Source organism: Rutidosis leptorrhynchoides, chromosome 2, assembly GCF_046630445.1.
Source record: "Rutidosis leptorrhynchoides isolate AG116_Rl617_1_P2 chromosome 2, CSIRO_AGI_Rlap_v1, whole genome shotgun sequence".
Taxonomy (NCBI): Eukaryota; Viridiplantae; Streptophyta; class Magnoliopsida; order Asterales; family Asteraceae; genus Rutidosis; species Rutidosis leptorrhynchoides.
Window position 1 is genome coordinate 226,685,618 of NC_092334.1, and position 72,089 is coordinate 226,757,706.

Consider the following 72,089-nt stretch of genomic DNA (forward strand, 5'->3'; position numbering starts at 1 on the left):
ACGAATTAGCCTAATAATGACATCATCATTATAGGATTTTAATATTATATATATATATATATATATATATATATATATATATATATATATATATATATATATATATATATATATATATATATATAGATTGATACATATACAACACACAAAATATAGATATAGGTGATAAATCAGTATCTTTTTTTAACGGCAAATAAATTTTATTAAAACTCAACATCTAGCAAGAAACTAGAAGAATAGAACTACAACATACATATTACAGTGGTTTAATTTTTTTTTAATGGCAATATTGATATCGAAATCTCTCATTTGTTATGCACACACACGTTAGGAGGAAACTCTTCACACACCATCCCCTCATTGAGTACCCGGTATGCATTGAATTAAACTGAGAGGCTTAAGGCATGTACCATATCACCCTAACAGAATCCTTGAGAAAAACCGCCTCCCAGAATTTGAACCTCCACCTATTATTTCAAGGACGTGGCCCGGGATCAACATAGGAGTTGTACCACTCAGGAAATTTCAAGGAACTTTATCCTTAGTTCTACTAAACAACCATGAATGATAATAAGTACGAATGTAATGAAAGAGTTCATCCCTTCTCATCTTTTGATCCGAAAATACCACTTCATTTCTATATCGCCAAATGATCCAAAAATAGCATGCCATAATTGTAAGACCCAAATATTTATTGTACATAATGTATTTATGGTGTACGATGCGTGTATGAAGTTTACGTGTTGCTTGCTCGAACGCCGAAGGAAACTGGACGTTGTCTGAAGTGACAAGGTGTGTACGTATCCTTTCAACCCCAAATAAAGTTTATGTTGATGTTCCAAAGCCTTACCATTGGAAAGGAAATCTTATCACGTTTCCAATGATATTTGATTCATCGAAAACGGAGCTACGGTCAAAAAGCTATGGCCAAAACAAGAAATTGAAAACTGACCTGAAGGTTGGAGCGGCGCTCCACCTTTCGGCGCGGCGCGCCGTACCCGTCTGATGCAATTTTCAGCCTTTTTAAAAGGTCTAAATGAGGGGTACTTTGGTCTTTTCACTTGGGGTCGGTTTGGGGTCATCAAAACTGATCCATTGATCAGCTTGGATCACATCTCACTCATCAAACACTCCCATCCTCAAACCCTAGAGTGAGATTGAGTTCTAGTGAGAGAGAACTCCATTTGGAGAAGAAGGAGGTTGTTTCGGGTCAAACCTCAAGCATTAAAGTTGTTCTACTCGTCAACGGCATCATTTTGGCGGTATTGGTAAGTTCTAACTCCGAATTTCATTGTTGATTTTGCTATTCAAAGTTAGGGTTTGAACTTGATTTGTTGATAAAGCCATTTAGACTCATGAAGTGGGTTTAGTGATGCTAGTAATCGGGTTTATTGTTAGTGTTGGTGAATTTTGGGTTGGTGAAAAAATTGGCCTTGATTAGGGCTTGTAATTGGGTTTAATCACTAGGTTTAGTGATTATGGAAGTGTTGGAACACTTTTAGGTGTGTTGGTTGACTAATTTTGACTTTGGGTCAAAATTAGGGTTTGGTGATGATTATGACCCAATTGTCGAATTAATAAAGTTTATAAACTTAAAATGGATTAGGTTGAAGCATAGAACCGAGTTAAATATGTTTTGGTGTCAAAACTTGCTAATGGTGTGATATTGACTTCTTATGGGTCAAATTAGGGTTTAAGTGTCATTTTGGGCAAGATAGGTATTTAACACCTATGATGGGGTTTAACTGGCGTATTAAGACCATTCTCACTTGTGTTAGTGATTATTGGTTAATTTTGGGCGCGGTTTGTACTTGGAAGTGCATTTGGGTCAAATTTGCACTAAGTGTCAAATTGGGTTGGTTTGTAAATCCAATCTAAGTGTATTGTTAAATTTGTGATAATGGAATAGGTACTTTCCATTGACGAGTTGCAGATTATTCGGTAGCATTCTTCAAGGCGACAAGGTGAGTGGTAATATCCTATATGCATATGTATGTGTAGGATGGGTGCAGGTTGGGAGAAGGGGTTCTCGCTTGTAGAGCTCGCTTATCGTATAGGTGGAATAATTATATGTGTAGGTATATAATATTTCTATTTGTGGTAGCGTGAAATGTGTAGTGTCGAGGTGTTAAGACACCACGTTTCATCTGACGAGTGATGTGTCGAGGTGTTAAGACGCCACTCGGAGTGAAGCATCGAGGTGTTAAGATGCCACTCTAAGTAATTGACGGGTGAAGCATCGAGGTGTTAAGATGCCACTCGGGGTGAAGCATCGAGGTGTTAAGGTGCCACCTAGGGGTGTAGTGTCGAGGTGTTAAGACACCACTCCGTAAAATAATGAGTGAAGCATCGAGGTGTTAAGATGCCACTAGGGGTGAAGTACCGAGGTGTTAAGGTGCCACCCTAGGGTTTAGTGATACGAGGTGTTAAGTATACTAAAGAATGTTATGAATATCGATGACTTGTTTCGCGAAGTCATTTCCTTGCGAAGATTTGGTTAACCATGGTTATTGTGATGTAAGCGTAAGCAATTATGCTATTCGAGATATATATATATATATATATATATATATATATATATATATATATATATATATATATATATATATATATATATTGTATACGTATAATGTTATTTATATTAATGAATTGTTGTGATGTAGCTAACCCTCCGGGTGTGGCTTATTGGCGTTGTTCACATCGTCGTTGGTGAACTCACTTTATTTATTGTTAGCTTGTTGCTTAGTGATGTTACGGTATGCTTAGACTAGCTTGCCTTTATGCTTGGATGCTTCGGTATGCGGTATTTGATATTTGTGTGGCGTGTCCATTTTATACATATATATGTATGTAGTATGTTATCATTCACTAAGCGTTAGCTTACCCTCTCGTTGTTGACTTTTTTATAGATTGCATGGATGCGGAGGCTCGGGTAAGCGGGGACTAGTGGACTCGCGTAGTTGCTTTAGAAGGCTTGCTTTTGGATTGATTAGGATTGGGTAGCGTATCCCCAATCGCCATGCTCGACCTTTATTTTGTATTACAAATCATGTGGTTGAAAACTTGTATTTTCGTACGAAAGTCGTAAAACAGCCGATGTGGGCCCGGTCTTCGTAAAACTAATTTTATTAATGGAACGTGTTAGTTCTACATATATTAATGTATGGTTAAAAGCGTTTTGTCTAAATACATCGGGAAGTGGTCAAACATTTTCGCATTTCATGACTTTTTGGACAGGCCATTTTGGCGCGCCGCGCCATGTGCTGTACCAGCAAAATATTTTTTTTCTGCGTTATTGGTTGGTTAACGGGTTGAGTTGTTACAAGTGGTATCAGAGCATGGTCTAAGGGATTTAGGTGACTTGAGATAGGTGCCTAGACTTAGACTTGTGTGTGTGCTTCATTGTTGCGGGACTTGTAGGATTACGGGTCGAAATGGGTTTAGTTAGTGCCTTGTTTATAGATTGACTAACGTGTATATTAGTAATGCGGATATTATTAATATATTATTGTGATGTGATAATAATTCTCGCGTGTGTTTATATCGCGTAGGATTTTGTTTGTGTTTTGTTTATGTTGTGGTTGCATATATCATCGAGCGAGGCGGTCGTTGTACTAACGAGCCGATACGGCGTGTATGCATAATAAGGACTTGCAAACCTTATTACGGGTGCAAATCGTGTCTAGCGAGTGATGTACGATGAGTGTTTAGCAAGATGGGACGGTGTTGTGCGTGTGGTTTATACGTTCGTGATCTAATCGTTGGCATTCCTTAGAATGAAAAAGGAAGATGGATGCGGAACGAGTGAGCCTATTCACGAAGGGAAGGATGAGTTAACGTTAAAGATTGAGGCTGTGTTTGAACGATATGTCTCGATTTTCACCGACAGAGTTAGAGAAGTAACCAAGGAGTTGGTCGAAGGACAAATGACGAAAGTGGTCCGAGACCAAGTGACTAAAGTTGTAAAGGAAGAGTTTGAAAAGAGGTTTCCCAAACCTCGAGGTAGCGATGATGAAGATGTACTTGCAAGGTTAGGATTACACGGTGCTCATGGTAAGAGGGCACGAAGTACGCCTGAAGGCGTCGGGAATGTGAAGAAGAAGAGTAAGAAGGGTTACAAGCTTACATGCTTTAAGTGTGGGGAACGGGGTCATTTGGCACAAGATTGTATGGTAGTGCCTTTAGGCTCAATCAGGTGTTTCATTTGCCGGATGAAGGGACACCGGAAGTCAGAGTGTTCCGAATCGCATGACGATCGGGTTAGGAGGTTAGAGCGCGAATATATGTTGGGAAGTGGAGCACGGAAGCCCAACAGCGCTACATCAGGTACTTTTAGTACGAAATCATATGTCATTCGTTTGTAATAACATGCGGTATGTGCGTAAGTCTTAGCTAAACTTTATTCTCCGTTGGAGATAATTTGTAGCAAGCGGGCGGTTTACGTTTATGGTTCCGGTTTGCTCTCAGCAGAGCGTATAAGTGGTGTGTTGTGCCTTGACTCTATGGTGTGAATCCTTGGGTGCTTAGGCATTTTGGTTGGTATCGGGTTGTTTAGCTTGTTCGAGTGAGACCCTTAAGGTCTCAATTGTGTTGTGCATGTTATTGATATGGGTGACGTTCCTAATGGAAGTACCCTATGGTGACTTTGGATTGTCGGGCGAAGGGCGTAAGACTTGGCGTAACCAAGCATTCCTTAGTATTTGGGAAATGTCTCTACCAAGCCATGGAAATGAGTTTTGGTGTTCGGATGTTAGAGCGTGTTCGCTCTCGTGTTGAAGTTGATGAACCATGAGGTTCGACGGGTGGGATGAAACCCGAGAAATCGAGTGTTTTGGATCTCGATGTATGTTGGTAAAGGATTCTACGTGACGCGACATTAGGTGCCTCTTTTATACCTACTAGCGTGGTGTTCGACTCCGATTGTGTTGCGGTTACATTGTACTTAGGGTACCGAAGTGAAACCCTTAGGTTCATGAGTGATCGGGTGAAATTCGACAAACTAAAGCAATTGGATGATTGCGAGTGTATAGTTCGTGTAATTTGTGGTACACTTTTCGTTCGAAATGTTCAAGGATAGATTAGGATCCTTGGTATGCTCAAAGTTGGAGCAAGACATGGTGATGGGCCGTGCGAACCCAATCATTGGTAAAGTCTACCTTTGGTAGCATTGTACGGGTGTACGAGATGCGGTTATGGAACGTAATTCCAAGTGGAGGAGTTACACTCCCGCACGAGGAGGTTTTAGTGTGAGATTTCGGACAATGTTTTAGTAAACCGAAACTTGTGTCGGGACCTAGATTTGGTCGATTGTGGTAGAGTACAATTTCGGTTAAATTGTACTTATGATTTTGGATTTGAATTATCACCAAGGTGGTAATGTGGTAAATATCGTTGAGAGATAATGGACGTGTTTGGCAAGCAAGGTGAAATTCCTCGGTTAAGGGATGTGTGTGTCGGATTCTCTTTTAGAGAATTATTGTTTTGTACCTATGTTTGATATAGGTGGTTCTTGCTCGATTGTGTGGATGGTTAGTGGTATCCGTTAGGGTTCACTATAGTGTAACAGAGTGCGATGTTGCACTACTCGTTGTTCGAGGCCAAAAGTACGTATATGATTGGTGAAGCATGACCTTCGGGGTCCGCTGACTTCATCATAGTATTTTTGATTGGTGGAGCATGACCTTCGGGGTCCGCTGACTTCATCGGGTGTTGAGTGATCTATTGGTTGTTTTATACACCGATGGTGGGATCGTGAGGACCATGTTGTGTGATTAGTGATTGCGATAGCCGTGTTTCGCTCACGTGTTGTTACGGGTGTGACAATAGTCGATTTTGGACACCTTAGGATTAGCGTTGCCATAGTCGTTTTGGGCGCTTTTGGTTTTAGTCGTTGCTTATGATGTTAGGAGAGTGGCGTATTGGTTGTATTGCGCACTACAAAGGATGTTTAGTGGTAAGAGTAATCCGTGAGGATTCATGTGGTTCGATCTTCAACGTTCGGATTGTTGACTTTAGGTTGAGACTTGGTCACTTTTAGCGTTGTCCGTGGTAAAGGTACGCTAAGGAATTTATATCTCGGTACGAGGTTGGTTGAGTTTTTCCCGATATGGGAAATTGAGCAGGTTTTAGTACTCGGATTGTGGTTTTGATAAATCACGGTTGACGATTTTAGTTGTTAAAAGTGATCCATTGGGAAGAATTGTCTAGGAAAGTTCGTATTGGGACTTGAGTGAGGATCGTTGAGTAGGTCCGGATTGGTTAAGTGGAGAAGATCACGAGGACGTGATTGAGTTTAAGTGGGGGAGAGTTGTAAGACCCAAATATTTATTGTACATAATGTATTTATGGTGTACGATGCGTGTATGAAGTTTACGTGTTGCTTGCTCGAACGCCGAAGGAAACTGGACGTTGTCTGAAGTGACAAGGTGTGTACGTATCCTTTCAACCCCAAATAAAGTTTGTGTTGATGTTCCAAAGCCTTACCATTGGAAAGGAAATCTTATCACGTTTCCAACGATATTTGATTCATCGAAAAAGGAGCTACGGTCAAAAAGTTATGGCCAAAACAAGAAACTGAAAACTGACCTGAAGTTTGGAGCGGCGCTCCACCTTTCGGCGCGGCGCACCGAACCCGTCTGATGCAATTTTCAGCCTTTTTAAAAGGTCTAAATGAGGGGTACTTTGGTCTTTTCACTTGGGGTCGGTTTGGGGTCATCAAAACTGATCCATTGATCAGTTTGGATCACATCTCACTCATCAAACACTCTCATCCTCAAACCCTAGAGTGAGATTGAGTTCTAGTGAGAGAGAACTCCATTTGGAGAAGAAGGAGGTTGTTTCGGGTCAAACCTCAAGCATTAAAGTTGTTCTACTCGTCAACGGCATCATTTTGGCGGTATTGGTAAGTTCTAACTCCAAATTTCATTGTTGATTTTGCTATTCAAAGTTAGGGTTTGAACTTGATTTGTTGATAAACCCATTTAGACTCATGAAGTGGGTTTAGTGATGCTAGTAATCGGGTTTATTGTTAGTGTTGGTGGATTTTGGGTTGGTGAATAAATTGGCCTTGATTAGGACTTGTAATTGGGTTTAATCACTAGGTTTAGTGATTATGGAAGTGTTGGAACACTTTTAGGTGTGTTGGTTGACTAATTTTGACTTTGGGTCAAAATTAGGGTTTGGTGATGATTATGACCCAATTGTCGAATTAATAAGGTTTATAAACTTAAAATGGATTAGGTTGAAGCATAGAACCGAGTTAAATATGTTTTGGTGTCAAAACTTGCTAATGGCGTGATATTGACTTCTTATGGGTCAAATAAGGGTTTAAGTGTCATTTTGGGCAAGATAGGTATTTAACACCTATGATGGGGTTTAATTGGTGTATTAAGACCATTCTCACTTGTGTTAGTGATTATTGGTTAATTTTGGGCGCGGTTTGTACTTGGAAGTGCATTTGGGTCAATGTTGTTTATATTAATGAATTGTTGTGATGTAGCTAACCCTCCGGGTGTGGCTTATTGGCGTTGTTCACATCGTCGTTGGTGAACTCACTTTATTTATTGTTAGCTTGTTGCTTAGTGATGTTACGGTATGCTTAGACTAGCTTGCCTTTATGCTTGGATGCTTCGGTATGCGGTATTTGATATTTGTGTGGCGTGTCCATTTTATACATATATATGTATGTAGTATGTTATCATTCACTAAGCATTAGCTTACCCTCTCGTTGTTGACTTTTTTATAGATTGCATGGATACGGAGGCTCGGGTAAGCGGGGACTAGTGGACTCGCGTAGTTGCTTTAGAAGGCTTGCTTTTGGATTGATTAGGATTGGGTAGCGTATCCCCAATCGCCATGCTTGACCTTTATTTTGTATTACAAATCATATGGTTGAAAACTTGTATTTTCGTACGAAAGTCGTAAAACGGCCGATGTGGGCCCGGTCTTCGTAAAACTAATTTTATTAATGGAACGTGTTAGTTCTACATATATTAATGTATGGTTAAAAGCGTTTTGTCTAAATACGTCGGGAAGTGGTAAAACATTTTCGTATTTCATGACTTTTTGGACAGGCCACTTTGGCGCGCCGCGCAGCCATGGCGCGCCGCGCCATGTGCTGTACCAGCAAAATATATTTTTTTTTCTGCGTTATTGGTTGGTTAACGGGTTGGGTTGTTACAAGAATCCCATAAACACTTGTCTTTATAGACGAGTGTTCGACCCAAACTTGAAACCACTGTATCCACCCAAATGAAGAGTAAAAATCAGGAACATACATGTCAAGCCAAACTCTTATTTTATGCCAAAGATCTCTAGCAAGTACACATGTAAACACAGTGTGATCAATATTTTGGGGTGGAATGTGGGTTAATGTGGGATTATGCTTAATGACTATACTAATCTTAACCCATAGCAATAAGTGTTTTGATAATGACATATGCACATAACTAAAGGTGATGATAGACATTTTGACATAAATATACAATTTCACTAATCCACAATTACTCTAGCAAAGGACCAAAACCAAATAAAGCTTAAACGGAAAACGTAAACTACATGGTTAGGTCCACGGTTGATCGCATGTCAGATCGTGGAGCCTTGCACCCTGGTTTGTGAAATCAGGATGCACGGTTGACCTCACGGTCAACCGTGGGTTGGCCGAAAAAGGTTTTGCCCTAAATTCCACCGATTTTAGTTCAACTACTTGGGGAATCTATAATTTATAAAACATGTTCAAACATGCTTAGATCAGTTGCCTCCTTTATACCCAAAGGAGTTTTGATCACTAGAGCACTAATCTTGGTTAATCACACCTAATGATACATTAATGCCGATTAAACCTTGATTAAGGATAACACATAAGTGTTGTAGGAAAACATGTACATTTAAAATGTATTTAGACATGGTCATCAAGTCCCAACCAAGAGTTGCTCCTTCCTTGTACATGTGTTGGACATTAATGTACACTTATACATTAATCTTGCAAATGCCACTTTGTAAGTAAAACTTACATAGCCTTGGTTCAATGCTATGTTATCACTATGTGTTTAATTCTAGATTAATTAGTGATCTAAGTGCTAAATGCTAAAGTAGTTTACATGAATATTACTTGACTACTTGCTATTAATACATGTGTATTATTTGACTATGTGCTAAGTGCTAAATGCTAAATGCTAAAGTAGTTACTTAATATGTATATGTATTAACCTTGTCTTGCTATGCGTTACAAGTTGGGATTCCACCAACTAGTATTTGGACTACTTTAATATATGGTTATGCTACTTGAATAATGCTTAAAATGTCACAATCTATAAATCTTAAAAGACAAAGAATCATTAACACACATAGGTTTGCTTAAGTCTAAAATTAAGTTTATGAATAAGTTTAACCTTAACTTGATGTCTTACAACATGCCTAATTGATATCACTTGTCAAGACATCATTAACACACTTAATTAATTACAAACAAATTCAAAACTGAATACTAGCATGCTTTGTGATTAAAGTGGGTTGTTGTCATCAATGACATGTTGACCAACCAATAGGGATTTAGCAAATGTGTTAATTATAAAAAAAGAATATGACAAAACTGATATTGCCTCAAATGATTATCATGACTTGTATCCAAGAATGTTAGACTTTCCACTTTGAGCATGACAAGTCACTATCAAGGCAATACATCCCAGGTAAATGGACATTTAATGCATATCGTACATGTATAGGATGTTGGGTATCTTTTGCAGCTGTTAAATGAAGTAAAGTGTCCAAAGATTAATGTTCAAAAGTGATTCAAACGGCTATACAACGGATAGGAGTTTTGGACTGGACTGTGTGCGGTCAACCCACGGTCGACCGTGGTTCAAGTCGCAGCAACGACTACTTTTTTATCTCTCTATATAAATAGCAAGGCTTGGAGAACTTTGATTACTTGGACCTCTTGCATGCTACAACTCAAAATCATCAGAGAATCACAAGAACATAACACTTATACATACGTTTGTGATTAGCAAGAGAAGTTCTATAATCTCATAGATTATAGAAGGGGTGTTGTAAACCTACTTTCAAATTACTATCTTTGTTAGTTTACATAGTGTTGTAATAATCTTTAGAATTGTCTTAGGATTGTCTTCACTGGAAAAGAGTAAGTCTTTGTACTTTGTAATTAGAAGCATATGCTAGCTTAGCTATCATCTTCCTTAAAGAGAACTAGGGAGTTGATTAATCTCATTGGGGATTAATACTTGTCCAAGGTGAAGACGAGTTGATCTAAGTTTGAGGTAATCTTTCAAAGGGATTGAAGGATTAGGTTTGTTGTCTAAGGAGACGTACAAGGCTTGTAAATTGGATCTCCACCGGATTTGGAGAAAGGTGCTTAGTGAAGCAAAACTCCCGATTAGTGAATCGGGGAGTGTATTAAGATGGATTAGTTGATATCCACCCGAACCACTATAAATCCTTGTGTTTATGATCTTTACTTTACATTCCGCATTATAACAAACATAAACACATCTCACATTGGTCCGAGTTGATTAAAGTGATCAAAGATTGTTCAAATCTTGTTGATCATTGAAAATATTTTAAAAATCATATTAAGTAACTATTCACCCAGCCCCCTCTAGTTACTTGCAATTGGTATCAGAGCGGTTGCTCGAACATTTGCTCTGGAAACATTTTTGATTGAGTCAAAAACTATTTTGTGCAAAAAACTCTAGTAACATGTTCTTGGGATCAACTCAAACAATGTTATACCTTGAAAGATTGGCTAATGAATCACCAATCTTTAATAGAGAGGATGTATATGTATGGAAGATAAGATTCGATATCTATGTCAAATCAAAGGATTATGACATGTGGAGAATCATCAAGGGAGGAAACCTTGTTTCTCAAGAACCTTCAAACATGGTGAAATCAATATTCCAAAATGATGAAGTAGTAAACAAAGTGCTAAAGAAATTTGATGCTATATCACTACTTCATAGAGTTCTTCCTAGTGAAGAAAGGGTTAGAATGCTTTCATGTGAATGTGCAAAGGAATGTTGGGATACACTATGTCCTCGAGTTGAAAAAGCCTCTAGTTAATTGATGAAGAATGGGTTCAAAGAAAAGATAACAAGACTTGAATGTCTTGGTGAGAATTGGTTGGATGATCAAGATGGAGATGAAGATGAAGAGTTTTGTCTTATGGTTCAAGATACTCTCCAAATCAAGATGCTCATAGTGAAGATGAAGTTGAATCTTGCTACCAAGTAGAAGAAGGCAAAAGCTCAAGCGTTCAAAGCAATGAGGTACATGTACTATATCCTTCTAATTATGAAGATTTGCTAGATGATTACAAAGCGGTAAAACTTGTGTATACTAGAAGTTGTGATAAAGTAAAATTGTTGGAAAAAGAATTACAAAACGTTGATCAACTCCAAAAAAAATTTAAGTGATGAAAACAATTACTTGAAAAGATCTTAAATGAGAAAAATTGTTTTAAAGATAAATTGTTTTGTAATCTAGTCGCAATTCTAGTAAACACAAACAAAGTACTCTAAGTCCAAGGTCAATCATTAAGAAAGTTGAAAACCTAGGAAGGGTAAACAAATCTAGCAAATCAATGGGAGGGATAAGTCAAAGGTTGGGTAATCTTAGGATTAATGAGAATCAATGATCAAACAATAAGAAAAGAGGATTGTATATTTAAGATTTAATGTGTTTAAAGTCAATGTGTCACTATTTCAAAATTGCACATCCTCAAAATGATTAAAAAGATTTCTCAATAAGATTATGCTTAACTTAGGAATGAATCCTTACTTGAAAAGATTGCATGCTAGTTGTATGACAATATGACTTATGTGTATAATATATGTGTAACTATATATATATATATATATATATATATATATATATATATATATATATATATATATATATATATATATATATATATATATATATATACGTGTCATTGATGATGAAACATCGGTTGAATGTGATCATACAATGTTAAGTAAAGAAAACTTGTCCTCAAGTATTCTATAGAACGACAAAATCGCCAAAACGCACTCGACGTGAAGAATCGAACAAAGGTTCACTATTCCAAGTTGCACGGTCGAATTACGGCAGACCGCAGGATCAATCGCAGATCATCACTCTTCACGGCTTACCCCACAGTTGACCGCAGTTCGGCTGCACGGCTACTGACGGCCTTTTTAATCTACTTCTAACCCTCATTCCTTATTTTATTCAAAACCAGTTTTCATTCCCTCTCTTCCACGGCTCAAGATCTCCAACCGCACACCGAAGAATTTGCTCCTTCTCATCCTTAATCTTCACTCTCGGTAAGATTAGTCTATGAATTCCCGTCATTCAATTGTGTTGGTATGATGAAATCTTCAAACATTGATTGAAGAAACCCTAATTAGAAAATTCTACTCAAATTGATGCTAATAATCAAATTGTGTTCATGAAAACTTCTAAAACCTTTGAAAACATGATTAATAATGCATCAAATTAAGATTATGAATTCTAGGGTTCATCATAGAACTAGATTATGTTTCCATAAGTTCACTGTTCAAATGATTCAAGCACATTGTCACTAATGAAGAGTAATAATGTAGAAATTGGTAACATCAAAATATTTGCGTATTGATGAAAATCAAATTTGCAAAACACAAATACATGTGAACATTATGATAACCACTAATAATCTAATGTGCAAATGCATTGTCACCAAAAGGGGGTGAGAATGTGAAGAACATTAACAACAAAAAACTAGGTATTGATGATAACTAAGTTTGCAAATCATTGTCTTGTATGAATATTGTGAAAACATGCGTTCATACATTTGCAAACACATTCAAATCAAAAGAATATATGAATGTAAAGAAAGTTAACACTAGAACACACTTGTGCTTATGTTAGCTAAGTTTACAAAACAATGATTACACAATTCAGTCATTTGTACGTTCACTTTGATTTAAATTGAAGTGCTGTTGTACAGGAAATGGCAAGGACCAAAAATGAGGAATCAAGAGGAAATAAAGCATACAATCCTCCAAAAACCCTAAATGCCAAAATCAACTACAACAAACAATTCTTTAGCGATAGGAAGATTGCTGAAGGAAGAAGGGTTGCTTATGCCCAACTACCCGACCTTATGGCTGCTTTTTCCGCACTCATGGGGGAGTCATTTCTCACTCTTGATGGGCCAATCTATCCAACCCTTATCCAGGAATTCTACGCAAATTTCACCTTTGAAAATGGGGTAATCTCCTCGTTCTTCTTAACAAATGTCACACATTCTCCCTCAAGGATTTTGGTGAAATAATCGAGGTTCCATCAGTAGGTTCTGAATTCTACAGCCGTTACGATGACATAAGCAATCTTACAAATTTTCTCTCAAATGCAGAGGAAGTAATTGATATATTGTGTAAAGTTGAAGCCCCACGTGAGGAGATTCTTGAAAAGGGTGTGATGGGAAGACACCTAAAGTCTAAGTACAATCTATGGAGTAGTGTGATCAATTTCAACGTGTATTGTAAAGTTGGAAATCATGCCAACATTCATGCTACTCAGCTTGCATTATTATGGTGTATATAAAAAAAAAATCTGTCAACATTGCATATCTCATGGCCTCAAGAATGAGCAATCTCCTCACCGAAACCACTCGAGCACTTCCTTATGGAATGCACCTCAACAAAATGTTCGTGCACCTTAAGATTAATCACCCTCATTCTCATCAACCCACTGTTGATCCCATTAAGAGGCTAGGAATCTCGAAAACACCATCTTCAAAAAAAAGGAAAAATGATGATGAACCAGGTCCGAGTGTGTCAATCAAAAGGGTAATTGAAATCTCGGATAATGATGAAGCAGCAATGGCTGATCCCATAAGTAACTTGGATTTTGATGGAAAGCTTGATCACATTTACAGGAATCAGATCAAGAGCACGAAGAAATAGACCAAGATAAAGAAGCGGTTGAAGAGGGTATTGAGGTCACTTATATGCGGATCAAGTGGACACGTTGACGATGAGAGTGATTGAGAGATTTGATTTGTGTTAAAGACATGTTTTAATTATGTTGTTAATTTGTACTACTTCTGTTTGAACATTGTCTTGAATGCATGTTATTTTGTCTTACAAATTTGCACAACAGAGACAACACGGTCGAACCACTGTCGACCATGAAGTCAGCCGTAGGCAGTCTGACACTCCTTTTTGTTGTTTTCATCAAATATGGAACAACTTCCAATTAATGTCATCTCTCAGCATACGATGACCAAATACGGTCATAATTAATTGTGATTGGAAATTCTTGAATAAATCAATCACCCAAGATGATGAAAAGTCATTCAAATCTCTACTCCTTTTTAAGGAAGGTCACTAATGAAGATCACGCACCCCAATGCAATAAATTTCTTTAAACCATTCCTATTCTCCAATTCTAAGCATCACTCAAATCTGAAAGTGTCTTGAGTCTTCGATAAAACCTCTAATGACATGAAGAAAACATCTCGTAATAACTCAAGACTCATACAAGAAGAATGTGAAGTATTCTTCTATGACTATTCTACTACTCAAAAGGAGTTTGTTAAAGTAGGATGGGAGTCATTTCCCATACTTGAGACTCATGTCTTTCCCTCACTTGTCAAAGAGTTCTACTCAAACTTTGAATTCACCTCTAATCACATAGTGAAATTTAAAATGTTTGACCATGAATATCTCTTGACACTCAAACAATTCGGGAAGATTCTATAAGTGCCATCTAGTTGAAATTTATACTACCCAAAATCGTATACAACTCCTACCTCGCTTCATTCCACGAAGGGCACTCACTTCTCTTTTTCTCAATCCAGATCTCAAACTAAGTACACTTTGTCAAGAGGGCCTTCTTGACAGTGACGTTTGGATTGAATATGAGACATGGAAGTAAATCATTCGCCACAACATCTTCTTTTGCAAAGATGATGATGACCACTTATCCGTGACTGAACTAGGACTTATGTGGTGTCTAAAGAAGTCAATACAGGTCAACATTGCTTTCCTACTAGCTTCCTGAATGAATGATCTGAAGAAAGATCCATCACAACCACTTCCCTATGGGGCACGTCTCACATGCATCTTCAAGTATCTTGATCTACTTGTCAACTACTCTTCTTCGTGTGGTACTCCTAATGATCCACACAAGGCGATGTCCTCGACAACGTGAATTCATGCAAATGAAGCACATGATGTGTGCTACAGTCATGATTTCTTGCTATCTCATATGAGATACTTTGCATGTTGTTTTTTATGATGTCATGAATAAGAGTATCTACTCCCTATGTGCTTCTTTATTTGTTCCCACCTTGTGTGTGCACTTTTCTTTAGGAATGAACAAAGATTATGCTTTGTGTGTTTTTGTATGTTGTGGTTGTTATTTTTCCACCGTGTACGATTCAAGGGGGGAGAATTTGTCTTAGGGCGAGCTTAGTTCCAGGGGAAGGTAACCTTTTTATTTCGACAAAAGGGGGAGAAAATTGGATAATATAACACCCTAGCTTAAGATGACCACAATATTGTCCGCTTTGTCCACAGGCGCACGGCTTTTTCTTGGCGACCACACACGAGAAGCACTTTCCCAGGAAGTCACCCATCTTGGTAGTGCTCTCGTTCGAGCACGCTTAATCACAACGTACTCGCACACCTGCTCTGCCTATGGTCCCAAATCGCGTTGTTTCATTTAAGCGTGAGTATTACCTTATAATCCATGATCACTCATGTCTGTGGGCGATGTGGGATTTTCCTAGTGTGTTACATTCATCCCCCCCAGGGACTCATCGTCCTCGATGAGGTTTGCCCCACCACCTCCAACGACACATGAGTGGTTCTGATACCATTCTGTATTGCTAAGTCAACTCGGATTACAATAAATTACCCAAATTCCGTAATTTAATACCTGTTTCAAACCCGATATTCAAGAATTTTGTCAAAATTCGCTCAATCGTGTCAATGTTCACTCACTAATTTATTGACTAAATGGCATTCCTGGTCCACTTGTTAATCGTAAGACCGCTTACCAACACAATTCCAAGTCAAATCTAATCACTAAATCACGAATCCCGAGTATAGAATAACCGTCATCCTATACCGGATGTAATTGTCTACTGGTTATTCCCCTCGAGTAACATTAATTCGTGCACCTGACATCACTAAAGTTACATCATAAAGGTCACCACTCGGTTAAGATTCTGTCAGAATCCACAATTCAAACCTATATAACCTACATCTACACAAAGTCTAGGTATATTACATCTGTCAGTATTAAGTCAGCAAGGTCAACTTCATATCAAAACCCTCCAAAAATCAAAACAAACTATCAATCACGTTCAATCAATCAATCACTACATCTCCTCTGACTCCCGAAACTACTGTATGATTTACCATGATGTATTTCCATTGGTCATGCGTAATACATCATCCCAAATCATATTTTCATTTCGAGTATTTTGGAGTGAGACCCTACTTGAATCCGTTAATTCCAGCATAGTCTAATTTCACTGGTCACTGATAGTTATAATCTTCTAATAACAAATATATTCCAAATACAAGGTTTCTAGATTTGTTATCCTATTACAACTGTCCTGACACATTTACATGTCTGTCACATTTACCCTGTTCAAATGTACCTAACTAATCCTCTTTTGCAACACACTAGTAAATTTCTAACACTTCTATCTAAGTCCTTAAGTGACACTAAGTACAAATTTTCAATTATATTCGGACACTCAACCTAGTCTTAAGGTCAACTCACACCCAAAACTCAATCTTCGGCCCATTCAAAATCCGTCTCTATCTACTTAAGAGACCAATACAAGAGAACCGCCTACACTTATGTTCTAAGGACCACACTGATATCGGCTAAAAAGTCACGTTTTCACTCCGATATTGAGGCCTAAAAACAATAATGTTTCAAACTTTATCACCAAAATACTCGCTTCGTCGGTTAAAATTGAAGATCAAGTGATTACGAAGACGGTGCAAAAAGAATCAAGAGAACCGGAGCTAAAACGAAGATTCTAGAGTGAAAACAGTGAAAGACGAGAAACCAAGTTATGATCAAAGAAATCAAGTTACGATCCAGTGAAATCAGCAAACCAAAGCTTGCCATACGGCCTGCCAGTAGGGAAAACGGCTTGCCATACTGCCCATGCAAAATGGCTGACTAGTGCAAACGGCCTGCCATACGGCTTGCCAGCCGTATGCAGGCCAATTTCAAGTCTATTTAAAGGGTCTTTATCATCCATTTTTACACACACTTCAATTCACCTCTTTCTCTCTCTTTCTAAAATAGTATTAATACTTTCAACGTCTTCAACTCCATGCGGGAGAACCTAGTACCCGGAGAAGAACGTCGAAGATTGTATTAGAAGCGGTCTGGAGTTTGAAGTTGTCACTTTTGTTTTCCGAACTCGTTTAATCTACTGGTACTTCTATCCTTTGTCTTTATATAATGTCTTTCATTATTATGCTTTGTGATATATTGTTGCCATTATTAGCGAGTAGTTATCTTTAGTGTATGCTATGATGTAGTCAATTATAATGTCGAAATAATATTATGGTTTGTGTATGTTGTCAATATGCTTTGTGATTAATCTTTAAACTTGTAACGACCCAACTTCGTTTTACCAAAAATACGCCCTAAAAAAAATTTTGTGAGACAGTGCATTTGGACGGCGTCCAGCAGTAAAGCCCAGGGCGACGTTCAAGCAATTTGGACGGCGTCCAAATGAACTAAAAGTTCCTGATCAGTTTTACAAATTCACGCTGGCGGAAAACCCGCTTCCCGACACTTTTAGATGAAACGCTTTTCACGACATAAAATATTAGATGAAACTAACACGTTCCAATAATAAAACGAGTTTTACGACTCTGGGCCCACATCGACCATTTTCGACTTTGGTACAAAATACGATTTTCAATCCCTATTTACATTTAGTCGAGTTAGGTCTCTATAACCCAACCCGATACCAAGAGCATAATCCCGGGGACTACCAAATCCCCAATCCGCATCCGCATATCCAAAAGCTACCCCATCGAGCCCAAGCACTCCTACGCAACTAGTCTAACAACTAGTTAGCTTCATAACACAATACCTGTAAAAAGGTAAACAACGAGAGGGGTAAGCTAATGCTTAGTGAATGCAATAGTTATACATATACATATATAACCTACTTACTTGCAATCACTTACACAATACTGCATACTAGCTAGCAATTCGACAACCGTGCAAACATCATGCATAAAACTAACATCCGCAATTCACAATAAGCTAGCAACACCAATAGCATATAGTTCATAATTAAATATGCTAATACAAAATTCACACAACCATGGTTAACCAATCGTACAAGGGAACGATACTCGTAAAAGACCGTCGGAGTTCATAACATCCATTAGTGTTACTTAATCACCGCGTAATCACTAATCCACCGGGTGATGTCTTGAACACCGCGACTAACTCACCCCCATGACAATGTGGCATCTTGAACACTGTGATGGTTCCACATGTCAATCACAACAATGAGTGGTGCCTTGAACACCGCGGCAATTCCACTCCCATGACAATGTGGTGTCTTAAACACCGCGACAATATCACATGTCAATCAAACCAAATGAGTGTTGTCTTGAACACCGCGACAATTCCACTCCCATGACAATGTGGTGTCTTGAACACCGTGACAATTCCACATGTCAATCAAACCAAACGAGTGGTGTCTTGAACACCGTGACAATTCCACTCGTTACGTAGAATGTGGTGTCTTGAAACCGCGACAATGCCACATTCACATTCATACTACACAAATAAATACATTATATACGTACACGCGTAATTATTCCACTCACCTCGAACTCGAGCAATACAAACCATGCGTGAAATCTCCACCAAACGCAACCGAGTAAGCTTTTACCTATAATACGCATATAGGTATACAAACAATCAACATACATTCTCTACAAGAGAATTTGACGCCAACACCTTTAACCAAGGGTTTATACCTACTTCCACAATCTGCCCATTTAGACACCTAACGTAGACTTCACCAACTACCACAACGGGTGGTAATTCTGACCCATTCAAACAAGTACACAATAACACTTAAGGTACTTGATCATACAAAACAACCCATAAGTGCAACTCGACCCAAATTGCACTTAACCACTAAAACAAGTCAAGTTCGACCCATAAGCACCATTACTAGTGATTATGTCATAAAATCACCAATTTAACACTTAACACCAATGTTTGAATTTCATTGACCAAATTAGGTTTAACTCACTTTGACTTGTCAAATTACACCCAAAGTCCCTACAATTACTAACAACTAGTGATTGTATCTCAAAATCATCATTTGACACCAAAATTCAATAACACTTGACCCCTTTTAACACAAAACCCATTTTGTCCCATATTAGGTTTACACCCCAAAATCAAGTCAACACAAACCAAAATCACTAGTACACAAGTGTTCTAAGGTTTAACCAACACATGCAAGATCCAAACTTACAATTTCATCAATCGAAACCCTAAGTCACCCAATTAGGCTTACTTACATGAATCTTACCAAAAAAAAACCCCAAATTTCACAATAAATGGGTTTATAATTCTAACTAACACGAACCCTAACTCAAACATGAATCTTAACAATGAAATTCGGATTTAGAATTTACCATAACAATCAAAACGTAGCCGAGAACGAAGGGAACAACTTTAACTCTCGCGACTTGACCCGATTCACACATCTTCTTCCTCAAACCAAGCTCTCACTCTCTAAAATCTCCTTCTCTCTCTATGATAAGATGAGAGAGATATGTGGATGTCAAAATGATCCAAAATAGGATCTAAAACTGATATTAAGGCTACGAATCCGTCCACATGTGAAAAGACACAAATACCCCTTTTAATTTATTAAAATTCCAACAGCTGGCCCGTCAGACCATTTGGACTGCGTCCAAAATGGTTGGACGGCGTCCCATCTTTCATTGGTGGACGGCGTCCCAAAAACTGGAAGGCGTCCCACTGAACTGAGACTGAAACTGAACAGCAACTTCTTTCAGGGACTAAAATTATCTGAGTCTACTTCTGATGTAAATTCTGAAAATGCATAAGTGTTAGGTAGACTTTTAGTGGCGCTTTCTGATGCACACATTTACTGACACTTTTAGGAACACTTTCTAATGCATAAAATTTCAGGATCTTACAACTCTCTCCCACTTAAATTGGATCACGTTCTCGTGATCCGCACCTACACTAGAAGTTAAGCACTTCTCCCTCGAACATTTTCGCTCCCAACGCGGAGTCACACATATAGTAATCACTCATTTAAAATCTCACTTCGTACACTAACGAATCATATTACAACAGCCGTGCTTCATAATCGTCCTAAAAGTAGAACAATTCACCGACAATCATCGTTGTCACGCCTCACGATCCTTTTGGGAAGATTCACATATTCCCGAAGAGGAACCGAAAGAGGAGGAACCGGAAGAGGAGGAACTGGAAGAAGAGGAACCAGAAGAGGATGAATCGGAAGAGGAGGAACCAGAAGAAGAAGAGGTTCCGGAGGAAGAAATATTGATACCTATAGTAAATCGATTAAATAAAAGAAAATCCTCAACCAACGGACCAAAATTAATAATGGTCAATGGTGTTTCCGCTGAGGAAGCAAAATATTGGGAAGATTACCAATTTTCCGATGAATCGGATCCCGATGAGGATTCCTATGATGTTATAGAAATTACCTCGACCCAATTTAATAAAGCGAAAGAAAATAATAAGGGAAAATGTATAAAAATAGAGAAACCCGATTCCAACCCCGATGAACTTTATATGTATCGACAACATCCGTATTTCCTAAAATGTAACAATGACCCGGGAACCTCGAAACCACCAGGTTTCTCTAAACCATTGTGGAAAATGACGGCTCGTATTAGAGGAACACCATATATTCCTAGAAAATTAGGAAAACGAACCAAGTCCGACGAAGAAGAAACCAGTGATTCAGATTAGAGGGTTGTAATCATGTTGTGTATTATATGTATTATAGTGTGCTTGTACTTTTATGTTCTATGTAAAAATTACTTGTATTGTTTGTTAATTATCTTTTACGAATCTAATCCTTGTCTATTTTACAGTATAAAAACAAAATGGACGTTAAGGGTAGACAACCAAATATTTTAGAAGACCTACCAGAGGATATGATTGAGGAAATCTTGTCTAGAGTCGGTCAGAATTCATCAGCACATTTAGTTATGGCGAAATTAACTTGTCAAACATTTGAAAGACTTTCCAGAAATGCCTTAGTTTATAAAAGGCTTTCCTTTGATAGGTGGGGTATATCACACTGGGGAGACCGTAAGTTACGCCGTGTTTTCTTTAAAGCATTAAATGCAGGGAACCCAAATGCAATTTTACGCTATGGGTTAAGAACCTATTTTGACTCAACATATCCTAACATAGGATTTCGTGAATTAGAAAGAGCTTCTAACATGCAACATAAAGAAGCATGTTATGCTTACGGGTTAGTGATGTTCGCTTCTTACCAAAGTGAGAAAAAGAACATTGGATTGCAACTTTTAATTAAAACCTTCCCACATGTGACGGATTCAGTAGTTGGGGTGAGAAACAAGGTTTTTAGATTATTACGGGGCTGTTGGACATTATGAAACCCTCGTCCTTTTGACGACATTACAACATGCTGCCTAGCCAATGGTCATAACGGTTATTTTCCACAAGACCAAGGATGGGAAGTCGTCTTAGTAAAACCAGAATGCATGACTTGTTTCTGGACTTATGAATTACTTGTCTTTATTTCCTTTGCTGAACAACTTGCGTATTAACTAGATTTATCTTCAAAACTGTCATGTATCAAAGTGTACTATATTTCATGTTATATGTAATATAGCGATGTTGTAAGTTTGAAGAATATTTATATGTATATATTATTATAATCAGATTTTCATATGGAATTGTAGTAGTTGAATTGTATATTAGCTACTAAGTATGAACTTAACGGGTAGGTAGTACCCGAATTTAAACTTATAAAACGCTAATATGAAGAAAAAGCTTTTATAATTGAGTTCATATTATGCTATGAAATACTATTGACTACTCTTAATATTCTGTATGATTAACTCGATTCAGTTGGCTATTTTGAAGGAAATGGCACCGACTACTCGACACACCATGAATATGAGCAAAGATGAATTTCGTACCTTTCTTGCTGCAAACATAGCCGCAGTACAGGCTGCGCTACATACCAACAATAACTCTGAATCTAGCAATGCAGCTAACGGCGCAAGAAATCGTGTAGGATGCTCCTACAAAGAATTCACTGCCTGCAAACCTTTAGAATTTGATGGAACCGAAGGACCAATTGGATTGAAACGGTGGACCGAGAAAGTCGAATCGGTGTTTGCCATAAGTAAGTGTACTGAAGAGGACAAAGTTAAGTACGCTACGTATACCTTCACAGGTACCGCGTTAACGTGGTGGAACACCTATCTTGAACAGGTAGGACAAAATGCTGCTTACGCACTACCGTGGTCGGCATTCAAGCAATTGATGAATGAGCAGTACCGTCCTAGAAACGAAGTCAATAAACTCAACGCAGAACTTAGAGAGTTACGAACACAAGGGTTTGACGTTACCACATATGAACGACGATTCACAGAGTTGTGCCTACTATGTCCGGGAGCATTCGAAGATGAATAAGAGAAGATCTACGCGTTTGTAAAAGGGTTACCAGTAAGGATTCAAGAAGATGTGAGTTCACACGAGCCCGCTTCTATACAGAAGGCAAGTCGAATGGCTCATAAACTCATAAATCAGATTGAGGGAAGAATTAAAGAGCAGGCGGCCGAATAAGCCAACACGAAACAACTCAAGAGGAAGTGGGAGGAAAACGGTGACAAGAGTCACCAGTACAACAACAACAACAATTACAACCACAATCGCAACAACTATCCCAATAACCGCAACAACAATCGCAACAATAACCGCAATCCTAACAATAACTACAACAAACATCCCAACAACAACAACAACTACAACAATCGTTTCAACAACAATAACAATCCCAACAACAACCTCAATAACAACAACGGCAACAAAAACCAAAAACAGCCATGTCATAGGTGTGGAGAAAATCATCAGGGGTTTTGCATGACATTTTGCAACAGGTGTAAAAGAAATGGTCATAGCGCAACAAAGTGTGAGGTCTACGGACCAAAGTTTAACAGAACTAAAGGAACAAATAATGTCGGAACAAGTAATGCCGAAACGAATAGTGTCGGAGCAAGTAATACCAACGCTGTTTGTTATAAATGTGAAAAACTGGGCCACATTATTAAAAATTGCCCGAATCAGGGGAATACTAATGGGCAGGGCCGTGGAAGATTTTTCAATATTAATGCGGCAGAAGCACAGGAAGACCCGGAGCTTGTTACGGGTACGTTTCTTATTGACGATAAATCTGCTTATGTTTTATTTGATTTGGGTGCGGATAGAAGCTATATGAGTAGAGAATTTTGTGCTAAATTAAGTTGCCCATTGACGCCTTTGGATAGTAAATTTTTGCTCGAATTAGCAAATGGTAAATTAATTTCAGAAGATAATATATATCGGAATCGAGAAATTAAACTGGTTAGCGAAACATTTAAGATTGACTTGATACCAGTAGAGTTAGGGAGTTTTGATGTGATAATCGGTATGGACTGGTTGAAAGAAGTGAAAGCAGAGATCATTTGTTACAAAAATGTAATTCGCATTATACGAGAAAAAGGAAAACCTTCAATGGTGTACGGAGAAAAGAACAACGCGAAATTAAATCTTATTAGTAGTTTGAAGGCGCAAAAACTAATAAGAAAAGGTTGTTACGTCATTCTAGCACACATCGAGGAAGTTAAACCTGAAGAAAAGAACATCAGTGATATTCCCGTCGCAAAAGAATTTTCCGATGTATTTCCGAAAGAATTACCGGGACTACCTCCACACCGATCCGTTGAATTTCAAATAGTCCTTGTACCGGGAGCTGCACCAATAGCTCGTGCTCCATACATACTCGCACCTAGCGAAATGAAGGAACTTCAGAGCCAATTACAAGAACTTTTAGAGCGTAGTTTCATTCGACCAAGCACATCACCGTGGGGAGCTCCTGTTTTGTTTGTCAAGAAGAAGGATGGTACATTTAGGTTATGTATCGACTACCGAGAGTTGAACAAACTTACCATCAAGAACCGCTACCCACTACCGAGAATCGACGACTTATTTGATCAACTACAAGGCTCGTCTATTTATTCAAAGATCGATTTACGTTCTGGATATCATCAAATGCGGGTGAAGGAGGATGATATTCCAAAGACTGCTTTTAGGACGCGTTACGGTCATTACGAGTTTATGGTTATGCCGTTTGGGTTGACTAATGCACCAGATGTGTTCATGGACCTCATAAACCGAGTGTGTGGACCATACCTTGACAAGTTTGTCATTGTTTTCATCGATGACATACTTATTTACTCAAAGAATGACCAAGAGCATGAAGAACACTTGAAAAAAGTGGTAGAGTTATTAAGGAAAGAAAAACTGTACGCTAAGTTTTCAAAGTGTGCATTTTGGTTGGAAGAAGTTCAATTCCTTGGTCACAGAGTGAACAAAGAAGGTATTCAGGTGGATCCAGCAAAGATTGAAACCGTTGAAAAGTGGGAAACCCCGAAAACTCCAAAACACATACGTCAATTTTTAGGACTAGCTGGTTACTACAGAAGGTTCATCCAAGACTTTTTCAGAATAGCAAAACCCTTGACTGCATTAACGCATAAAGGGAAGAAATTTGAATGGAAAGATGAACAAGAGAAAGCGTTTCAATTATTAAAGAAAAAGTTAACTACGGCACCTATATTGTCATTACCTGAAGGGAATGATGATTTTGTGATATATTGTGACGCCTCAAAGCAAGGTCTCGGTTGTGTATTAATGCAACGAACGAAAGTAATTGCTTATGCGTCTAGACAATTGAAGATTCACGAACAGAATTATACGATGCATGATTTGGAATTAGGCGCGGTTGTTTTTGCATTAAAGACTTGGAGGCACTACTTATATGGGGTCAAAAGTATTATATATACCGACCACAAAAGTCTTCAACACATATTTAATCAGAAACAACTGAATATGAGGCAGCGTAGGTGGATTGAATTGTTGAATGATTACGACTTTGAGATTCGTTACCACCCGGGGAAGGCAAATGTGGTAGCCGACGCCTTGAGCAGAAAGGACAAAGAACCCATTCGTGTAAAATCTATGAATATAATGATTCACACTAACCTTACTACTCAAATAAAAGAGGCGCAACAAGGAGTTTTAAAAGAGGGAAACTTAAAGGATGAAATACCCAAAGGATCGGAGAAACATCTTAATATTCGGGAAGACGGAACCCGGTATAGGGCTGAAAGAATTTGGGTACCAAAATTTGGAGATATGAGAGAAATGGTACTTAGAGAAGCTCATAAAAGCAGATACTCAATACATCCTGGAACGGGGAAGATGTACAAGGATCTCAAGAAACATTTTTGGTGGCCAGATATGAAAGCCGATATTGCTAAATACGTAGGAGAATGTTTGAATTGTTCTAAGGTCAAAGCTGAGCATCAGAAACCATCAGATCTACTTCAACAACCCGAAATCCCGGAATGGAAATGGGAAAACATTACCATAGATTTCATCACTAAATTGCCAAGGACTGCAAGTGGTTTTGATACTATTTGGGTAATAGTTGATCGTCTCACCAAATTAGCACACTTCCTGCCAATAAGAGAAGATGACAAGATGGAAAAGTTAGCATGACTGTATTTGAAGGAAGTCGTCTCCAGACATGGAATACCAATCTCTATTATCTCTGATAGGGAAGGCAGATTTATTTCAAGATTCTGGCAGACATTACAGCAAGCATTAGGAACTCGTCTAGACATGAGTACTGCCTATCATCCACAAACTGATGGGCAGAGCGAAAGGACGATACAAACGCTTGAAGACATGCTACGAGCATGTGTTATTGATTTCGAAAACAGTTGGGATCGACATTTACCGTTAGCAGAATTTTTCTACAACAACAGCTACCATTCAAGCATTGAGATGGCGCCGTTTGAAGCACTTTATGGTAGAAAGTGCAGGTCTCCGAATTGTTGGAGTGAAGTGGGGGATAGACAGATTACGGGTCCGGAGATAATACAAGAAACTACCGAGAAGATCATCCAAATTCAACAACGGTTGAAAACCGCCCAAAGTCGACAAAAGAGCTGCGCTGACATTAAAAGAAAAGATATAGAATTTGAAATTGGAGAGATGGTCATGCTTAAGGTTGTACCTTGGAAAGGCATTGTTCGATTTGGTAAACGAGGGAAATTAAATCCAAGGTATATTGGACCATTCAAGATTATTGATCGTGTCGGACCAGTAGCTTACCGACTTGAGTTACCTCAACAACTCGTGGCTGTACATAACACTTTCCATGTCTCGAATTTGAAGAAATGTTTTGCTAAAGAAGATCTCACTATTTCGTTAGACGAAATCCAAATCAACGAAAAACTTCAATTTATCGAAGAACCCGTCGAAATATTGGATCGTGAGGTTAAAAGACTTAAACAAAACAAGATACCAATTGTTAAGGTTCGATGGAATGCTCGTAGAGGACCCGAGTTCACCTGGGAACGAGAAGATCAGATGAAGAAGAAATACCCACACTTATTTCCAGAAGATACGTCAACACCTCCAACTGCTTAAAATTTCGGGATGAAATTTATTTAACGGGTAGGTACTGTAGTGACCCGAACTTTTCCATGTTTATATATATTAAATGAAATTGATATTTACATTATTAAGTGTTTCCAATATGTTAAGCAATCAAACTTGTTAAGACTTGATTAATTGAAGTAGGTTTCATATAGACAATTGACCACCCAAATTGACCGGTGATTCACGAACGTTAAAACTTGTAAATGTAACATCCCGCATTTTTCCGTTAAATTATTTTAACGCCCGTCTTTTTCTTTTTAAATAATACCCTTCGTATCTAGATTCGTATCCTTTGTTATGTAACATTTTAAATATTCTCGTTGTTGGAAGATAACGTCTCCCGTACTCTCGTGTAATTTAAAATAATTCGTTTGGTTAATTCACGCACCCGCACCCGAACTAGAGGGACCATTTTTGCCAAGTGATCAAAGGTGTGACTAGGTCAACTAGTCAACACCCTTTCTCATCCATTCATTCATTTCCATTTTCATTTCCATTTTCCTTTAACACTTTCAACTTTTCTTTCAATCTTCATCATCAAGATTCATCATCCATTCATGATTTAGCAAGCTTCAATCAAAACAAAATACATATTTGGAATCCTCTCTTCATCCTCTTCAATTTGATACCAACTTCATCTCTTTTGGGTAACTTTCTAAAATCACTAATTTTATGTGTTCTTGAGATTTTTGAGTTATAAAGTTGTTAATTAGTGTCTATGGCTCATTGTGATGTCGTGTATGTAATTTGTATGCTCGATTCGTTGTTTTTGGTGTAACTAGTTCAATATGAAAATTACTTGCTAAATCCTTGATTTTGGATGATCAAATGTTGTTAGATTGTTAAAGTGCATGTTTTAAAAGTGTTACTAGTATCATTAGTTTTGTTTTGATGTATAGGTTGATTAAGGAAACTCCAAAAACATGATTATTGATTTTGTGATGCTTGATTAGGGTTTGCTAGTTCTTGAGATGAATTTTTGGATGCTTGAATGCCATGGAATGTTAATTGTTAGTGTTTTGTTGCAATGTGTGTTTGATTACCTTCGAAACGGCATAACACACATGTAAGTTGGTTGCCCGAATCATAAAATGCGTTTTTGGAACTTGAACTTTGATTATGAGTATTTAATTGCGGTTTTTGGTTGTTTAAAGTGAAAGTTTGATTGATGATATGTGTTTAGTTGCATTCCTCGTCAAAATACCTTTCCAACGATGTATGATAGGCGTTATAAGCGTTTGCGGGTCAAGTGTTGTGTTAGAATAGGTTTTGGCTCATGTACACTTTTGAAAAACAGAAAATGCCTGCACAGAGGGTGGCGCGGCGCGCCCCTTCCCCGCGCGGCGCGCAATCTGGCCTGGCCAGATTCTGCCCACTTTGTCCCTTTTCACGTAAAATGTTTGACTAGCTATCGACCTCCGGTTCACATGAAACTTGTTTTAATATACTTGTATATGAATATTTAGCATAGAAAAATTGTCCGGGACCCGACCCGAACATGTTGACTTTTTCGTTGACTTTGACCAAGTTTGACTTTTTGTCAAACTTAACCAATTAATTATGCAATCTTTCTAACATGATTCTATACTTGTATCTTGCATGAAACTTGACAATTTGACTCACATGCTTCATAATCGAGTCGTAACGAGCCATAGGACTAATTGAACATCTTTGACCGTTTGTGTTTACCGTTATTGATATAACCTATATGTTTAGGTCAAGACTAGCGTTGTCTTTGCACGCATTTACTTGTTGAAGTACTTTTATAACTCTCGCTCTCAAGGTGAGATCATAGTCCCACTTTTAATCACTTTTATTCTTTACATCGTGGGCTGAGAAACACATACTTTTCACACTTATTTACTTTTCATGCTTTTACATTGTGAACAAATACAAATACAAGGATGCATACGAGTTTGAACAAAAGTCCTCAATCCAATTATCATTAATTCCACTTGCAGGGTGTAAGTGTAAGCGTGTAATTATGTTGTGTGGCCATACGGGTTTAACAAACCCTCATTCAGACGGTTCGCTACCGTTAGTGAATGAAATATAATTTCAACAATGTATAGTGTAAGTTCTAACACTAAATTCAAAATTCAGAGGGAAGATTCGGTTAAGCCTTGATAATTGGGTGCTCGTGATACAAATACTATTTTGGAATGTGAACGATTTTGGTTGAGCAATTCTTAAAGAACCTTGTGGTTCAATACAATTTACTTACTAAACCTATGATTTCACCAACGTTTTCGTTGACAGATTCCTATGTTTTTCTCAGGTCTTGCACGATATGTGATACATGCCTCCGCTCATTATTTGATACTTGCATTGGATGTCGAGTATACATGCTTTTCATGGAGCGTCTTTTGACTTTACTTTAAACCGTGTCGCCTAGATTTCAATCGTACTTATAACGTTGTAACTTAACTTTTGGTTGAACAATTCTTGTAAACTTTGAAACAATCTTTATTTTGAAATGAAGGCGACATATTTTGGTCAAACGTTATCTTAAAGACTTATAATCAGGTAATGGGACCTACGTAGCCGACGCCGTCACTTGACGATTTGTCGGGGTCGCTACAAGTGGTATCAGAGCCTTGGTTGTAGGGATTTAGAGTTCATTTGTGTCCACCCCGAGTCATAGGGTACATAGGTGAATCTAGACTACAACCGGCATATAGACTGCAGTAGGAATTACTTGACTATTTGTGCATTTATACTCGAACTCTTCTATCATATCTAACTCGTATTCGATCTTAATCTTACGTTGATAAATTTTGTTGACGCGCCACCTTGACTTTATGAAGTAATGTTAAATGCACATGAGAATCAGGGTAATATAATTTCCGGGATTATATTACGGTGATTCACATGGACGTTCCGACATTATGACATAAAGAATTTAGGGCGAGTCAAGGAAAATTTTCTCTCTATCCTTATTCCATACTCCGGTTAGTATTGTTGAAAATACTAACCAACGATATTCTTGTGTCATGAAGGAACAATGGCTCGTCGACGCGCTCCTCCCGAAACTCCCGAACAAGCCCTCCAACGTATGATAGCCACTGCCGTGGATGCGGCCATGGCCGGTCACTCCTCCAACAACAACAATAACAACAATCATCACAACAACAGCAATGGAGCCGGAAATTCCAACGAAGGATGCTCCTATAAGAATTTCATGGGGTGCAAACCTCACACTTTTGATGGAACCGGGGGACCGGTTGTGCTCACCCGATGGTTTGAGCAAACGGAAGCCGTCTTTAGCATAAGCGGTTGTCGAGACCAAGACAAGGTTAGATATTCCACTCACACCTTCGCCGGTATCGCTCTCACATGGTGGAATTCGTATGTACAATCGGTGGGTATCCACGAAGCCCACGCTCTCTCTTGGGCCGACTTAAGAGGAAAGATGATCACCGAATATTTTCCTCGCGAAGAAACCCGAAGGCTCGAACAAGAGCTAAGAGCTCTGAAAGCGGTCGGGAACGACCTTAAGGCCTATAATCAACGATTCTCCGAACTTGCTTTGATGTGCCCAAATCTTGTGAACCCCGAATCTTTAAGGGTTGAACTTTACATGGATGGTCTCCCCAAGAGCATCAAACAAGGAGTAATGTCATCCAAACCCGCTAACCACCAAGAGGCTTTGAATATGGCCCGCCAATTGATTGAAACAGTGGACGAAATTGAAGTGCCGGCACCTAAAGCCGAGGATAAATCGGGTGACAACAAAAGAAAATGGGAAGCCCCCCAATCAAGCAATTACAACAACCCCGCCAAGAAGCCCTTCATCCCCAACGACAAGAAAGGTTATACCGGACACCTACCGTATTGTAACGAGTGCTACAAACATCATTTAGGTGAATGTGGCAAACCATTTTGCTTGAAGTGTCAAAGAAGTGGCCATGTAGCCCACGATTGTAGGAATACCGCTCCCGTCGCTCAAAAGGAGCACAATGCACCCAAGACGGGTGTTTGTTTTGAATGTGGCCAACCGGGTCATTTTAGGAGTGCGTGCCCAAATAAGAAAATCAACCCCGACGCACGCCGTTAAACTTTCAACATCAACGCCTAGGATGCCCGAGACGACGACGGACTAGTCACGGGTATGTTTCTTCTCGAAATTCTCACGTTTCATGTTTATTTGATTCGGTTACCGTTAGACGTTTTATAAACAAGACTTTGACTCGTACCCTTTGCACTCCACCTTTTTCCCCTAGACACTACTTAGGCAATTTAAGTGACCAACGGAAAATATTGTGTGCCTATAAATTTTATTGGAGGATATACATTAAGACTTTTGACTTGACACCTATAGAACTAGGGAGCTCGGAACCTATTCGTTAAAAAAAAAAAAAAAAAAAAAAAAAAAAAAATGTTTCCCCATCGTCTTGTATAGATTATTGTGAACTGAGTAATTTTCGGTTGGAAACCGATACCCTCTCCCTCGCATCCATGACCTCATGATTTCTTGCATGAATCCCGTGTGTATTCCAAAACGACCTCCGTTCCGGTTATCATCAATTGGGGGTTAAGGGAGACAATGTCTCCTGAGTCTTTTCCGAACTCGCAACGTTAGTTGTAAATCCCTCTTAGTACCATTCGATTTATCCAAGGCTCGTCCGTATCCATAAACCTCCTAAACCACGTATGCAAACTTATCTAGACAAATTTGTTATCGTATTTATAGATGACATCTTAACTTATTCAAGTAAAGAAGGAAAACGAACAACATCACCATCTTACGCTCGAACTTTTGAGAAAAGAGCAACTCTATACCAAATTCTCCAAGTGAGAATTTCTGTTGGACGAAGTCCAATTTTCTAGACCATAATGTTAATGGTCAAGGCATTTCAATCAATCTCGAAATCAAGCCACATGTAATCAGGAAACTCTCCCCACTCAGACTTGTATTCGTAAAATCTTAGATCTCGTCTGTTACTACCGAAGATTCATTTCTGACTTTTCTCGTGTTACACGACTTTTAAACTCGTTAACTCGCTAAGGAAAAACTATAAATCTCTCCGTGTTCGAGCCTTGAGCGTGATTCTTCACACCAACATTTCTAGTTAAATTCGTTATTTTGCACGAAGAAGTCGAATACTAAATTGTGGATCCGATCAATTTTCTCGTCATCACGTACCACACTACACACCTCTGATATTTCACCGTTACCGTCTGATATTACTGGAATTTAAGATAACACACAATCCAACGATACTTCACTCTTCTTTGACTTAACGCCCTTGTGTTTCTGATAATCGGCCAACTATTATTCAACCCCGAACCATACAACTACGTGTACTATCTCGTTTCTCTTTCAGACTTCAACTTTTGACAACTAGAGGCACGTTATGGCAACCTCGAGATGTAAGCTCATCCTATTCAAAGTTCTCATTTCGCTCCTATCTTTATCGCTCGCACTTCCGTATAAGGAAACTTTTGTAACATTTCTCAATGGATAGAGAAACTCTTCATATTACATTAGTATTCGCCACGAGGGTGAATAGTCCTAACGAACATTTTTGAGCCCTAACTAACTTGTTCAAACATATCTTAAGGAATTCTTTTTCTAATATGGTGTACCATTGCCAATGCCAATTACCTCGGATCAAAATACTCGTATCGCTTCTAGTTTTGCAAGAAACCTTGGGAACCCGCTTAGACATGAGTACCACGTATCTCTCACAAACCGACGAACCGAGCAAACGAACGATTTACATCCTGGAAGGACATGTTTCAAACTCGCATTATCGCTTTTAGTTGATCCCTCATACTACGATAGTTACCGTTCTTGTACTAACGCCGCACTTCCGAAACCCTATATGACCGCAAATGTCATACCCCTATTCGTTGGACCAACGCATGTGGCAAACAAACACCGAAATCTGAACTACATCAGGAAACAACAATTGAGATCATTCAAGTCCGAGAAGGGCTCGAGACAACCCATTGTCGCCAGAAGAGTTATACCAAACTTAGAGGAGAACCTCACCAAACCCAGTGTGTAACCGCGTAATATTGGGAAACCGCACCTTGGAAGGGTGTAATCCATTTTGGGAAATCGAGAAAGACTATATCCGCAATATTGAACCTTCTGAAACCTTGGGGCGTATTGGAACCGCTTCCTACCGTTTAGAACTCCCGACTCAATTAAGTTTCCGTTTACCCTACATTTTGTGTAACAAACTTAGAAACGTGTCCTGCGGAACAGGAGCGTGCAATCCTGCTAGATACATCAACTATCGATGACAACTTCTCTTCATAGGGAAAACCAGTTGAAACCGGGGATCGTAAAACCAAACCCAAATACAACGTAAAACCCTGACTATCCAACTCATGAGAACACTCAAGGACGTACTTTCACTTATTCATTGCATGGACAACGTAAAGTCTCGAGTAAGAGATATCGACTACTACTTCCAACTAAATTTCGGGACGAAATTTCTTTTGAGGTGTGGATAATGTAACATCCCGCATTTTTCCGTTAAATTATTTTAACGCCCGTCTTTTTCTTTTTAAATAATACCCTTCGTATCTAGATTCGTATCCTTTGTTATGTAACATTTTAAATATTCTCGTTGTTGGAAGATAACGTCTCCCGTACTCTCGTGTAATTTAAAATAATTCGTTTGGTTAATTCACGCACCCGCACCCGAACTAGAGGGACCATTTTTGCCAAGTGATCAAAGGTGTGACTAGGTCAACTAGTCAACACCCTTTCTCATCCATTCATTCATTTCCATTTTCATTTCCATTTTCCTTTAACACTTTCAACTTTTCTTTCAATCTTCATCATCAAGATTCATCATCCATTCATGATCTAGCAAGCTTCAATCAAAACAAAATACATATTTGGAATCCTCTCTTCATCCTCTTCAATTTGATACCAACTTCATCTCTTTTGGGTAACTTTCTAAAATCACTAATTTTATGTGTTCTTGAGATTTTTGAGTTATAAAGTTGTTAATTAGTGTCTATGGCTCATTGTGATGTCGTGTATGTAATTTGTATGCTCGATTCGTTGTTTTTGGTGTAACTAGTTCAATATGAAAATTACTTGCTAAATCCTTGATTTTGGATGATCAAATGTTGTTAGATTGTTAAAGTGCATGTTTTAAAAGTGTTACTAGTATCATTAGTTTCGTTTTGATGTATAGGTTGATTAAGGAAACTCCAAAAACATGATTATTGATTTTGTGATGCTTGATTAGGGTTTGCTAGTTCTTGAGATGAATTTTTGGATGCTTGAATGCCATGGAATGTTAATTGTTAGTGTTTTGTTGCAATGTGTGTTTGATTACCTTCGAAACGGCATAACACACATGTAAGTTGGTTGCCCGAATCATAAAATGCGTTTTTGGAACTTGAACTTTGATTATGAGTATTTAATTGCGGTTTTTGGTTGTTTAAAGTGAAAGTTTGATTGATGATATGTGTTTAGTTGCATTCCTCGTCAAAATACCTTTCCAACGATGTATGATAGGCGTTATAAGCGTTTGCGGGTCAAGTGTTGTGTTAGAATAGGTTTTGGCTCGTGTACACTTTTGAAAAACAGAAAATGCCTGCACAGAGGGTGGCGCGGCGTGCCCCTTCCCCGCGCGGCGCGCAATCTGGCCTGGCCAGATTCTGCCCACTTTGTCCCTTTTCACGTAAAATGTTTGACTAGCTATCGACCTCCGGTTCACATGAAACTTGTTTTAATATACTTGTATATGAATATTTAGCATAGAAAAATAGTCCGGGACCCGACCCGAACATGTTGACTTTTTCGTTGACTTTGACCAAGTTTGACTTTTTGTCAAACTTAACCAATTAATTATGCAATCTTTCTAACATGATTCTATACTTGTATCTTGCATGAAACTTGACAATTTGACTCACATGCTTCATAATCGAGTCGTAACGAGCCATAGGACTAATTGAACATCTTTGACCGTTTGTGTTTACCGTTATTGATATAACCTATATGTTTAGGTCAAGACTAGCGTTGTCTTTGCACGCATTTACTTGTTGAAGTACTTTTATAACTCTCGCTCTCAAGGTGAGATCATAGTCCCACTTTTAATCACTTTTATTCTTTACATCGTGGGCTGAGAAACACATACTTTTCACACTTATTTACTTTTCATGCTTTTACATTGTGAACAAATACGAATACAAGGATGCATACGAGTTTGAACAAAAGTCCTCAATCCAATTATCATTAATTCCACTTGCAGGGTGTAAGTGTAAGCGTGTAATTATGTTGTGTGGCCATACGGGTTTAACAAACCCTCATTCAGACGGTTCGCTACCGTTAGTGAATGAAATATAATTTCAACAATGTATAGTGTAAGTTCTAACACTAAATTCAAAATTCAGAGGGAAGATTCGGTTAAGCCTTGATAATTGGGTGCTCGTGATACAAATACTATTTTGGAATGTGAACGATTTTGGTTGAGCAATTCTTAAAGAACCTTGTGGTTCAATACAATTTACTTACTAAACCTATGATTTCACCAACGTTTTCGTTGACAGATTCCTATGTTTTTCTCAGGTCTTGCACGATATGTGATACATGCCTCCGCTCATTATTTGATACTTGCATTGGATGTCGAGTATACATGCTTTTCATGGAGCGTCTTTTGACTTTACTTTAAACCGTGTCGCCTAGATTTCAATCGTACTTATAACGTTGTAACTTAACTTTTGGTTGAACAATTCTTGTAAACTTTGAAACAATCTTTATTTTGAAATGAAGGCGACATATTTTGGTCAAACGTTATCTTAAAGACTTATAATCAGGTAATGGGACCTACGTAGCCGACGCCGTCACTTGACGATTTGTCGGGGTCGCTACAGTAAAAACTATATGATGACATATATATGATTATATATATAGTTAACATGATATTATGATAAGTAAGTATCTCATTAGGTATTTTAACAATGAGTTATATACATAAAGTTGTGTTTATTGAATTAAGAAACTCGAAACGATATATATAACGATTATCGTTATAACGTTTTTCTAAATACATATGAATCATATTAAGATATTGATACGCTATGTATAATCATGATAAATGATAAGCAAACATGTCATTATGTATATTAATAATGAACTACATATGTAAAAACAAGACTACTAACTTAAGGTTTTCGAAACGAGATATATATGTAACGATTATCGTTGTAACGACATTTAAATGTATATATATCATATTATGATATAGTAATATATCATAATATCATGATAATATAATAATTTAACATCTCATTAGATATAATAAACATTGGGTTAACAACATTTAACAAGATCGTTAACTTAAAGGTTTCAAATCAACATTTACATGTAACGACTAACGATGACTTAACGACTCAGTTAAAATGTATATACATGTAGTGTTTTAATATGTATTCATACACTTTTAAAAGACTTCAAGACACTTATCAAAATACTTCTACATAACAAAAATGCTTACAATTACATCCTCGTTCAGTTTCATCAACAATTCTACTCGTATGCACCCGTATTCGTACTCGTACAATACACAACTTTTAGATGTATGTATTATTGGTATATACACTCCAATGATCAGCTCTTAGCAGCCCATGTGAGTCACCTAACACATGTGGGAACCATCATTTGGCAACTAGCATGAAATATCTCATAAAATTACAAAAATATGAGTAATCATTCATGACTTATTTATATGAAAACAAAATTACACATCCTTTATATCTAATCCATATACCAACGACCAAAAACACCTACAAACACTTTCATTCTTCAATTTTCTTCATCTAAGTGATCTCTCTCAAGTTCTATCTTCAAGTTCTAAGTATTCTTCATAAATTCTATAAGTTCTAGTTTCATAAAATCAAGAATACTTCCAAGTTTGCTAGCTTAATTCCAATCTTGTAAAGTGATCATCCAACTTCAAGAAATATTTCTTATTTACAGTAAGATATCTTTCTAATACAAGATAATACTCATATTCAAACTTTGATTCAATTTCTATAACTATAACAATCTTATTTCGAGTGAAAATCTTACTTGAACTTGTTTTCGTGTCATGATTCTGCTTCAAGAACTTTCAAGCCATCCAAGGATCCTTTGAAGCTAGATCTATTTCTCTAATTTCCAGTAGATTTATCCACAAAACCTGAGATAGTAATGATGTTCATAACATCATTCGATTCATATATATAAAACTACCTTATTCGAAGGTTTAAACTTGAAATCACTATAACATAGTTTAGTTAAATTCTAAACTTGTTCGCAAAAAAAAGTTAATCCTTCTAACTTGAATTTTAAAATCAACTAAACACATGTTCTATATCTATATGATATGCTAACTTAATGATTTAAAACCGGAAAACACGAAAAACACCGTAAAACCGGATATACGCCGTTGTAGTAACACCGCGGGCTGTTTTGGGTTAGTTAATTAAAAACTATGATAAACTTTGATTTAAAAGTTGTTCTTCTGGTAAATGATTTTTTTTTATGAACATGAAACTATATCCAAAAATCATGGTTAAACTCAAAGTGGAAGTATGTTTTCCAAAATGGTCATCTAGACGTCGTTCTTTCGACTGAAATGACTACCTTTACAAAAATGACCTGTAACCTGTAATTCTGACTATAAACTTATACTTTTTCTGTATAGATTCATAAACTTAAGTTCAATATGAAACCATAGCAATTGGATTCACTCAAAACGGATTTAAAACGAAGAAGTTATAGGTAAAACAAGATTGGTTATTTTTGCTTGTTGCAGCTACGTGAAAATTGGTAACAAATCTATACTAATCATATCCTAGCTAACTTATATTGTATTATACATGTATTCTAATATATTATGTAATCTTGGGATACCATAGACACGTATGCAAATGTTTTGACATATCATATCGACCCATCTATATATATTATTTGGAACAACTATAGACACTCTATATGCAGTAATGTTGGAGTTAGCTATACAGGGTTGAGGTTGATTCCAAAAATATATATAGTTTGAGTTGTGATCTAGCCTGAGACGTGTATACACTGGGTCGTGGATTGATTCAATATAATATATATCGATTTATTTCTGTACATCTAATTATGGACAACTAGTTGTAGGTTACTAACAAGGACAGCTGACTTAATAAACTTAAAACAGTAAAACGTATTAAAAATGTTGTAAATATATTTTGAACATACTTTGATATATATGTACATATTTGTTATAGGTTCGTGAATCGACCAGTGGCCAAGTATTACTTCCCGACGAAGTAAAAATCTGTGAAAGTGATTTATAGTCCCACTTTTAAAATCTAATATTTTGGGATGAGAATACATGCAGTTTTATAAATGTTTTACGAAATAGACACAAGTAAATGAAACTACATTATATGGGTGAATGATCGAAGCCGAATATGCCCCTTTTTTCTTGGTAACCTAAGAATTAGTAAACCGATCTACTAATTGACGCGAATCCTAAAGATAGATCTATTGGGCCAAACGAACCCCATCCAAAGTACCGGATGCTTTAGTACTTCGAATTCGTTTTTATCATGTCCGAAGGATTTCCCGGAATGATAGGGGATATTCTTATATGCATCTTGTTAATGTCGGTTACCAGGTGTTCACCATATGAATGATTTTTATCTCTATGTATGGGATGTATATTGAAATATGAAATCTTGTGGTCTATTATTATGATTTGATAATATATAGGTTAAACCTATAACTCACCAACATTTTTGTTGACGTTTTAAGCATGTTTATTCTCAGGTGATTATTAAGAGCTTCCGCTGTTGCATACTAAAATAAGGACAAGATTTGGAGTCCATGCTTGTATGATATTATGTAAAAAATACATTCAAGAAACTTATTTTTGATGTAATATATTCTTATTGTAAACCATTATGTAATGGTCGTGTGTAAACGGTATATTTTAGATTATCATTATTTGATAATCTACGTAATACTTTTTAAACCTTTATAGATAAAATAAAGGTTATGGTTGTTTTAAAAATGAATGCAGTCTTTGAAAAAACGTCTCATATAGAGGTCAAAACCTCGCGACGAAATTAATTAATATGGAACGTTTATAATCAATATGAACGGGACATTTCACGATCTGCGCCAATTCCAAGTTGATGTTTTGGGAGTTGTGATTACGCCTTGGCGTGACTTAAATGAAAACCAACCACTGTCAATCGGACAGATGGTTTTAAAGCTGTGAAACACATCAAGTAAGGACTGTTTGTAGATTGCCCTGCAATACATCTCGAACAACACAATATTCGCAATCGCATAAGGATGCAATTGGGCAATGGCGATGTTGTAAAAATCGCATACGCCCAAGAAAAAATCAGGTAGCGAAAATCTAAGATTTCCTTGGTACATATAATCCTACATGCAATCATACCTGCAGGAGGATTGTCTGCTCTCGCATCCTCTACTGGTGCAACAGGAAAGAATTGATCCAATAATGGATAGGTAAACTTTAATTGCTCAATCTTTTCCTCCGTCATGTATGAGAAAATGTTATTAGCAGCCATGGAGGTCGCAGATGTGGGCGTAGATGGAGAAGCCATTGTAAAATAAGAATTAATTTTGATTGCTTTAAATTTAAGAAAAATGGTTGCAAGTATGAATTGCAAAGAGAGATTGAGTATTGAGCAGAGTTGAATTTATAGCGATAAAGTTTTTAATCGAAAAACAGATGAAGTAGAAAGCGTAAAGTGGAATTATGTGGATATTGGTCCCATTTTTAATCCTAGTTAAGATGTTAACGGGTTACTCGCAATGATGGCATATCGACGGCTATAATTTTGCAGAAACGAATCAACAGTTAAAAAATAGCCGTTAACAAATTGCTGATGGGATGTGAATAGTCTGTCAGCCGCTTGAGTTTTCATGGGTAACGGATCTATTCATGCGGACCGTTTGGAATGCGTTTTTTAACTACATTTTTTAGAGTTTGTTTTGTTATATTTTCCAGCGTAAATATAACACAATAAACTGGGGGACTTGATCATATACATAGGCATGTATATGCATATTTTAAGTACAAAAGGCAAAGTAAAAGTAAGTGCAAACAGAACCGCGCGAAAAACAAAGACTGCGCAGACTTTTTAAAGACATTGCGGAAACCGGCATAAATTTAGGATTGCGAAACTGTCCCGCATAACTACTGCGGATCTCTAAAGTGTTCGCAAACATTGGATCTGCAAATATTCCAAACCTATAAATAGGGAGCTTGGCCTCTCATTTTAGGTTGTTAATTCTGTGCAATTGCTTTGGCCTTTGTGATTCACTCGTCACTTTCCCCGAGGCTTAATCATAATTTGGCTAAAGTAATTCAATCAAGATTGGGACATGGTGATTGATCACTTGATGTTAAGTGAAAGATGATCATAAGGTCCCATAAACATTATCAATACCACAATCCACCCCTCATTGCACTCAATTCTTTTATTAGATTAAGTTCTAATTCAGGATTGATCAATTAGTTCTTCGTGTAAAAACATTTCGTGGGTAAATTGGGATCACACAGTTAATTCATATGGGGAGGGAGGTTTAAATATTGGAACACATAAAAGTAAAAATTTAGCTATTTTAGGAAAATGGTGGTAATGGTTTAATACCGAAACCACGTGCTTATGGACTAAATTAATTCGTAGAATTAATGGAATTGACGGTCACCTTCGGTCGGGAGGTGGGCTTCCTCACACCTCGTCAGTTGGTATTTGGAACAATATTGTGCGTGCATTATATCATTTTCATGATTTGGAAATTCCATTTTTGTACTCCTTCAAAAAACCAATAGTGTAAGGTGTCTATACCTTATTCAGGCTTGAACATTGGTGTGGAATGGATACATTGTGCAAATTATTTCCAAGGTTATACAAACTTGAAGAAAAGTAGGATGTCAAGATAAAGGATCGAGTTACATCAGATTCTTCGGGCAATGGGCTATGATATTCATGGGACTGGGTCTAATGACCCATGAGCCAGACGTTGGGTGAGCTGTAAAACCTCATCCAGTTATTGTCTTGGTACTCGTTTGGATCACAAGCAGCAGATTCGTGGTCATGGGATCTATCTTTAAATGGTATTTTCACTGTCAAAAAACTTACTTCGTTAATCGATGGGAAACTGCTATGTTCTACAGGTAATGTTTCGCATGCTACACTAAGAAATACTCTCGTGCCTTGGAAAATATCGAGGTCTTTGTATGGAGAGAAAAAAAGAGACTTCTCATTCGTGTCGAGCTAGACAAAAGAGGAATTGATTTGCATAATGTTAGGTGCCACATATGTGACTGTTATTGAATCTGTGGAGCACTCCCTAATGCTATGTAATCACTCCTTTAATGTTTGGTATCGTGTGTTCAAATGGTGAGGTGTTGGAACTTTCGCAAAACTAAATCTAAGTGATCTTCTCAGCGCCAAATTATCTCGTAACACGTCTTCTATTGGGACGAAAGTGTGGCAAACTGTGGTTTGGGTATGCCCGTATCTACTTTGGAAAAATCAGAACATGAAGGCATTCCAAAACAAATGTCGGAGTGTGCCGGATATGATATCTGAAATTCAAGTAAAATCGTTTGATTAGATCTCTCACAAGATTAAAAGACACAGGTGATTGGTTTGTGTGGCTTTCAAACCCGGATCTATATATCGATTTAGTTTAGTTCTGGGATGCTACCTCTGCATCCCCTGTATGTAATTGTCTATTTCGGGTGTTGGGGCTAGTATACTTTTCATCGTGCCCCATCGTTTGTATTTGTATCTCGCGGATGTACTTTTTCTACGTGTGTATACACACACACGCATGCATATATATATATGAAAAAATCCACATGTCTTAAATTATTAATCATGACAATTGTTATAGTTGTTATTAAAAAATCCCTACTAAAATGATGTTTGGTATCAATAATTTTTCACAGTAACTGGACGAACTCACCCTTACCTATATAGTTAATTTCAAATCGAGTAATATCGTCTCTTCTTAGGAGGATAAGTCACGATTTGTTATTGCGGTGTCGAAGACTTCATCCAATATGGGTAACGTTGGTTCCTTTTGTTTTCGTGAAATCTACTAATGCGAAACACATTCATGATTTAGTTGATGTTGATTTAGTAGATTCGGTGTACTCTAATTGCATTGTTTGGGTTTCGGAGTTATCAGATCCTACTAATGTTAATCGAATTATTTTCGATACTTTTGATTAACATTTGTCGGAAACAACTAATAGATTTGTGTTGACTAGTGGGTCTATGGTTGTCGATAATGTGGTTCAACTTGATAAACAATCTGTGTACTTTCCCTATTTTGATTCGTTATCCAGTTCAATAAATGAACCTAGTGTACATGTTAAACCAAGTCTTGACAGTGGGGTTGTGCAAGATCAAGGGGTGTGTTCGACTCCAGGTAATTCGAGTTTAGGCAGGAGGGTTGTGCAAGATCAAGGGGTTTGTTCGACTGTAGGTATATCGTGTTTGGATAGTAGGGTTATGACAGGTTAAGGGGTTAGTTCGGCTAAAGGTTCTTTGGCTATTAAATTTGGCTCGATGGAATCTGATGTAGCTCCCGAGAATGTATCAATTTTTTCTCCTGTCGTGGACACTTCTTCTTCTTCAAAGTTTAATGATGACGGTTATTCGGACATTAGGAAGAAGTTGAACAAGAAGAACAACGCGTCAAAAGCGGTTGACATGTCTATACGGAAAGGAGGGGTTTCCTCTTTGAATGATTGGGTCAAAGAAATTTGGTAGTCAAGGTAATGGTATATCTAAGGAGGATGATAAATCGAAGGCGAAGCCTGTTTCTTTTAACTTGCATGATACTTACGTGCTTAGTGATGAAGAGGAATCGGTCAAGTTGAATGATGATGGTAATGATTTCGCACGCCGGGATGAAAAGGATCCTGGAGAGAACGACAACAATGGTCCCGGGTTAATTGTAGTGGATCGGAACCTCGGTTTTTTCGAAAGTCTTAAGAAGGAAGGCTCGCTTCCAACTCCCGTTCGGGGTGTTAGGATTTCCAACGCTTCGTAAAATATCATCATATGAGATTGAAAATCGGGGAGGTAAGAAATTGAATCTTTTGAAGGTTGATGGTGTGATTGTAAATATCTTGTTTGTCTTTTTCATCGATTGATGAAAAGACTTGGTTATATGTTATTGTTTTTTGTAGCCCAAAACAAAAAAAATAAAAATAAAATAAAATAAAAAAATTCACGATTTGTTGTCTTTTGACTTAGTTTTGTTGAATTAATACCACTTTGTCATTATTAAATTGTCTTTAATTGAAATATGAAAATCTAGTTCATACGTTGAGTAAGACCATCCACATCCACATATATATCATCACTGTTATATGTCATTATTAAATTATCTTGGAAATACGAAAATTTAGTTTATACGTTGTTTAAGACCATCCACATATATGTCACATAGTGTTATAATGTCATATACGTAGCGGTTGCATTTTCAAGGAAGTTGTATAACTATATATTTTATTGAAATGGTAGTCTCGGCATACTGACGTTGAACATTGACTAAATGTACTTGTACTTCTATATAAAGAGTTATTATTGCCACTCATAACTTCATCTCTTCCATTCATTTTCATTTGTGAAATAAAAACAAACAAAAAATGTTATCCGAATTGGGATACAAGATTTATCACTCCGTGATTACATTCAATTCCTGGTGGTGGGAAGTAGACAACCAACAAGACGAGCTTGCTCGCTTGATTCTCACCATTTGTGTTCCATGTTTACTACTTGTATGGTACAAGTGGATGCTCTACTACACCAAAAATCCCAAAACTCTGTTACCACCCGGACCATATGGCTTACCAATTCTAGGCTACCTCCCATTTTTTGGCTCCCAAGTTCATGAAATATTCACCTCTATGGCTAATAAATATGGCCCAATCTTCAGTCTACGTCTTGGAAGTAAACTCGTTGTGGTAGTTAACACCATTGACCTAGTGAAGATTGTGGCTCGTGAGCAGGACCAGATTTTTGCCAACCGAAATGCTCCAACCACAGCCGTAACCATCACTTATGGAGCCACGGACGTAGTATGGTCCGATAGCAACCCAAATTGGAAGAATATGCGCAGGATTTTAGTAAGCCAAGTTCTATGCAACAAAAATCTCAACACGTTCCAGAGTTTTAGAAGAAATGAAGTGAGAAAGGTCGTAAATGAACTGTACACTAAGCTAGGAGCAAAGATCAATATTAACCAAATTGCTTTCAATACATCACTAAATATTGTAACTAGCATGTTATGGGGTTATACCAAACCGGTTTATAATATAGATGAGTTTCGAGATGTAGAGTTCAAGATTATCGAGCTACTGGGAGCGCCAAACATCTCCGATTTCATCCCAACATTATCAAAGTTTGATATACAGGGATTTAATCGGGACATGCAAAAGCAATATAAATATATTGATCATATTTTTAATTGCATGATCGAAGAAAAGGTAAAAGCTAAGCGCAAAATTGGAGAAGACGAATTGAAGGATACTTTGCAGACCTTACTAGATCTTAAAGACCAAATAAATGATCCAGCAACATTTAACATGACCCATATTAAGGCGTTACTACTCGTAAGCATTTCCTTAAATCTTTTTATTATCCTTTAATGAAAACAAGGCTTTTAGTTCTGATTTTAGTTTCTATCTTTATACTAAAAGGGAATATTGTTGTCACTTACTTACAGAACATTGTGGTCGGAGCAACAGACACAACATCAACAATGGTAGAATGGGCGATGGCTATGATTTTAGCTTATCCAGATGTCATGAAAAAGATTCAGGAAGAGTTAACAGAGGTTATTGGTATGAACAATGTCGTTGAAGAATCTGATATCCCTAAATTAACGTATTTGGATGCAGTCGTGAAAGAGACATTCAGACTACACCCTGCAGTTCCTCTACTAATCCAAAGATCCCCAGATGAATCCTGCAATGTCGGCGGATACACCATTCCGAAGGGTACTATTGTCTATATCAACGTTTGGGCGATCCACCGAGATCCGAGTAACTGGAAAGATCCGTTGGAGTTCAAGCCCGAAAGGTTCTTGAACGGTAAATGGGATTACAATGGAATTAATTTCAAGTTTATGCCGTTTGGAGTAGGGAGAAGAATATGCCCAGGAATCGTAGTCGGAGACAAGATGTTGATATATGTATTAGCATCGCTTTTGCATTCTTTTGATTGGAGCTTACCAAAAGATGAAGAGTTTCAGCTTACGGACGAGTTTGGAATAGTTGCCAAGAAAAGGAAACCACTGATAGCTATACCCTCTCAACGATTATCTAGTGCGAGCCTCTACGATTGATACAAAATAATGTCTTTGAACTAGTTCAAATAATAACTCTTATAATAAGTTATGTTTATATAAGGATATAGTAAGAAATATTATATGTTCGTTAGGTTGTGCATCCATATCTTGTTTCAGCGTGTGAATGTGTGATTAATGTATGTTTGAGTCCGTCTATTGCCAATATAATTCAATAAATGCATATTTATATCAACTGTGTAGTTGTATTGTGACTAAAACATTAAATAGTAGAAAAATATATAACTGATTTTCAATTAAGTAGTAAAGGAAGATATAATCGTGGGTTTGTGTGTGGTCTCGTGTGCGTTTGTACGATCTATGTTTTATCTAGCTATTTGCTATATATATATATATATATATATATATATATATATATATATATATATATATATATATATATATATAGGGGCAGGATCAATGGGGAAGTAACCAATCGGGGGGAAGCGGAGGGAAGCAAATTTTTATTTTTTTTCTTCGTTTTTTTGAAAATTTTTTTTTACGGCATCAAGATCACACGAAAATATGAACATTTAGAAGAGACACTTCGTGATGAATGTTATTATTTAGGCGGGAAAACGATCGACAAAAATAACATTCAAGATAATATTGTTCGTGAAGAATATGAACGTTTTTTTTTTCATGTTTTGTGAAGTAAAATTTAGCCCGATTTAGAGTTTAGGGATTAGGGTTTAGGGTTTGGTGTTTTGGGTTTATTCCATAAACCCAATAAACCCAAAACACCAAACCCTAAACCCTAAACCCTAAACTCTAAACCGTTCGTGTTAAAAACTCAATCTAAATCTAAATGTAAACCTTAAATCTAAACCCTAAACCCTAAATTTCTAAACCCTAATATCTAAACCCTATAAACCCTAATATCTAAACCCCAATAGCTAAAACCTCAAAATACGCTCGAAAAACACGATAATTGTTATATATTACTTCTTCGGCGTTTTCCCGCCAAAATAAAAAACATTTATCACAAAGTGTCTCTACTAAATGTTCATATTTTCATCTCATCTATAATGTTCGTGAACAAAGTTTTTTTAAAAAACGAAGAAAAAAAAAAGTTTTTGCTTCCCCTCATTTCCCCCCGAATGGTTACTTCCCTCTTGATCCTACCACTATATATATATATATATATATATATATATATATATATATATATATATATATATATATATATATATATATATATATATATATATATATATATATATATATATATATATATATAAACTTACTTGCCTTTTCAAAAAAAAAAAAAAAAAAGTAAAGGAAGATATAATCAACTTAGGAAGTTGATAAGTTTTGTTTGGGTTTTATTTTTGAACGAAAAGTAACTCAACTACCTAAATCACAAATTCTTAATATTAAGCATTTAACGAGGATTACCTTAATATACTCTATCATTCTCAAAAAAAACTAATAATAAATAAATAAAAATACTAAACTGACTTAATTTATATATTAATTAAAAATTAGTAATAAATGAAATAATAAAGATGAGGGGAACTTCTTGTGATAGGTGAAAAATTGACCCAACGCATACATCTTTTGATCCTAAAAATCCAACTCAACGTGTTTTTAACATTGAACTAATATAGCTTCTGGTATTTGTTAGAGTATGCACGTAGACAACTATCAATATAAATTACTTCATCCGTCCCATTGTAAGTGTTCACTATTGACCTTTCAAAGTCTTCCATGCGTTTTTCTTGGCTAATCACAAAACCATCGTGAATACAAGTGCTTTGACCTTTCTTCTAACAAAATCATAATTTCCCTTCATGTGACATTTGATGAAACCAAATTCCAGTTCGCATCTCTTAACAACTCTTCTCCTACCACTTACAAATTCCTAACACACCATTTTTAATCCCTTTAAATCTCCTACCACGCATCCCGACATCTCATACGTAGTTCAGCAAGTCTGTCTTCATATGCATGATCCACGTGATTGTCATGTTCTTGCACTAAAACAGATCATTCGTTATATTTAAGGTACTTCAGCACTCGGACTACATATTTCAAAGTCTAGATCACAAAATTTAGTTGCATATACGGATGCCGACTGGGGTGGTTGTCCCGACACACGCCGCTCAACTTCTGGTTACTGCGTTTACTTAGGGGATAATCTCTTATCATGGTCATCTAAATGTCAAGCAACTTTGTCACGTTTTAGTGCTGAGGCGGAATATAGAGGTGTAGCAAACGTTGTTGCTGAATGTTATTAGTTGCGAAATCTCTTGCTCTAACTAAAAACTCCAGTTTTCCAAGCTTCTTTAGTGTTCTGTGACAATGTCAGTGCCATTTACTTGTCTGGTAATCCAGTCCAACATCAACGTACAAAACATATTGAAATGGACATACACTTTGTTCGTGAAAAAGTTGCTCGAGGTCAAGTTCGGGTGCTTCATATCCCTACACGCTATCAAATTGCGGATATATTTACTAAGGGTTTGCCGCAGTTTGCCGCAGTTACTTTTCAATGACTTTCGTTCTAGTCTATGCATTCGACCACCGATAGCTACGACTGCTAACTCACCTGAAGTAATCCTAAGTGCCTTGACTATGTTCATTTCTTATGGCCAACAACAATGTTGAACAGTACCTGCACTAAAAAGTGATGACATGAGTTAATACCAGTGGCGAAATCGCGAGAAATTCAACGTTACACCAAAAATTGATCTATGTTGTAATATATTAGTCACCTGGTAGTTATAAAGTAGTTAAAGAAAATAGTAAGTGACTCTATTATGTTCATTGATTGCAGCCAACAACATTATTGAAATGTACATGTGGTAAAAAGTAATAACATCAGGGTTAATAGAAGGTCCATTTGGAGCAAAGAATTTTTTAACATAATCGTTAGGTGTTTTTTTTTTTTTTTTTTTTTTTTTTTTTTTTTTTTTTTTTTTTGAAAGGCAAGGTTAGTTGTTAGTTGTTAGACTCGAACTTGGGTCACTCTCGAATCCATGAAACATGGATACCAATGAAGCAAGGCCTCATTGGCATAATCGTTAGGTGTTCATTTGGACCGATTGATGCTTTAGTTATATTGACCGGATAAAATCGATTGCATTAACAATCTACAGATGCTAGTCGATGGGAGAGATAATACAACTTCGCATGCTTGGTAGAAAGATGGAAATGAAATTGGGATACCTTCCGATGTTCATAACAACAGTGTTTGTAAAAAGTACCAGAATTAGTAAATGTTAAGGGAAATATCAAATGAAATCTAGATGTTGTATACTGATGGTCATAATATCTAGATATATAATACCAAAACACGTAAGTTGATCCATACATATATAATATATTCATACCTTCTTCAACTTTAATGCAAAAACAAAATCATTCATGGTAAATTCAGTAAATTCAATAATGTCTTTGACACGATATAATGCATCCAAACATCACACATACACATTGTGGCACAAAATAGAACAGTTGGCATGCATAAAAATCACACATACACATTGTGGCACAAAATCGAACAACTTATGTAGGATTCATAGTTCGATGTGTGGATTTAAATTAAGCACTATGTTACAATCAATTACGCCATGTTGTATAATCAGTTAGAATACCTTGTAACCGTTTTGCATAATTCATTTTGCAACGGTTGAACAAATGAGATTGCAATTCCTGAATAATACCAACATAGGATATATGAAGAAGACCTGATCACCTTGTTATCAATAAATCATGAGATAAGCGTTCCTAACCACCACCAACAGAAAAGATGCAAAGAAAGGCATAAAAGCGTACAAATCCTATTTTTTGAACGTTTTGGTAGCAACAGAGAAAAAGATACCAGCATAAGGTGTGAATCTATCTGTTGAAGAAATTGGAAACCCTAATTGAGGTGTGGTAGCGTACGAATGAAAGAGAGAGTGATAGGTTTTTTTAATTGATAGATCAATATCAGAGTGACAAATGTTAAAATGTCAGAGTTTTGCAAAATTAATTTGGAATAATTTTCGAGGTGACATTTAGCATATTCACATACTTTATATAAGGTTATAGATAGATAGATAGATATAAACTAGTGAAATGACTCATGGAACCACGAATTAGTTTTAAATAAACAGTTTAATGATATGTTTTAGGTATTAAGTGAACGTAAATGCTAAAATCATTTAGTTTAATGACCTGTTGAACCACAGATTCCGACTAAGAAACTTGTCGTTATTTTTACAAACATATTAATAATTTAACTTGTGCAGAATAAATGAACTACATTTATTCTCCCAAGATCTTCTTCCAATTTTCACCACAATTACTATTTTCTTTGACATAAAAGCCTAAATTATAACATTTTAATGAGACATGTATTTCGTATACATATGTAACAGAATTAATCCCGTAAAAAGAACTCATATTTGAATGATAATAATAATATAATAATAATAAAGTTTGGTCTGAAATTGAGTATTTATGTTTTTAATAATATTTTATTAATAACAAACGCATCTTTATTTTTTTTTTAAAAATATAAAATATAATTATTATATAAAAGTTGTAAAATATGTTTCAAAGTTTATACATGTATTCACGGGGTGTTATGTAAAAAATTGTACAATTTATTTTAAAGTTTGTCCATATGATTATGGGGACTTTTGATCATAAGATTGTACATAATGCTTCAAATATTGTACATATGATCATTGAGATGTTTTACCATAAGGTTGTACATAATGCTTCAAATATTGTACATATGGTCATGAGAGTGTTTTATCATAATGTTGTACATAATGTTTCATATATTATACAATGAACATGTTAATAATCTTATTAAATGTAATTAGTTATTTTAATGACATCATCATGAGGGGCTTAGAATTTTTTCTTTATTTTTGAATTCTTTTTAAGTTTGAATAGTTTTTATTTATGACATCATCATTTGTAAGACCCTAATCAGTTTGTACAACAGTGTAATTATGTTACATAGAGTGTGGGTGATGTTGTGCAGTTAAACAGAAGTCACTGAGTGAGCTGAGCCTAGTGCGCGCCGCGCACACTAAAGGGAGCGCGCCGCGCACCCCTTACTGTAGCCGGGTTCCAGCTTTTTAAATCAGATATTTTGATGGGCATTTTGGTAAATTCACTTATGGACGGGTTAAAGACAGATAGGTCAGTTTGGGGAGCACCATTACTCCATTATCAACAACCTTATCACTTTAACTTTAATTCTAGAGAGAGATTGTGATTTTTGAGAGAGAATGCTTAAATCCAAGAGGAAGGAGCTTGTTTTGGGTTAAAGTTCAAGCATTAAAGTCGTTCATCTTATCTCTAGCTTCGTTGTGGTATGTTCTAATTTTATTTTCCTTACTTTGATTTAGTGTAAGGGTTAGGGTTTGAGTAAATGATGAACACAAAATCCATTATTGGTGATTTTGGGTGTTCTTGGGTAAAATTGAGTCTTGAAAACTAATTGGTGACTAGTCTAGGGTTTCAAAGTATTAAATGATGTTTATGAACCCTAATTGGTGAGTTAATTGCTAACACACCTAGTTATTTAGTAAATGGGTGTTGGTTAGTTAGTGGATGACCCGAAATGGGTGTGTTGTCTTAAAATGGTTATTTGGGTAATAAATTGACCTAGTTTGGAAAGATGGGTATGAATTACCCTAATTATGTATTAGTTGGTGTTGTTGGACCTTAATCACTAGCTTTAAAGTGATTAGTGGTGGTCTTGACTTTAATTGGGCGGTTTTGGTATAAATGGGCGATTTAATACATTAAGTCATTAAATGCTCATGTGTAAGTGTTAGTATTGAGTCCACTTAGCTTGTGTGTTGATCAAGTACTTATTATATTAGGTACTTTGCTTTGAAGCTTGTGGAGGTTGAAATCGTCATCTAATTGTTAAGGTGAGTGGAATAATTATATGCGTATGTATATAATGTATCTATTTGTTGTAGCGTGAAAGGTGTAGTGTCGAGGTGTTAAGACACCACGTTTCACGTGAAGGGTGTAGCATCGAGGTGTTAAGATGCCACTCGGGTGTAGCATCGAGGTGTTAAGATGCCACCTAGGAGTGTAGTGTCGAGGTGTTAAGACACCACTCCGTAAAATAATGAGTGTTGCATCGAGGTGTTAAGATGCCACTCGGGGTGATGTGCCGAGGTGTTAAGGTGCCACCCTAGGGGTTAGTGGTGCGAGGTATTAAGTGCCCTAATGGGTGTTATGAACACCGATGGCGTTTTCGCGAGCGCCGTTCCCTTGTACTATTGGTCGACCATGGTTACTTGTGTTGTAAGTATATTATATCATTTCGAGTTATATTATTATGCGGTTGTTGCTAGCTTGTGGTATTGGAGATTATAGCTTGTTAATGTGACGATAAGCTAATTGTGTTGCTAGCATGTTTGCGGTTTGTGTAAGTGTATGCAAGTAGGTATAATTATATATGTATTCGTATAATTATTGCATTCACTAAGCTTTGCTTACCCTCTCGTTGTTTACCATTTTATAGGTTCGGTTTTGGACAAGGGTAAGGGCATCGTATTGGACTAGAGATCCCGCTTGATACTAGGGGACGCTTTTGGCTTTAGTAGCTCTTGGAGTTTGACCGGTAGTTGGGTAGTTTAATCCTAAACGCCATGCTCATTGTATAGTTTGGAACTTAAACTTTTTGGTGGTCGAAACTCTAAACTTGTATTAAACTTGTATTTTGGGTCGTGTGGGCCCCGCTTGTAAAACATCATTTTTATGTTTGATTCGTGTTAGTTTTACATATATAAGTTTGTTGTGAAAAGCGTTCGGTCTAAAAGTGTCGGGAAGTCGAAGATCTTTTCGCGAAAAATGGACATTTTGATCAGAACTGTCTCAGGCCTTGTGCGCGCCGCGCACAGGCAGTGGTGCGCGCCGCGCACCCTCCAGATCAGTTTTAAAATTTTTTTTTATTCCGCGTTTTTGGTTGGTTAACGGGTTGGGTTGTTACAAGTGGTATCAGAGCCTGGTCTAAGGGATTTAGGTGACTTGAGATAGGTGCCTAGACTTAGACTTTTGTGTGCGCGTGTATGCGGGACTTGTAGGACTTTGGGTAGGATCGAGATGGTTAGTACATAGGTTTATGTGAACTAATCATGCGCTATTTGTTTGTGTTGTGTTTAGCAATCATCAAGCGAGATAGGCGTTGTACTAGCGAGTTAATGTGACGTGCTCGCGTAGTAATGACTAGCTACCATTGTTACGGGCGCAAATCGTGTTAAACAAGCAATGTACAACGATTGTTGAGCGAGATGGAGTAGTGTGGCATATATGTATATACACATGTAATTGTCCTTTCGTTTTTGTGGTTTAACCTATTTCGTTTTATAGAATGAAGACGAGAAACGGTCCCGATCATGATAACGGAAGTACAAGCGAGGACGCCGAGTTTTCGACAAAGGTTGAGGCCGTCTTTAAAAAGTTAAAAGCGGATTTTCTTACGGACGTCCGAAAGGTCTTTCAAGATACCGATTTGATAAATGAACGAATGAAGGCCACTATCGAAGAGGCCCTTGAAGCTAGGAATATCTATCCTCGCGGTGAAGGAGGCGAAGGAAGGCGGGACTTCCACTACAAGAACTTCAAGGATGCTCAACCCCCGATGTTTAATGGGGTGCGGGATCCTTTAAAAAGTACATGTTGGATCTCCGATATTGAGGGAGCTTTCCGTACCGCGGAATGTCCTCCCGAAAAGAAGACGAGGTATGGTTCTAGCATGTTACGCGAAGAAGCTAAGTTGTGGTGGGACGATAAAATCAACTTGTATGGTGAAGAACAATGTATGGGTTTGACTTGGGAAGACTTCAAGAAAGAGTTTTTCAAAGAATACCGAACTTCTTCCGACCTCGATAGAATCCGGGATGAGTTGCACCATTTGCAACAAGGTTCCATGGATTTGGTTACCCTCAAGTCCACATTCTTGGCAAAGACTCGTTTTTGCCCGGAATATGTTGGTGATGATCATAAGCTCATGAAGGATTTCTACCGTACTTTGAATGATGAGTACAAGGGGAAGATTAGTCGGGGTATGGCTAAGTCTTTTGATGAATTGTTCGAGTTGGCTCGGGGTTTTGAGCCGGAGGTTCCAAGAAAGAGTGATTTCATGTTTACCAAAAGAAAGTTTGAAGGTTTTAGTTACTCTAACGCCTCAAGCAAGAAGAGCAAGAGCAAGAGGGGGACCGAAAGTGTCAATAGTGCAAAGAAGGGCACTACCGGTGGGTTTTCTTATACGTGCTACAATTGTGGGCAACCGGGTCATATGGCTCGTGAGTGTCCGAAATCATCTTCCGGAAACAAAGTCACTTGTTTTAATTGCGGCAAAGAAGGGCATAAGAAGCCAGAGTGTCCCGACTTGCGAAACGATAATGTGAAGCGGTTAGAGAAGGCGGCAGGTACGGCTAGGGGTTGCAACTACTTGATGACTAATGATGAAGCCAAACAATCGAACGAAGTTGTCTCAGGTACTGTCATGGTTAATTCTAATCCGGCGAGGATTCTTTTCGATAGCGGTGCAAATTTGTCGTTTGAGTCTCCTAAATTTGTGCCTAAACTTAATAGACCGTTAGCTAAGTTAAGTCATCCGATAGAAGTCGAAATAGTGGACGGCAAGACGGTGCTAGTGGTTGATGTGTGTGAAAATTGTGATGTTGTTTTTGGTGCCGAAACCTTTAAAATTGATCTTATTCCAATGACCTTGGGCGACTTTGATATTGTCGTTGGTATGGATTGGCTCGATCGTTATAGAGCAGATATTGCATGCCATGATAAGTTTATTCGTGTGAAGACCCTAAGTGGGGGAGAGTTAATTATTCATGGTGATAAGCGAAGGAGACCGGTGCCGATATGCACTTTTGCACGGGCACGTCTTTTTGTTGTTAGTGGTGGCATGGCTTTCCTTTCTCATGTTATTGATACTCGTAATGAGCCACCACCTATTCGTGAAATTCCGGTTGTTAGTGAATTCGAAGACGTTTTTCCGGACGAATTACCAGGTGTTCCGGCGGAAAGACAAGTTGAGTTTCGTATTGAGTTGGTTCCGGGAGCTACTCCCATTGCTAAAACTCCTTATCGTTTAGCACCAACGGAAATGGAAGAGTTGTTAAATCAAACCTAAGAGTTGCTCGAGAAGGGTTTTATTCGACCGAGTGCTTCGCCATGGGGCGCTCCGGTGTTATTTGTGAAGAAGAAAGATGGTAGTATGCGTATGTGCATTGATTACCGTGAGTTGAATAAAGTGACGATCAAGAATCGTTATCCATTACCTAGGATTGACGATTTATTTGATCAACTTCAAGGAGCAACGTATTTCTCTAAGATCGACCTACGGTCCGGCTATCACCAAATGCAGGTCCGTGAGGAAGACATAGAGAAAACAGCTTTTCGAACGCGTTACGGGCATTATGAGTTTGTAGTTTTGCCCTTTGGTCTTACGAATGCACCGGCGGCATTCATGGATCTTATGAACCGAGTGTGCCAACCTATGTTGGACAAGTCGGTAATAGTGTTCATTGACGACATACTAGTCTACTCGAAAAGTATGAACGAACATGAACATCATTTGCGTGAAGTATTGAAGACGCTACGAAAGGAGAAGTTGTATGCAAAGTTCTCCAAATGTGAATTTTGGCTAAGGGAAGTTCAATTCCTTGGTCATATTGTGAACGAAAACGGTATTCAAGTAGATCTGGGGAAGATCGAGACGGTGAAGAGTTGGGGACGACCGACTACGCCTACAAAAATCCGAAGTTTTCTCGGATTGGCCGGTTATTATCGTCGGTTTATCCACGATTTTTCTAAGATCGCTTCTTCGTTGACGAAATTGACAAGGAAGAATGCGAGGTTTGTTTGGGAGAACGATCAAGAAATTGCTTTTCAATTGTTAAAAGAGAAGTTGTGTCAAGCTCCGGTGTTAGTGTTACCGGAAGGTGTTGAAGACATGGTGGTTTATTGTGATGCTTCCTTAAATGGTCTCGGGTGTGTTCTAATGCAAAGAGGTAAAGTCATCGCTTATGCCTCTCGACAATTAAAGGAACATGAAATGAGGTATCCGACTCATGATCTTGAGTTGGCGGCGGTTGTGCATGCGTTGAAAATTTGGCGCCATTACTTGTATGGTGTCAAGTGTACTATTTATTCGGATCATAAGAGTTTGAAACATCTCTTTAATCAACGAGATTTGAATTATCGCCAACGTAGGTGGATGGATGTGGTGAAAGACTACGATTGTGAAATACTTTATCATCCGGGTAAGGCGAATGTGGTCGCGGATGCGTTGAGTCGAAAGAGTCAACATCCGGCGATACGAGTTGGATCGTTACGTTTGATTATTACCAACGATTTTCTTGAAAAGCTTGGTGAGATTCAAATAGAGGCTTATGTTCACAACAAGCATACGGAGCGAATCGTGGGCCAATCGGAGTTTATTACTATGGGTCCGCGTGGTTTGTTGTCTTTCCAAGGAAGGGTGTGGGTGCCTAAGATGGGTGATTACCGACGAGTGCTACTTGATGAAGCACATAAGTCAAAATATTCCATTCATCCGGGCGCGACGAAAATGTATCTTGACTTGAAGAAAGATTATTGGTGGCCGGGCATGAAGCGTGATGTTGTGAAGTATGTTGAGCAATGCGTCACGTGTTTGCAAGTAAAAGCCGAACACCAAAAGCCGTATGGTAAAGTACAACCGTTAGAAATTCAGAAATGGAAATGGGAGCACATTACCATGGATTTCATAACAAAGTTACCTAAGACGGCGAGAACCCAATTTGATACGATTTGGGTGATAGTTGACCGGTTGACGAAAAGTGCTTTGTTTCTTCCCATTAAAGAAGCGATATCGTCGGAGACCTTGGCTAAGTTGTTTATCTAGGAAGTGGTCGCTCGACATGGGGTTCCTATATCTATTATTTCGGATCGAGATACCCGTTTTACATCTCGATTTTGGGAAAAGTTTCATGAGGATATGGGTACACAATTGAAGTTAAGCACGGCGTATCATCCTCAAACGGACGGTCAAACCGAACGTACGAACCAAACTTTGGAAGATATGTTACGGGCGTGCATTATTGATTTCGGTGGTAGTTGGGATGAGCATTTGCCTTTGGTGGAATTCTCGTACAATAATAGTTATCATACTAGTATCGGGATGCCACCTTATGAGTTGCTTTACGGGCGGAGGTGTCGAACTCCCATTTGTTAGGGAGAAGTGGGTCAAAGAGAAATCGGGAGTACCGATTTGGTTTTAGAGACGAATAACAAGATTGATATTATTCGGGAACATTTGAGAAAGGCTCAAGATAGACAAAAGTCGTATGCCGACAAACGTAGACGAACGATCGAATTTCAAGAAGGCGATATGGTGATGCTTAAGGTTTCGCCATGGAAGGGTATTATTCGATTTCGAAAACGGGGAAAGTTAGCTCCTCGGTTTATTGGTCCCTTTAAAGTTTTAGCTCGTGTTGGTGAAATTGCGTATCGTTTGGAATTACCCGAAGAGCTTGCTGGGATTCATAATACATTTCATGTTTCCCATCTCCGTAAGTGTCTTGCGAATGATTCATCATGGGTGCCGTTAGACGAAATTGAGCTAAATAACAAGTTGGAGTATGTTGAGGAGCCGGTTGATATACTCGATGAAAAGGTTAAGAAATTGAGAAATAAAGAGGTGAGGACTTTTAAAGTCCAATGGCGTCGAAGTATAGGTTCCGAGTTTACTTGGGAGCCCGAAGAGTTCGTGTTGGTATATCTTCCCTCTTGTCATGCGGCTTGGATTGCGAGGACGCAATCCGAATAAGTGGGGGAGAGTTGTAAGACCCTAATCAGTTTGTACAGCAGTGTAATTATGTTACATAGAGTGTGGGTGATGTTGTGCAGTTAAACAGAAGTCACTGAGTGAGCTGAGCCTAGTGCGCGCCGCGCACACTAAAGGGAGCGCGCCGCGCACCCCTTACTGTAGCCGGGTTCCAGCTTTTTAAATCAGATATTTTGATGGGCATTTTGGTAAATTCACTTATGGACGGGTTAAAGACAGATAGGTCAGTTTGGGGAGCACCATTACTCCATTATCAACAACCTTATCACTTTAACTTTAATTCTAGAGAGAGATTGTGATTTTTGAGAGAGAAGGCTTAAATCCAAGAGGAAGGAGCTTGTTTTGGGTTAAAGTTCAAGCATTAAAGTCGTTCATCTTATCTCTAGCTTCGTTGTGGTATGTTCTAATTTTATTTTCCTTACTTTGATTTAGTGTAAGGGTTAGGGTTTGAGTAAATGATGAACACAAAACCCATTATTGGTGATTTTGGGTGTTGTTGGGTAAAATTGAGTCTTGAATACTAATTGGTGACTAGTCTAGGGTTTCAAAGTATTAAATGATGTTTATGAACCCTAATTGGTGAGTTAATTGCTAACACACCTAGTTATTTAGTAAATGGGTGTTGGTTAGTTAGTGGATGACCCGAAATGGGTGTGTTGTCTTAAAATGGTTATTTGGGTAATAAATTGACCTAGTTTGGAAAGATGGGTATGAATTACCCTAATTATGTATTAGTTGGTGTTGTTGGACCTTAATCACTAGCTTTAAAGTGATTAGTGGTGGTCTTGACTTTAATTGGGCGGTTTTGGTATAAATGGGCGATTTAATACATTAAGTCATTAAATGCGCAAGTGTAAGTGTTAGTATTGAGTGCACTTAGCTTGTGTGTTGATCAAGTACTTATTATATTAGGTACTTTGCTTTGAAGCTTGTGGAGGTTGAAATCGTTATCTAATTGTTAAGGTGAGTGGAATAATTATATGCGTATGTATATAATGTATCTATTTGTTGTAGCGTGAAAGGTGTAGTGTCGAGGTGTTAAGACACCACGTTTCACGTGAAGGGTGTAGCATCTAGGTGTTAAGATGCCACTCGGGTGTAGCATCGAGGTGTTAAGATGCCACCTAGGAGTGTAGTGTCGAGGTGTTAAGACACCACTCCGTAAAATAATGAGTGTTGCATCGAGGTGTTAAGATGCCACTCGGGGTGATGTGCCGAGGTGTTAAGGTGCCACCCTAGGGGTTAGTAGTGCGAGGTGTTAAGTGCCCTAATGGATGTTATGAACACCGATGGCGTTTTCGCGAGCGCCGTTCCCTTGTACTATTGGTCGACCATGGTTACTTGTGTTGTAAGTATATTATATCATTTCGAGTTATATTATTATGCGGTTGTTGCTAGCTTGTCGTATTGGAGATTATAGCTTGTTAATGTGACAATAAGCTAATTGTGTTGCTAGCATGTTTGCGGTTTGTGTAAGTGTATGCAAGTAGGTATAATTATATATGTATTCATATAATTATTGCATTCACTAAGCTTTGCTTACCCTCTCGTTGTTTACCATTTTATAGGTTCGGTTTTGGACAAGGGTAAGGGCATCGTAATGGACTAGAGATCCCGCTTTATACTAGGGGACGCTTTTGGCTTTAGTAGCTCTTGGAGTTTGACCGGTAGTTGGGTAGTTTAATCCCAAACGCCATGCTCATTGTGTAGTTTGGAACTTAAACTTTTTGGTGGTCGAAACTTTAAACTTGTATTAAACTTGTATTTTGGGTCGTGTGGGCCCCGCTTGTAAAACATCATTTTTATGTTTGATTCGTGTTAGTTTTACATATATAAGTTTGTTGTGAAAAGCGTTCGGTCTAAAAGTGTCGGGAAGTCGAAGATCTTTTCGCGAAAAATGGACATTTTGATCAGAACTGTCTCAGGCCTTGTGCGCGCCGCGCACAGGCAGTGGTGCGCGCCGCGCACCCTCTAGATCAGTTTTAATTTTTTTTATTCCGCGTTTTGGTTGGTTAACGGGTTGGGTTGTTACATCATTTTATATATATATATATATATATATATATATATATATATATATATATATATATATATATATATATATATATATATATATATATATACTAGTGAAACTTGTCGTTATTTTACAAACATATTGATATACTGAAATTGGTCAGAATAAATGAACTACATTTATTCTCCACGACCTTCTTCTAATTTTTATCACAATTACTATTTCCCTTTTCATAAAAGCCTTCAGTACAACATTTTATTGAGACATGTATTTCGTATACATATGTCACATAATTAATCCCGTAAAGAGAACTCATATTTGAATAATAATATGAGTAATAAACTTTGCTCTAAAATTGTGTATTTATATTTTTAATAATAATTATTAGTAATAGCAAATGTCTTTTTAATTTTTTTTTTAAAATTTAAAATACAATTATTATATGATGGTTGAACAATATGCTTCAAAGTTTGTATATGTGTCATGGGTGTTTAGTAAAAGATGGTACAATTTGTTTTAAAATTTATACATATGATCATGTGGATGTTTTATCATAAGATTGTACATAATGCTTCAAATATTGTATATACGGTCATGAAGGTGTTTACTATAAGGTTGTATATAATGCTTCAACTATTATATATATGGTTATGAGGGTGTTTTTATCATAAGATTGTACATAATGCTTCATATATTATACAATGAACATGTTAATATTTTTATTAGATATAATTAATTATTTTAATAATATCATCATGAGGAGTTTAGAGATGTTTTCTTTATTTTTGAATTTTATTTAAGTTTGAATAATCCTATTTATGAAATCATCATTTTATAGATTTATATATATATATATATATATATATATATATATATATATATATATATATATATATATATATATATATATATATATATAAATTAAAACTTTGATTTGTATGATAAATAAAGTCAAATGTTGGCCAACTAGATAAGCCTACTTTGTAAAGTTCTTATTTTTGAGATATGGATCAAAATATATATTATCTTTAAAATATAAATAAAGACCACATGGTCTATGCTTTGCTTCCAAGAAAAATGGCAAGTCTAAAGAGACCCCCTCCCTACCTAGCCAATGATAACTCTGCATCATGTCAGCTTGTTGACTATTGTTGTGGGGAAATGGGTGATGGTGTTTTGCCAGACTCCAGTGGGCTATCGGGGACCGCTGGATGGGTTGACAAAGTCAACACAGGGGTAACATGTCCCTGCCGATACACATGTTTTTGAAACAATATACTAGTACGAAACAATTATGGTTCATTGTGTTTTCATTTAGAATTTTAATTTTAATTTATTAATTATTATATATATTCATTAAAATTTATAACTTATAATCTTTTTTTTTTTTTTTTTTTTTTGCAAAGCAAAATTATTTTTATTGAAAATGCTCGAGCATTCAGGGAATGACCCTTCCTCAATAGTACAATCAATACACGACATTTACAATTCAAAAGCTTCTAAAAACTATAACGAGAAAAAAACAAAAAATAATCCTACAGGCGCATAATGAATTACGGATAACAAACAAATTGTTGAGAATACAACTCGCATGTCATCAATTGGATGTCTGACGAAATTTTGCAAACACTATAGGATTAGTAAGCCACACGATCCAGTCCAAATTATACTTCTTAGCAGTGGCGGAAGCAGGATTTTCCTTCACCGGGGGCGAAATTTTTTTTTAAAACCGTAGCAACTTTTTTGGGCAAAATACGAAGTTTTTGGGACAGAAATTGGAGGTTTTTAGGCAAAATTTTGAGGGTTTTGGATAAAATTTGAAGGTTTGTGGGCAAAATTTGAAGGTTTTGGGGAAAAATTTAGAGAATTGTGGGGAAAATTTGAAGGTTTTGAGGCAAAATATGTAGGTTTTGGGGCAAATGGCTTTTGGGTTTGGGGCAAAATGAAAAAAATCCTAATTTTTACACTAAAATTTCGAAATCGACTAGGGGCGGGCGCCCCCTGCCCCCCCTCTAAATTCGCCCCTGCTTCTTAGCGAGAGGTTAGGAGTCTGACTCCCGTGAAATGCAGCAGCATTGCACCTAAAGTTGCCTGGCAATTTTTTTTTGTTTTTTTTTTTTGAATCGCAAGTTGCCCGGCAATTTACCCTTGAATTCCAACCAAAATTGCCTTTTAAACATCGCGTTGCGGGGCAGTGGGGAAATGGGGTTTTACCATCCATACCCTCGACCGAGTTTCCTCATAGGCAGCTGTTTGGGGCGGATTATGCAACTGCAAGGAGAGGAACGCGTGGGATGGTTAATTAAGTCTCCACTGGGTGTTGTTAAAAAAAAAATCTACTTAAATAATACTCCTCCGTTCCAGATTAGTTGTTCAGTATGTTTAGAGTTGTCCTTAATTAATTGTCCACTTTCATAAACAGATAAGAATAATAAGGGTAAGTTCATTATTCCCTTACTTTATGCATATAAGACAGAATAAGTAGAAGAAAATTATAGTGTGATAATACATTTATTAAACTGCCTGTTTTTTTGTCTCATACAATTAATATGTGATGAAGGGAGTATAAAACAAACAATTAATAACAACAAATAAGTTGTCAAATATGCCATCTACAAAGTAATTTATTAGCTTTTGAGAATACTTGTTGATATGCATTAATTAGGGACAAATCTCTATATGTGAAGATAGCCCGCGGTTCAAACTTTCACCAATGACTAACTTTAAACAATTTATCGCACAAATAAAGTTGTCAATTTTTTCTTTATACATCAATACGAATTCGTTAGTAGAATCATTAATACGATATTCAAAAGCGTGCCCTTTTTAATTTAAAAATAACATTACTACATGTACATGAGTCCTCTTTACTTGACTGATGTGCGAAGTTTCGCTTTTGATATGGATAAAAATTAAGATAAGTTAGTATGTTTTAAAAGAGTTAAATTATTGTGTTAAAAAACTCAAGATAACGTATGGATAAAAATCAAGATAAGCTAGTATGGATTATAAAGGTTAAATAATTGATTTTGTAAAATAGTACATATTTATTTATTACTCCGTATTACCTTACTATACTAATAGACCAACACACTTTCCTCGTATGCTCAAACTCAAACGACACCCAAAAAAATTTACATCTCCGTCTCCTCAACACCTATCCAACATACAACTCTTTCCCCAAAATAGGGGTAACAGTTGTAACATAACTATTTTATTAAAGAAAGTTACACAAACTCCACCCAAATTTTTAACCGGCTTTATCTTTTCGCTCGCCGCGACTTAATTTCTCCGGCGTCACCATTCAACTAAAAAATAATTCTACAAACACAACGCAACTAACTATACGCGAAACTGGTGCTTTTTAAAAAATGCTAAATACTTCGGGATAACATTCATACATATGTATACACGTATAATAAACAACTCAAAATAACTATATCATATCGATGGTTCCGTCCCCTTTTTTACACGATTTTCCCGGCGTTAAAAATGCGCAGGCCATTAGGTATATTATGTAACAACTACGTGTATCCAAACACACCCGCATCAACGCGTTTGTGATTCGGTAAATACATAACGCTACGTTAAACATGAGTATTCAACCCGAAAGGCCTCGCAGCAACGCTCGGGCCGAATTTTTTTCTAGTTAAAAAATATATTTGAAGTGTTTGGATTAGCGATTTAAAGTTGATTTTTTAATTACTGCGTTTAGCTATCGCAATTAATTCATTTTTAGTGTTTGATAATCAAAGTCAAAAAAATCAATTATTTACGTTTTTGGACTGTGAAAACATGAATTTCCAACAGCAGGTCCCTACTGTTTGCAAACGGGATTTTTTGAAAACTATTCTTTGCAATTATTTGACAAGTATATCCTTGCATTCCTATGACCAACTCTATAATAAAAAATAGTATTATAATATATCTAGACCATTCGACGTAGTACGGAGTAATATACTAGTACTAATATTTTGCTTTTGGTTTTGGTCTGACATTGCTACCATTTTTATTTATTTATTTATGTTATCTACCACACTTTCATGCTATATACTCATATAGTACTCTCTATGTTTATGTTTATATTTTGGTACGTACTACCTCCAACCCAATATTATTATCTTATATTATATTTTGGAATGTCCTAAAATAATTATTCACTTTCATAAAAAAAATAATAATAAGGAGGTTAAGTTTTATTATGTCCTTAATATATGTTAGTAAGATTAAGGGAGAAAGAAAAAGTAAGATTAAACTGAAAAGTAAACAGAAAAAATACAGTACTTTATGACATTTTCTTAAACTGTGTATTTTTTATCTAAGAAAATTTTATAGGAACGAAGAAAGTATATTTTAGTGTTAAAATTGTTAGTTTACATGTATATGATGTTAATAAAGATCCATTTATGATATATAGGATAATTTTAATTTTAATTATTAGTCTAGCATATCTTAAAGTAATATGATGGATTCTTTTAAATATATAAATATTTCTTTAAAAAAAAGAGAGAATAATTTACATGTAAGTTATCAAATAATTTGATTTTGCCAAACACTCAAAATACTGATTATCTCATTATTGCGATATTAAACAACATAATTAAATCCAAACACCATTAAACCAAATCACGTTTTGATACAGCTGGTTATCTGATTCTGATTATTTAAAACGCATAATCAATTTTCATATCGCTAATTCAAACACCCCCGGGTTTTTTTTTTAAGAAAAAAAAGGAATTAAATTTATGTACTACAACTTGTATCATGTGATGTATTCATGTTATCATATATGTATGTAGTATATGCATGCAGATCATATAGCCACCGACCAGCCGTCAAAATTGAAATATATATATATATATATATATATATATATATATATATATATATATATATATATATATATATATATATATATATACACACTAGGGGGTCATTGACCGTGCAAATGCACGGCCTGACACAATGCATGATTTAAAAATACAACGTTAACTCATAACCACTTGTTATTGTTATTGTACCGATTTATATGGAGAACTGAAGTTAGTACACTTATTACAAGGAAAAATGGCTGAAGTTGGTACATACATACATTTGTTACTGGATAAGCACTAAATGGGGCACAAACTGGATAAGTAAAATTTCAAATTTTTTTTTTATAAAAAAAACGATCCTTTAATATGCAAATAGAAGAAAACGAAAAAATTTTAAAAAGTTTTTGAACAAAATCGTTCGAAAATCGATGATGAATGGTAAACATCGATGATGAATGGTAAAAATTGATGATGAATGGTAAAATTAACCATTCATCGGGTTAATTTATCATTCATCTTGTTTACGATTAATGATAAAATTAATCAATGCTAAAAAAAACCCAGATGAATGGTTAAATTAACCATTCATCTGTTTTTTTATCATTCATCATAAACAGATTTTGAACTTTTTTTTCTATGAAAAAAATTGATTAGATGTGCATTTTAATGCAGATTTATGAATGTAAAAAAAAAATTCAAAAAAAAAAAAATTTATTTTGCTTATCCGGTTTGTACTCCTTTTAAGCTTATCCATGGATCGTGCCCCTATATATATATATATATATATATATATATATATATATATATATATATATATATATATATATATATATATATATATATATACACACTAGGGGGTCATTGACCGTGCATATGCACGGCCCGACACAATGCATGATTTAAAAATACAACGTTAACTCATAACCACTCGTTATTGTTATTGTACCGATTTATATGGAGAACTGAAGTTAGTACACTTATTACAAGGAAAAATGGCTGAAGTTGGTACATACATACATTTGTTACTGGATGTGCATTATGTACGTTTCCAAAATGTATTTGTTACAAATCACATAGTTCTTAAATAGACCTTCAATTAAATTATTCCCAACTTCTTCCACTTGACCAGACCAGGCTCGGTTGCACCTGAACTGGACCAAGACTTTCATGTTTTCCAATATCTACGGCTCAAGATCAACTTAACATGGTTATTGTGTGTGTGTGTATAACTGTATATTACATATTGGATCAGTGAAGTAACGCAACGTTTGTTTTTCTAACAACTTGGAACAAAACAATAATGCATTCATTGGTCATTAGATTGTTGATTGAAACATTCAGATGGACGCATGAACATATTTGCTTGAAGTAAATTGAATTATATAAGATCCTACGCAATATATCACGAACATGTATACACACCAACTCGTATTAAGCACTATAATAGCTAGTCAGCTTCTGAACCATCATGTTTGACATTTATTGAGGGCCAATTGAACAAAATATATTTGAAATTTATCAAAATAATGACTCATATGAGTTCTGTATGAACTGATACAAGTACTATAATAGCTAGCAACTTGCAACATTTGTACATGATTATATTAGTCCGAAGACAAAGATTGTTTCTTAAGCTTTACACTTGATTCCTTCAACCTTTCAAAAAACAACCACCACTCATCGTCTAATATCTCCAACATTCACCAAACTCGTGTGCGAACCAATAAGCCAAACCCGAGGGCCGAGTTCTTGGAAGACATAGTACTTCTGTAAAATCCATATGATGCCTTCGGCATATTTTGAATCATGTTTCTAATCAAAATCGGAAAAACTAACTCGACGCATACCTCACAACTTCAAGTTCAATCGGTTCTTAATTCGTGCATCTGAATTCTCATCTTATCATCTTACCTATCTCAAAAAATAAGAATCATCAAACCAAAATCCAGAAAAGACACAAAAAAAGGTTAACAGAAAAAACACAGATTTCCAAAAAATACATATACATATGAACAATAAATAACAAACAAATTATTAAAAAACAATGAGAAACAGAAAAACATTTAGATTACCTTCATCCTAGATATCCATCGCAAGAAGAGAGTATATGAAAGAGGGGATGAAAACCAAATAATTATAAAGGAAGATGAGTTGTTGGAGATAGAGACACGTACATGTTGACTAATAAGAAAGAAAGACGTGGCATCCAACCAAGAGAAGAAAAATCAAATATGACTATTAGTTTCTTACTCTGGAAGTTTAAGAAAAACGTGGTATTTAAAAATATTACTCCGTAATTTGATGGCCACACTACTACACAAATGAGAATGCAAACCTCCAATGCAAATCGATTTTTACCTTAACCCCTAAAAATAGGTTTGCAAAGTGAAACGAGACCGGTTTTAAAAAATTCGAAAATGGGGAACCGGTTTTTACAAAAAACAGGTTTGGAAAGTAGACTTTGCAAACCTGTTTTAAAAAAAAAAACAGGTTTCGACTTTGCAAACCGGTTTTTTAAGAAAACAGGTTTGGAAAGTAGACTTTGCAAACCTGTTTTTTTCTAAAACCGGTTTGCAAAGTGCTCATATACTTGTGCATTTCCGAAATTGGTGGCGGGAATGTCAAAATTTTGAATAATTCAAAATCTAGATCTGCAAACTCACTTCATTTTTACCAAACTCACTTCATTTTTACACATTTTATCAAACTCACTTCATTTTTACCCACAAACATACATATATCTCTCTATCGATCTATACGTTCATCACTATCACAAGATCGATCGAACTATCTCTGTTTCTACACGATAAGGTAAAACTTCCTCATCTCTTTCAAGTTTCATCGATCTTCATCGTGTACATCGTAAGTTTTTAATCGTCATCCTTCGATCTAATTTTTTTATGTTCCACAAGATAAATAACTATAAACAAGTTGAAGATGAACAAGTTGAAGATGAAATTTCTAACAATTGTGAACAGGTTCGATTTATATATTTGTTTTGCTTATTTGCTTTATTTTGTTTATTTGTAACCATCTTCACTTTGTGTATTTTGATTTGAGTATATGGCGTTGTTTGTATTCGAAGGATGAAGATCGATTACCGGAAAGGATGAAGATTAGCGAAGATGAAGATGCAGATTAGCGAACGATGAAGATTAATTAGCAAAGATAAAAATGCAGATTAGCTGTAAATCATTTTTTTTTTAAATTCAGAACCCAAACCGGTTTTAAATAAAAACAGGTTTGCAATGTGGACTTTCCAAACCCCTTTTATTATAAAAACCGGTTTGGATTCCCAGCTTTTCAAACCAGTTTTAAAACCGGTCTGAGACTTCCAAACCCCTGCCTTTACAAACCGGTTTTAAAACTGGTTTGGAATCTCTGTTTTTGTAGTAGTGCCAATATTCTAGAAGTGGGGGTCAAGAAAGGCCAGATTGTAAATAATATGGAAACAAATGCAACGAGCAAACAAGGAGATCGCATAAAACAAAACATGTACAGTAAACAAATGACTCTTTTTATGAGTAGGTAGAAATATATATATATATATATATATATATATATATATATATATATATATATATATATATATATATATATATATATATATATATATATATATAACAAGTTGCATCACAAAAATCAAAAAGGTTTGATAAGAAAATATATACTCGGCCATCATATTTTCAAAGTTCTTTTTCCTCTGATTTGCATGGGTAAGGATGTTACGCCTTTTTTTGGTCTTCGACGGTTACCCAAAAGGAATAGGAAGAAACTATTTTGTTTTGTTTTTTACGAGCACAAAGTTCATCTTTGGTTATTTTCTTTTGATCGACTATAATAAGAGATCGATATTGGATTTTGTTTCTCCATTGCTTTCGGGTTATACGGACTAGCATCCGATCGATGTTATTCGACGTGCTGTGTGTAGTGACCCGAACTTTTCCATGTTTATATATATTAAATGAAATTGATATTTACATGATTAAATGTTTCCAACATGTTAAGCAATCAAACTTGTTAAGACTTGATTAATTGAAATGAGTTTATGTAGTCAAATGATCACCCAAGTTGACCGGCGATTCACGAACGTTTAAAACTTGTAACAACTATATATATATATATATATATATATATATATATATATATATAGTTAACAGAAGAATTATCATAGGTAAGTATCACACTAAGTATATTAACAATGAGTTATATACATAAAAATGATACTATTGAATTAAGAAACTCGAAACGATATATATAACGATTATCGTTATAACAACGTCTTACTAAATACATATGAATCATATTAAGATATTGATACACTATGTTTAACATGATAAAATGATAATTAAATATATCATTAAGTGTGTTAACAATGAACTACATATGTAAAACAAGACCAATAACTTAAGAGTTTCGAAACGAGTTATATATGTAACGATAATCGTTGTAACGACGTTTTAATATATATATATATATATATATATATATATATATATATATATATATATATATATATTTTTTTTTCGAACAGCCATTTTATAAACAACCTCAACCTAGCAAGTCGCTAGAAGAGGCGCACAAAACAAAGAGTTACAAAGGATTATGAAACCAAACGGTCCTAGATAAATTACATTTGCTTCTATATCTAATCCAAGAAAATGAAAAATTACATATAGAATCAAAAAGATCACATTTCTTCAATTTTTGAGTACCGAAAATCATCCCGTTTCTGAACCGCCACATAATCCACATATATGCTGCTCCAATGACGTACGCATGATCCATCTGTTTTCTCGAACACGACCAAGCATCCAACCAAGCTATCCAAAGCAACCATGAGTCGAACGAAGGAATACCAACATTAGTCCACACTTGAATCCTTGACCACACCTCTTTAGCAACTGGGCAACCAAACAAAGTGTGATCCAAAGACTCAATAGCATAAGAGCAAGATGGACAATTAATTTGTTGAATCTCCAACCCTTTTTTTGACAAATTGAGACGTGTTGGGAGCTTATCGAGAGCCACCCTCCACAGAAAAATATTGACTTTGCGCGGTAGAATTGATACCCATTTAGTCGCCACCTGAGCCGTTGGTAACGTAATGTCATCAAAAATCTTTCTACCTGTACAAACTTTGTAGCACCCATCAGTCGTTAATGAGCAAACCCATGTATCTTCCTGTTCGGTTAGCACTAAATGCGAAACAGTAGTCAACAAATCTTCAACTTCAGCAAGATGTCGACATGACCGCAACGGACGAATCCAATTCCATTGCCAATCACCATTAACGAACCTGTCCGCAACTAAGCAGTCATCATTAGCATCAAGTTTAAAAATACGATTGTACCTCATAGCCAACGAAGTATCTCCAACCCACACGTCTTTCCAAAATCTTGAATTCAAACCGTTGCCAACTTTCTTCTTAAAAACGTCATGACGAATGATGTTCTTGTCATTCAAACAACTCCATGATGAAACAATGTTTCCCCAGACGCTTGACTTATGTAGCCTGTGATTCGTGCCAATACCTTCACGACCATAAATCTCTTTAATAGCCCGTGTCCATAACATATCAGGTTTATTCAAAAATCGCCATTTCCATTTTAACAAAAGAGCCATATTGAAAGCTTTCAAACTCCCAATGTTTAGACCTCCCTTTTCATGTTGAGCAAGAATTTGCTCCCACCTGACCCATGCCATTTTTGAGTTCCCTGAATCTCCGCCCCAAAAAAATCTCATTCGACTACTTTCTAGACATTTTAAAACCCCTGAAGGGCACTTAAATAAGGACAGTAAATAAATGCCTAATCCTCCCAATACAGCTTTTATGAGTGTCAACCTACCTCCAGAAGACAACAAATTCGCCTTCCATGATGACAACTTTTTTTCGAACCTAGCTGTTAACTCAGCCCAATTATGCAATGAATTCATGTTTGCGCCTAAAGGTAAGCCCAAATACTTGAACGGTAGATTGCCCGCTAAACAACCTGTTTGTGTTGCCATAATTTCCAGTTCCGAAGGAATAACACCTATTCCGTAAACATTTGATTTCTCCATGTTGATCTTCAACCCCGATGCACGATAAAAAACATTCAAAATCTGGACAATGTTCGACATGTTCATTGAGTTCCACTCCGATACGATCACTACATCATCTGCATAAAAAAGATGTGAAACATTAAAGTTAGCTGCACCAACTGATGCTCCTTGAAACAACCCCGAGTCGACGCCTTCTTCCAGCATAAAATGTAGTCCTTCCATCACAATCAAAAAAAGAAAAGGGCTTAAAGGATCACCCTGGCGAAGTCCCTTTCTGATAGGAAACTCCTCAGTCGGACTACCGTTTATCAGGACCGAAGACCTCGCTGAATTAAGGCACATTTTGATCCACGTTCTCCATTTCGAACCAAAACCCATTCGCATCATCATATAATCCAAAAATTTCCAATTAACCGAATCGTACGCTTTTTCGAAGTCAACTTTGAATATCATGAGTTTCCGATTCTTCCTTTTATACCATTCGATAACTTCACTCAAGATTAGAGGCCCATCTAAAATCTGACGCCCTGTTATGAACGCCGATTGGACATCGCTGATTATCTTATTTATAACTCGGGACAATCTATGTTCAAGCACCTTTGCAATAATCTTATAAAGCATACCGATTAATGAAATGGGTCTAAAATCCTTAATAACAATTGGTTTCGACACCTTTGGGATCAAGGCAATGAAGGCCGACAATGCTCCTTTATTCAGACAATTCGAATCAAAGGCCATTTTGACTGCACGCACCACATCACTCTTCATTAAATCCCAAAATGATTTGAGGAAAAAGAAAGAAAAGCCATCCGGTCCCGGAGCCTTATGATTACCGCACTCCCAAACCGCTATCTTTATTTCTTCCTCCGTTATTTCTCTATCTAACCACTCCCTATCATTCGAATTTAGGCATCTCGGAGGAGTAATGTTTGGTATAAATACTTCATTTGTGTCTGCATCGAATTGATTAGCATAGAATTTATAGAATGCGGCCTTAATATCAGTTGGATTAGATATCCAAACACCATCAATGTGGATTCCATTAACTTGTCTATGCTGTCTCTTTTTATTAATAATTCCATGAAAAAACTTGGAATTCTCATCACCTTCGATATCCCAGTTAATCTTTGCTTTCTGTTGTGCATCCATCTCCTCATATCGAGCAATCTCCTCGATCTCCATATAACTCTTTGTCCTCTCGTCTAACTCCTCAAGAGAGGCACAAGAGTTTTCGATCTTAATCTCACTCTCATGTATCCTGTCCCTTAACCTAGTCAAACAGCTCTTCTCCCGTTGTTTATTATTAATCACCCATGATTTGATCTTCTGTTTTAATCTGCGCATTTTGTCATAAAAAGGAACATTCATGTCATCATCTAACCACGCCTTCTCCACAAACCCTTTGAAATCATCTCGTTGAAACCAGGAACTAAATACCTTGAAAGGTATCGGCCCAAAGTCTCTGTTATCAACATGAAAAAACAATGGAACATGGTCAGACCAAGCACGGTTAAAAGCTTCGAGTTTTACCTCAGGAAGAATATCTGCAACATTAGGTGTGACTAAAAATCTATCGATCAAGCTCATTTTTGTGCCCGATTTGTTCATCCATGTGTATCTCCTCCCACCTAACGGCACATCAATCAAACCAACATTATTAATAAAATCGTTAAAATGTTGAGCCCCAATAGCATTAAAATTCGTTCCAAATCTGTCCGCTTCTTCTCTGACTTCGTTAAAATCTCCAAACATGATATAATACCCATCATTTCTTTCTTTGAAATCAGCTAGAAAATTCCATAGACGATTCTTCTCCCCTAAATCTTGTGGACCATAAATGTTAATGATAAAAAAAACACCATCAACATGAGTACATCTACCTTTAACAATGACGTAGTGATCCCCACACCATATCTGCTCCTTGAAAAAGACTTTTGGGTCCCATATGGACAGGATGCCTCCCGAACGACCTCTTGATAAAGAACACGCGAAATCATAATTGAAATTTCCCCACATCGTTTTTAACCGAAAATGTTCTAGTCGAGCCATTTTTGTTTCTTGAATACCCAAAAACATAATATTATTTTTGGAGCACAATTCTTTCACCCACACTTGTTTCCTCCTTTTCTTACACCCTCGAACATTTATGGACAAAATCTTCATTTATTCACACACTGTTCTCCAATACGATCAATTAAATTATGAAAAGCTTCTTGGCAATCTGAG

At 36.7% G+C, this 72,089-nt stretch overlaps 1 protein-coding gene and 1 long non-coding RNA gene across 2 annotated transcripts; one reads left to right on the forward strand and one right to left on the reverse strand.

The window, feature by feature from the left end:
* The first annotated feature begins 43,434 nt into the window (after positions 1–43,434).
* On the forward strand, positions 43,435–45,368 carry LOC139891695 (geraniol 8-hydroxylase-like). The gene is made up of 2 exons (XM_071874677.1): positions 43,435–44,438; positions 44,552–45,368. The coding sequence occupies exons 1-2, from the start codon at positions 43,473–43,475 to the stop codon at positions 45,170–45,172; spliced, it is 1,587 nt and encodes a 528-aa protein (XP_071730778.1). The 5' UTR covers positions 43,435–43,472; the 3' UTR covers positions 45,173–45,368.
* Positions 45,369–65,274: 19,906 nt separating this feature from the next.
* On the reverse strand, positions 65,275–66,023 carry LOC139891696 (uncharacterized). Its single transcript, XR_011773807.1, has 2 exons — positions 65,891–66,023; positions 65,275–65,729 (listed from the first exon to the last, which is right to left on the reverse strand). It is a non-coding gene; the product is annotated as an uncharacterized lncRNA (long non-coding RNA).
* Between the last annotated feature and the right edge of the window lie 6,066 nt (positions 66,024–72,089).

What these genes read in the sequence shown, in the direction of transcription:
- LOC139891695 (XM_071874677.1), top strand. Translation starts at nt 43,473, where the DNA reads ATGTTATCCGAATTGGGATACAAGATTTATCACTCCGTGATTACATTC. An exon ending in ATATTAAGGCGTTACTACTC is followed by an intron (nt 44,439 to 44,551) that starts GTAAGCATTTCC and finishes ACTTACTTACAG; the next exon opens with AACATTGTGGTCGGAGCAAC.